The sequence below is a fragment of the Macrobrachium rosenbergii genome, chromosome 52, assembly GCF_040412425.1.
Source record: "Macrobrachium rosenbergii isolate ZJJX-2024 chromosome 52, ASM4041242v1, whole genome shotgun sequence".
NCBI classification, from domain to species: domain Eukaryota; kingdom Metazoa; phylum Arthropoda; class Malacostraca; order Decapoda; family Palaemonidae; genus Macrobrachium; species Macrobrachium rosenbergii.
In genome coordinates this window covers 29668665-29740753 of record NC_089792.1, presented here as the reverse complement: position 1 = coordinate 29740753, position 72089 = coordinate 29668665, and the positions used below count along the sequence as shown (strand labels likewise).

General features: G+C 40.0%; 1 protein-coding gene and 2 pseudogenes across 1 annotated transcript; 1 reads left to right on the top strand and 2 right to left on the bottom strand.

Annotated features, from left to right (window-relative positions):
- Nucleotides 1-5276: 5276 nt before the first annotated feature.
- On the top strand, nucleotides 5277-21268 carry LOC136833953 (iron-sulfur cluster co-chaperone protein HscB-like). Its single transcript, XM_067096231.1, has 5 exons — nucleotides 5277-5289; nucleotides 5619-5785; nucleotides 9037-9162; nucleotides 13898-14022; nucleotides 20098-21268. The coding sequence occupies exons 1-5, from the start codon at nucleotides 5277-5279 to the stop codon at nucleotides 20282-20284; spliced, it is 618 nt and encodes a 205-aa protein (XP_066952332.1). The 3' UTR covers nucleotides 20285-21268.
- Nucleotides 21269-33082: 11814 nt separating this feature from the next.
- On the bottom strand, nucleotides 33083-55144 carry LOC136833920 (uncharacterized; annotated as a pseudogene).
- A 6321-nt stretch (nucleotides 55145-61465) lies between these two features.
- LOC136833952 (tubulin beta-1 chain-like) lies at nucleotides 61466-66107 on the bottom strand (annotated as a pseudogene).
- Nucleotides 66108-72089: the final 5982 nt, after the last annotated feature.

Here is a 72089-nt window from a genome sequence, read left to right as displayed (position 1 = left end):
AGTTTTGCCTTTCTCATACTTCCATATATCGTCGAAGTTTGTCACACTGTCGCTATTAGGTCCCTTTAATGAAAAGGATTGACGCAGAGGTATCAATTCGACCTGTGTTATACGTTTTCTAATCTTACCATCCCCTTGGGGTAAATGCAGATTTGGCAACGTGTCTTAATGAATATTTTCATGTACTATTTCTAGCACTATATTAATTACAATTGTGCCCTCAATTGTAGTTGCAGGTTTCTCAAATATATTCTTCTTTTAAAGAATCACAAGGAAGTCTATTTGCCGATTCGCTACATGAGGACAGTAATAATTCTTTCATTCATTCATTATTATGAATATATTTTTTCAGATAACAAACCTTTGATTTGTAAGTGGCCCTGAAATCGTGAGTTTGGAGTCAAAGTTATTTATGCATCTAAAATATAAGTTTTGTATATAATGGCCACATGGATTGCAGTGGGTGGCATAGCCTAGTGTCTACACCTTGCGTGGGCGGTTGGCTGGTTCGAAAAAGAAAAGCCGGCTGTATGCCAGCACGGGCCTTTGTCCAAAGGTGGCCCGAAAAAGTGATAGAGTTAATGGAATACCAGATGTGGTGTGGACCTCTGCACTCTGCCAACAACTTACATGTGCATCAAATAGAATAGAACAGAATATAGAGTTTAGGCCTAAAGCTAAGCGCTGGGACCTAATAGGTCATTTAGCGCTGAAAGGAAACTGACACTAAGAACGTTTGAAAAGTGTAACGGGAAGTTTAAAACCTCGTAGTTGCACTATGAATCGGACGTTCGGAGAGGGTGGAAAGTAAGATGGAAGAAAGAGAATACGGTGCACAGCATGAGGTGCACTAACGGCACTAACCCCCTACGGGATTACATGTGCATTGCGTTAGAATACCTTCTACTTGTATTCAGATATCTTGACTTGCGTAGGCCAGCCCTATGAGAGCTGAAAGTCAGCTCAGTGGTCTGGTTAAACTACTTTAATAATAATAATAATAACTGACTTGCGTAAAATTTCCCCACTATGAAGGAAAGTATCAAAAGAGGGCTTTCACTTTTGGCCGGGACCTTGGATTTAAGCTATCGTCGTTTATTTTTTTTTTTTCTGTCAAAGTCACATTACATGAAAAGATACCCATGATCTGAAGCGGATTTTTGCAATTTTCTGTGCTTTTCATTATTTATGCAACTTTTTAAAACATTATTTTCATGCATCCCCTCCAATAAACAAATGCAAAGCGTTAAACTTCTGATTAAACGTCTCTCTGCACCAGTTTGTTTCTCATTCTCTCCCTCTATCCGTTTCATAATATGGTAATGACAGGTTCGGTACATCAAACCACAAATTACAATTTCATTTGATTATCAAATTTCATCATTTGATGATTACTGAAAATAATACATTCCGGTTGAAAAATTTCTTTGTACGCACTAAACAGTGTGAAATGAATACATTAATTGTTTCAAAAGAAACTGTTAATGTCAGTCATCGTTGAATAAGCCTCAGTAACGGAATAAATCCAGCAATTATATCAGGACGCACAACTGGCTAGTGTGTCGCCTACACGCACGCGCGCACGCACGCACGCACACACACACACACACGAATACTGCAGACGAATGCCACATCAGCAACTCCAGCGAACACAGGCAGTTGATGCGCAACTTTCAACCCTTAACCCTTGTTAAGCTCCAGCCATCTTCCCACCCAGCTCCCCCGCAAAAGAAAAATCCCAAAAAAAAAAAAAAAAAGGAAAAGCAAAACAAACTGCCTAATGGGTTCCTTTGGATTTTGGCGTGTCATAGTTGATCTGATACTTGCGGAAGACAACCACGTGATTCTTTCTTTGCAAAAGTAGTTAAATTAATTAAACAAGATGATCCGTATTTCATAGAACAACAAGGTTAGCCTGGAATACATTGATCTCTTTTCCTAGTTAGTGACTCCCAAGTAGTCGAATCTTTGATAATGACCTCAGTTAGCCATTGATGCTAGTCCTAGATGACTCCTGAGCCTTTGCTGTAATACTATCTAGGAAAAGTCTGCACTAACACTACTGAAATTGTATGAAAGCAATCTACACCAATATATATATATATATATATATATTTATATATATATATATATATATATGTATATATATATATATATATATACATATACACACACTTTAGTAGAATAGGAATGAAGACACAAGGCCTGTTGATATGGAATTTGGAACTCGTTGAATTTAGTGACTGAGGAGGCATCGCACTTATATCGATTTTTAATCAAAATATTCAATAAGACCATCCTCCATGGGTTACAGAGAAAGAAAGTGATGAACATGGCAGTTTAAGAAACAACAGAGTTGTCATGACCATACATGGCATGGAATTCAAAAAATTCCTGAGTATTTGTTGATTACGATTAGGAATTAGTGTCCATAGACCAATATCATTTATAGACGGTTTGAATGACGGTGATTGGAAGTTATCTAGTCGCGCCAAATATGATAGATCTTATGTCACTACGACATTCCCGTATATACGTAAAGCTATTTGAAATCATTCATGAACAAATTAGATACAAAATGGTGGAACCCATGTAAAGTGAATTTGAAAATCTACTGTGAGGAGCAACTGGAAATATATTCTGTGCCGCCGTATTTAACAAGAAAGCAGCAGTAGGCGACTCGACCACTAGTTTATCTTCAGGACTGCCTGCAACGACTCTCCCAACCAATAACGCATGCTTTATTGTCGTAACATGATTCTAATTATAATTTGTGCTATTTTTCTAGAGTTAATTTTATTTTTTTGCATGAGGCTATAAACTCATTAACAGACATCAATAAACCTAACGTATGCATACGTATTTATTTATGGAACACCACTTTCCTGTTATTAGAACTACACAACATCCATCCTAACGTATAATGATTAAAATGCTGTGACAACGAAATTCCCGCTTTATAATCAACCGAACCTCTCCCCAATTCGATGAAATACGAGCATTTTAAAAAGGAACGAAATGACGAAACTGTACAAAGATAACGACATTAATGTTCCGTCATGGATGTGAGATTACAAGCGCGCACAAAAGGTAGTCAAAACACTGGATTGGAGCGAGCAAAAACCATAAAGAAGAATAACTAGACAAATTAAAAAGCTGTGCCAGAGGGCGCTTTGATAAAATTTACAACACCATATAAGGCAATAAAACTTTTTACAGACCTTAATTTGCAATTCCACTGACAATGATTTAAACTGGTTCGAACAAGTGAAGGCTTCCAGCAGGGCTGTCAGTGGCACTCACAGAAACCGACTGATAGCTATTTATCATATATAAATCACTTGTTCGCCAAAAACGATCAACAATTGGAAGACAAGCGGCGATTAGGACGTTCAGCAAAAGCAGAGAAGGGGAAAAGCCTTGCTTGATCACCAGTTCATAATAACTGACGACTGTTATGATAATATCACCATATTCCGTACAAAGTCTCGTCACCTTTTCTTTACATGTTCTCTAATTCTTCCTCACTTAGCTGAAGAGGACCGTGGTGTATACCGTCGAAGCTCCCATTTTACTGCAAACCATACCAACAGCTGAAGAGGACCGTGGTGTATACGGTCGGAAGCTCCCATTTTACTGTACACCATACCATGCACCAAGTTACGTGTGGTATTCTTTCCTGATTTGGCCAAACTATAGAATTATCCTGGTGGATGCACTGCTGGCATTGCAAAGCGACCTTACCAGGAAAAGAATGTCTTATCCAAAACATATGGAATGGAGAATGTGACTAGCCAGTGTAAATTAGCAAAACAATTTTTGCTCTTATGGCCCTTTTCAACCAATGAGTTATTCATAACCATTACTAATTTGCAGTCTAAAAACAAATGCTACACATTCACGCGCGGTATGTCCCTCTCTTGTTTTACGTACTTGTGTTGATGCAATTGCTTGCCCTCATTTAATGTTTGTAAATAGTTAGCTAAAGTTGAAGTTTCTTATTGATACTAAACATCGACATTCTATACGGCAACGGCATATTTGCACGATTCTCTTTACGTTGTCCTGGTGCTTCAAGTGTGTTTTATGTCATGGTCAGTAAAGGATGGAAAACTTTTGTTATTAGTGAAATCATTTTAATATATTAAATTACTGATTAGACAGCCCTTAATACAATGGGTCATCGGAGTTCGCTAGAGCTAACGCTTTCTAGTTTTAAATTGCTATGCCTAACTCTCCTCTGATAACGTACACGCAACTGCCAACTGGATACAGTTCGCTTCCTGTTGGTCTGTTGAACTTGGTGTGAGACTGAGTAATTGTTTTGCAAGACAGTCATTGGGATATTTTGTGGCAACGTTCTCTAATCAGCAGGCATCCGCTGAGCTTCAGCCTTAACGATAGTCCTCTAATTACCAGTTTGTTCATTGTCCTATTGTATTTGTGGTTACTTTTTACCATACAATATCACTGAAAATCAGATTTTCTCTCTAGATGCATACTGTCAAGGCTGGAAATAATCGGCGGATACTTTTAAAAACAGTTGTCAGTCTCATTTAAAGAAAAGCAAACCACAGGAAATAAAACAAGCGACAAGGCAACCTCACAAGGCACCAGAACAACTGTTGCACCTCTCACCTGCACAATTAGCAAACTTCCTCGTTGTCAAGTTCTCTGGCAAATGGCAACCAAACCACAACGGTAAGACACAATAATTCACTGACAGAAATCTGCCGCCATCATTTTATTAATAAACACTACCGCCGGAAGCACATTGAAACAACACGCGAGCCTCCCAAGTTCGCAAAACACTGAATCCATTACTTGGAGAATCCATTCTATACAACTTATCGTCGTTCATTCGATTTTTTCAGAGAACGGAAAACAGTCGGCGTTGATGTACTCCTCTTGACGATAGGAGGGGGATGTCCAACTATTTTCTGTAGTTAGGCATCCATCAAAACCTGTCTCATTGGTTATAGCTAATAAAATTAACATGATATAGGATATGTATTTTGTTCAGTTCATTGGGACCAGCACAACGCGCGATACATTGCAATGAGGTTCCGAAGTGTGATAAACATTATTCTGTCTGTGGTCTACGCATAGGAATTTGTCTAATGAACGTGACCCAACTTTAGCTGTAGTGAGGAAACTTTTATTGTTCAATTAAATTTGCCATGAAGTAAAGTCTGTAGTCTTAGTCATTTGGTTTAAGTCTCAGACTGACAAATACTGCGCACAGTATTTTAAATTATATAAATAGCAATAGTCACATGAAGCTAAGAAGTGAGTTTAGAACTGTGAGCGCCGACGCAAAGACAAGTATCAAGTGCAGAATGTAAACAATCATGGCCTCTTGATCAAGGCCAATATGCATCGACGGTGATTTTTGCCGACAGAAGTGCTGCCAAGTTTTGATTACTCGGAGAGGATTTATTTCATACAAAACTTATCGACTTTGTAATGCAGGCGCAGGAAATACAAGAACTGTCAAGAACAGGGGCAACCGTTGAAAAGTTACTCCACCTTTCCCGGAATGGACTTTGCATGTGAGGTTCTTTCGCTGGATTCACAAGTGAAATGTTGGCACTGTGGAAAAGTAGTGAAAGAATGAGGGACTTTTGTGACGAAATGCAACAAACTGCAGCCTGGACAAAACTTTAAGTATTTTGAAGTGCTGGGGATCGGGGAGGTGTTTGCCATCGACACCAAATCCCTGACGCAGATCTTCCGGAAGTTGCAAGCAAAGATCCATCCTGATAAATTTTCTCTTGCCACTGAGGTGAGATCAAATTCTGCACGAGGCTACGTTAAGCTAGTTTTAATGCCAGAGTAAGCTAGGCCTGTATCGTAGAGAAACATTGAAAGGGAAATTATGGTAGGCCTAGTCAAGTAGTCTGGTCTAGCGTAGGATGTAGGCGATGGGTATCATTTTACTCTCGACCATTATCGTGTTTGAGCTAGAAAACGTCATTTTCTGTTTTTTTATTTGTTTTTTTATATATATATGTTTCGTTAGCAAATTAGCACTTTTGAGAGATAGGCTAGGCGATTGGAGCCCACCGTCACCCAATATCCTGCAATTTGGGGGACCACAGTGGGAAAACTGAGTTTTTGGGAAGGGGAAACAACAGGTGAAATACTAGGTCTTAGCGCTCATTCAGATCCACGAATTATTGGACGTTTCCGCTAACGTCGTGCACTAGGTATGAGCCTGGTATCCGGGTTGGCGTGGATGGTTAGATGCGTCCTTGCGAATCGAAACAATGTCGAATTCTCGGCTTATCACGTAAAAATCTTTACCCACGCTTTTGTGGGCATACACAGTTGAATCGAGGCTACTGCTACTGTCTTTTCAGTGTGTATAATACTGTCATTGGACTGAATGCACATAGACTGAGAGTTTGCATGTGATAGGCCTCCTTTTACTATATTTATGAGTGCCAGCAGGATTTTTGTTTACTGTCATGTTATATCCAGGTCTTCTAATGGTATGCCCATAGATGTAGAGGGAAAGATTGGACAGCCTATGATAGCCAAACTATTTGTGACGTGCACTGGCTGGCGCCATTGCAGTGTGTTGATTATTATGTAAACAGTGACGCACTCATTTAATCTAGTGTGAAACCCTGTACTCTTTAAAACATGTTTTCTCAGCCATCTGTCAAGACCGTAGAATGATTTATGCACCATTTACTAGATACAATATGCACTGTTTGCAGAAATAAAAATATTTAATTTTGCTGGTATATTTTTTCTACAGTTAAGCCATAAAGTTTTGCAGATATGGCAACGTTACAACATTTTGACCATGCTGCATTGACAGCCAATTTTCTCAGCAGTCTTTAAAAATTGGTACATGAACTTTTCAGCATTTCCCAAGAACAATGTGTATATACTATATGTAGAAATAAAAATAGTAATTCTGTCTGCGCTATTTTTTATACACTTGAACAATAAAGTTGACCAATTTGGCGATGTTATGTGCCTTTCTTTCCACCATAAATTAACAGTTTTACTCTGTCGAGGCAGAAACTAATTAATATTGTTCTTTATTCATGGGTCAGACTAATAGGCAGTAGAATTTTGACAACAGTATAAAATAATTGTCATTCCAATGCTGTCATCCCATATAAGCTTCATCTATAGGCATAGTAATATTATTAATAGCTTGATACCTACCTAACAACCAATATTCCAATAGTCTGGTACAGTCATTTTGTAGGATTTTAAAATTTACTGTATCTGATACCATTAACAGGGATGCAATTAATATTGCAGTTTGCAGGGCTGTATAAATCTTGCCATTGCCAGTACTGATGCATATGCTGGCTTGCCCCTTCTGGTTATTTCTTATTAGACTAAATCTGCTTTGGTAGCCACATTGTTGCCTCATAACATATTCTGGACTTCAAAGTCTGTTGCAGAAACTTAAGTTCATGCATACCTGGAGGTTTGAAAATGTACTGTGGCTGAAAATGCTTGCTTCATAGGCCTATGCATGATCCATCGTTTGCCTCTTTATCCATTCTGCAGTTTCTAAACCCTAAGTAAGATAGTGGTCTCATTATTTTGTTCTTGTCAGGAAATCTTAAACACAAAATTGACAAAAATTAGTCCTGACTCTCACGTCACATATTATCAACAACGGGCTTCCTACACTGACCTGTAGACATTTTAAGGCATGTTTCAACTACGAGGCTACTCACAGATCTTTTAAGAGAAACTATTTGATTACAGTATACATGTAATTACAAGTACGTACTTTACAGAACCAGATCAAAGCATTTGAACCATGACATAGAAGCTATTTGTACAACTTCAGGTGCAATTATTACCAGGAGTACATACAATATATAAATCTATGTAACATGTCACAGTCATACTGGCCTGTAATTCAACATGCAAGGTACTTATTCACATACTTTTGTTAGGCTAGCCTGTAAGAATAACTTAGACTTTCCTAGCTAGCCAAGACTTGAGCTGTATTTCATAGACTGTGGAGAGGAACAGATAGAAAAATCAGCATTCCTGAAGGTTATGCCAAGTTAGGCTACCTTTGCCAAGCTAAGGTTAGGCTATGGTAGGCTACCCTTGGTTATTTTATGATCAACCCTGGTAGACTAGCTGGTTGGTAAAGTTTACTTTTAAAACTATAATGTAGCTGTATTGCTGCAGTGCTAGGCTATATGCCATAGGCTAACTACGGTTCTGGGTACTTATGCTAACTTTGGGGGACACACAGACAGATATAACATACAAACAAGCTCTCAGAATGGAACTCATTTGTATGTAGAGAACTAATCTGTGGCAATTATATATGGAACATTGCATCACTGTATTAAGGTACAGTTCTGTACTGTGTTAAATAAATGTCATTACAATACTGTACCAGAGAGATAGACAAGGAGGTGGCCACAATACATGCAAAATGTTTCATAATTTTATTCTGAAACGGACAAAAGATGTGTATTTTTATATTCTCTGAATTTTTTGTATTTTTATATCATTATAACATAAGTAGGTAGATTTATTGCCATCAGTTATTTTTTGTTAAAATGAATCTACAATTCTTTATTGTATATATATTTAGAAGCAGTTCATTTTACCAGATACATTTGCAATTGAATGATAAGGAAATACTGTAGATATTTAAATTGAATGATAATTACAAAATATTGGGTTGGACTAGCTATTAATTACTTTATATGGAATTGCTGTTCATTATAAGTTATGCAAGTTCATTCCTGGGTACTGTATCATGTAGGCTGTGTGCCAGTCTTCGTTACTTATTGGATTTCACTTTTTATAGGGGGGAGCAGAACCCAATTGTCCATTAAGACGAGGTGAAACCATTTGGAAATGGTGGCATATATGCACAGTAATAAAAGAGTGAGAGAGTGAGCATGCTTTATGCAGGATCTCATAGTATTAATAATTTTCAAGTAGACTAGTTTATAATGTACTGTAGATGATACTGTATTTACCTGGCAGTGTTATTATATTTTATTAATTTTAAATTCCTTTTGACAGACTGAAAAGCAGTATGCACTGGACCACTCATCAGTAATTAATAAAGCATATCGCTGTTTGCTGAACCCAGTAGAAAGAGCATTGTATCTGTTCGATCTTGCTGGTGAGCCACTACATGAAGGACAGGTAAAATTTTCTTTGTAATGACCTGAGTTTTTGTGACCTGCAAACCCATCACTCAAGTTAGCCTTTTGTTGGCCTTCTAAAATCCTAAACATGCCATTTCTGAATGTTAAGGCAAAGATCAGTTGTTAGCTTACTGGCAGAACCATGCATGCCTATGGGCTTGGGGTTTGAGTTGGGTGAGAACCTCACTTTTCACGAGTTCCTCACTTCATTTTAGCTTGAATTTGTTCAGTTGAAAACATCCATTATTTTATGAATACCGAAATGTGCATCAGCTTTTTTCCAGACCCACTCCTCAGGAAGAAAAATCAATATTCACTTGTTTTGCACATGGATTCCGAAGTTTTGCAACCAGGGGAAAACGTCACTCCCATTGTACCTGTCAGTCGGTGCAGACCCAGTGACTTTGCTTACCAGCCTTTTCTTGTTCACATCTTCACGTCATTAATTTTGCCTTTCCATCTGCTATTTAGCCAAATTTTCCCCTACTTGATCCAAGATGATGCTTATTCTTAAATGTTGTGATTTTATATAAGTAACTTACCAAGCAATTACATTGCTATTAGTTTCACTTTCGCTCGCAACTAAAATTTTTTTAAATTCGTGGGTCACGCTGTTTGTAATTTGTTATTTTTCCGATTGTCCTTTCGTCAATTGGTGAAGTATTCTTACATTGGTAGCCCTGCGGCATACTTAGAGTTAGGTTTCTTTTTGAAACATTATTAATTGAATATAAGATTTTTTTCCCCGACTGTGACTTTTAGTTGACTTATTTTCTTCGTAATGTCAGACTCAAGTTCAACTAGCTTTAGGAATTGCAGCAAAGGCTGCAATACTCGTTTGACAAAAGAATCTTACGATTCACATATGATCTGCACAGACTGTAGGGAACAGGCATGTTCAGTGGATTTAAGATGTAAGGATTGTTCAGACTGGGACAGTAAGAAGTGGAAGACTTTGAGGTCACATTTGAATAAACTGGCTAGGGATAAGAAGAGGAAGGCGACTGCTAGACAGATTAGTTAACCTTTAGCTAGCCAGGAATCTCCTAATTCTAATACTAATGTTAATGTTGATGTTGATGTTCTGTGATTTCTGTGAATCTGTTCCTAGTTCTCCATCTGTTCAACCCTCTCCTTTACCTGGCTCTCGCTTCCGAACCCAGCCCCATTGCCGGCCTCGAGTTGATGATTGATAAGAAGTTTGAATTAACAATGGAATCCATTGCCCAATTAGCATCTTCTGTGAAAGTCCTAATGGACAGTAAGAGTTATTCAGAGCACCCAGTATCGCCTAGTGCTAGTGGAGGAGGTGGCTGCTCATCCTGCCGATTCTCATAGGCAAAGGTCAATGGCATACTGCCCTAAACCTGGGAGGAGTCAAACTGGTAGCCTAAGGGGGGTTGGTGGGGTCTACCCACAGGTAGTCGCTGCCTCGGTTGAACCTGTTGCTGAATCCCAGGTTGCAGACAAGCGCCACTGGAAAGGTACATCTTTGGATATACATCGTCTTTCATCAAGTTTGGATGAGTCTAGTCCCAGACACCAATGGCGCTTTGTGGACAAATCACATCTTCTGAAAAGACGTGCGGTGGATGTGTTACGTTCTCCTCCAGTGCCTTGTAAGAGATTCAAGAACCTGTGCGTAGCCCTCATCCATCTTGCAGTCATTGGGACAGTCTGGAGTGTTTTTCATCAGTGCCCCCTTGGTGGAGAGTCATAGCTTGGCTTCCAAATGCTCTACTTCTCGTAAGCACTCCTCATCTTCCAAGGTGTCTTCTCTTGAGCAGCCTCCAGCACTTGTATGTGTTTGTGTGCGTATATTTACATTTACATGTGGCATTTCATCAATGATGATGTCATAGGTTAGCTCTTTCTTTTCCACTCTCAGTTGACACGAGAATATTTTATCGCTGTTGATATTATATTTCATCTCGGTCAGTAATTTTTCATTTCATTTCGTAATAATACTTTGTTTTTTCCCATTTTATTAATGGATATTAACTTGTAATAAAATAATCATGCTCAGCACAGAAGAGAGAACATTCAATACTGTGCTAAAACTCCCCTACATACAGTGCACAAAAACACACCTTCCTTTCTCAGTTATTGTTTATCATTTTTTATTTCTCTGTGTTTTGTCATAATTTTCACTACATATTTTCAGTTGCCTCTTGGATAATTATCACCGCTTCTGCATGTGAGAAAAAAAAAGATAAATATTCTTCCAAAGTATTCCATACACCAGCTGTTTCCCAGTAACCTTGAAAACTGTTGTTACACAGATCAAATAGGTGAAGTTGCCAGTATGTGAGAATTTTTATAAAAAAATATTTTTTATAAAAATAAATTTATGCTATGGTGACATATCATATCTATACATGGTGCATCTCCTGCATGGAACATGGCACCCTCATGGTGAAATATTAATAAAAAGTATTTATAATGTAAATTTTGTCATAAAATTCCAAGATGTTGGCAACACACTGAGCAACACATCGCTCTCTCTTGCATTTTGCATGATTATTTTACTATAAGTAAATATCCTCTTATAAATTTGAAAAAGCATAATTTTAAGTAAAATCTCTCAAAAAAATCAAACACTTGTTTATCCCTCTTCACCTGTCCTGCATGGCTTTCTCCCACACCCTCTCTACCCAAGAAACGTCTGACCTGACCCCATAACCCTTCCTGAGTGCATGTTCCTGTGAACAGCATTAATAACACTTCTCTCTCCATGTGTAGCATTGCCAACCTTTCCCCTACCAACCTGCCTAAGCCTTTCCAACCCCTGCCTCCCCCCACCCTGGAAACTCCCCCATCCTTTCTCAGCCTATTTATGAGTGTAAACAGTGTTACCAACACTTCTTTAGGCCCATGTAGCATTGCCAACCACTGGAGTGTGGTTTGTTCAGTTTTTATGAAATATATATGTATCATGAATCTTTGGTCCCTGGGGTTGGTTTCATGCAGATGCTGAGTTCCAGATAATCTGAATGCAGATAATTGAGAGAGCGCATAGCTGCTGCAGTTCCTGCTGGTAAGATAGAGGAGGAAGCCCTGAGGACAAAAAAACTGACACTGACAATGAGTTTGTGGTACACCAAACCCCAGTCTACATGGATATGCAGAGGACCTTGGACAACTTGATTAAGCTGATGAAGAACCCCAACATTCACTGCAGCTGTTTCCTCAAGGCCTTGGAGTATGCTAAAGGAGCACAAGAGGAGGAAGCCCCTGAGGACAAAGATGACATTGACAGTAAGTCTGCTGTAGACCCAACCCCAGTCTACAAAGACACGCAAAGGATCTTGGACAACTTCATTGAGTGATAGAGAACTCCAGCATTCACTGCAGCTGTTTCCCCAAGGCCTTGAAGTATGCTGAAGGAGCACAAGAAATATAGTGGTCGGTGATTGCAAAGCAGAATCGTTGTTCTTTTCAGGGTACACTCGACATCTTCAAACCCCCAACACCATGCACCCAAGCCCAATGCTATCCACTTCTTTAGTTACTTGGTCCTTCAGCTCAGAAACTCAAGGAACACTTCAGAAGTCTTTGTTGACATGCCAGGTTCTTCCAACCAGGAATCTGATGTCTCTGCTGCCTCCTGAAGACCTTCTGGGCACCTCAGTGCCTCTTCCAACTAGTTTGGTGGTGATGGAGGAGGAAAGACTTGTGAACCCTCCTTGCAAGTTTAACCCATACAGGCCAGGTTAAAATATACATTAAGAATACCCCTAGACCGGGCCAACTTTAAGGTTGGCCAATTTAAACAAAACACATCAGTGGGAAGAGGATGATATGCAAATGCACATGGTATAAGAAAAAAAATTCTAAAAAATTTTCTGTACCCTCTGTGGGAAGTTGAAAGTGAATACAGGTATTTCCAATCCTGTGCATGGCCTCATTTCCATGACACTCAGAAAAATACGCTAATTTCAGCGAATTATACATGTTCTTTGTAATAATTTTTTTTTATTTTGTAAAATTACAGTTATATACAGCTCACATAATATCACAACAGATAAGAACTAAAATCAACAACAATCCCTGAGTATGTAGTACATTTATAGTAAAATATTTATGAGATTTACTGGGGTAGGGAGATGTAGTACCTTTTAATGAGTTATACATGTTCTTTCTAATGTCTTTTGTGCTTTACTTTGCAAAATTATGATTATAGCTGACATACTATCATAAAGGACAAGAAATAAAACCAACAGCAATCCCAGAGTATATTTATGGGCAAATGTATACAAAGATATCCCGGGACCTAAAGGTGTAGTACATTCCCCCTTGAATTCTCAAGTCACTAATCTCCTTGTATCCTGAGCTGAATTGTGAGTGTTGCCATGAGAGTTGTCTTAAGTCAGATATGGCCCATTCAAGTTATTCAAACATTTTCCTGCAAAATTTGCTCAAATTCTTACCTGAACCAGTCTGGATCAAACCCCCAGAGGTATTATACCTCACGTGACCATAACCGGATGCAAGGGGTTAAAAGTCTGACTCACATACTCAGTCTTGGCATTGCTCACTGTTGTAAGAGAGAGGTTTGTTTTTTGCTTTGTGTATTTTTACTTCAGTTTAATGAAGTTTGTGGGCAACATAATTTTCTTGATCAACTGGAAATAAATGCTGTTCACATAACCTAATTTGTATTTGGAACTGCAAAATATGAAGCTAAAGTGTTTAACATTTTTTTTTACCTTTTATTTATTTCTTATTTGTAGATAGATTTGGATCCTGAGTTCTTAATGGAGATTATGGAAGTAAATGAAGAATTAGCTGCTACAAGTAAAGAAGCTGTAGCAGATATTGGACTGAAGAACCAAAAGATTCTGGATGATCTCTTGATGTAAGCAGAAAATATATTATTGTTTTATATTTTTATATTTGTGAATTTTCTCAAACAGTCAGCCATGTAGAAATCTAGTTTACTCCAAATTTGACTTACCTGGTTTCAAATTACAGTTTTAGTAAATATTAAATATAAAATGAAAAGAACTGACAATTAAGTTAACCCATTTAATTATAAAGAGCCCAAACAGTTGTGATGTCCCCAGATGTACCAATTCTGAAATCTTAAAGAAAAAATAAGTGGAAGAGCCAAGATTGAGTATTCACACTCGTGCATCTGTGAACCTTTGGTTGGCTATAACTACCGAGCTCATTCTATTGCATAGATCAGATCTGATACAGTGAGAACCTGGAGATTTGAAGCGAGCAATTAGTGTATTGATGAATATGTACCTGTGTTCTTGTTAATAATAACATTAAAGCCCCTCCTAAAGGCTAAGGAAGTTGAGAGGGTCTTGATAACATGCACAGTCACTGTGTACTACTATCCTTATCTTTTGAAATGCCTGAGAACAACGTGCTTCGGTCAGTAGAATATCATGTACTGCGAGACCAGATTCCCCAGCTGACATATGTCGACAAGATACATTTTGAACAAGAGACAGAATTACTGAAAACCAGTTTCTGAAATGAGTAACACTGCTAGACAGAGCTTGCAACTCACCCATATATATCAGTGATGCAAAAAACCCGCAAAATACTTGTTTTTTGAAGAGGTATTTAAGGGCCCTTAATGGGATGCTGGATGACTAAAGAGAGGTGTCTTTTTAGTGACTGGAATGTCTTATGGGAAGGCCTTTCTCAAAGTGATTAAAAAGATTCTGAAGTACCTGGACCTGGTCAGACCGGAGTTTCAGTACTTGTGAAAAGCTGCATGAAGATTAATTGCAGATACCAACAATTTCTACTGGGGGTGCTGGTAAGTGACAGTATGTAGACTTTGACGTAGAGTTGAGTGATTGATGCTCCTTCATCTCATCAAAAGAATTTGCCTAGTAGAGGTTGATGCGTTGAGCAGAAACTGGCAGTGGCTGCACCGCTTAATGTCTAAAAAATACAGGCTCTTACCAATACCCCCCCATTTATGAAGGCCCAGGGTGTCCTGATTTGCTGTGAAACTTTGCTGTGTTGTTACTTCAGGTTGGTTAAGATCTGCAGAAAGTATATTAAATAGCTGAAGCAGATATGGAAATCACCCTTTGTAGTAGCTAGCAGTGGGGCAGTGAGTGGTTGGAGGATCTGAGCTACTAGTCCTGGGGCATGATCAACTAGAGCTTTGCTGTTTGAAGCAGAGCATCCAGTTTTCATGCTACAGAGGTTTGCACCATGCAATTCAGGAAGCTTGGGAGTTCAGCTCAACACGAAGAGAGATCGGTTATGGCCCAGTGCTGGCAAAGAACCTTGCCAACTGGTGTATAGTCACCACCCCAAAGGCAGCACTTGTTTCCTGCTGTTGAGGTTGCCATTGAAGATGATCAGTCTCTTGCATTGATCTTAACTCTGTTGTCCTCTTCCCAAGCAAGGACTTTTATTCCAGCCAACAAAGAGGTCAGATCTTTTCTCCTTGATGGCATATGGAATTGTCTGCTAAAACTTGGGTGACCACCTTCCACTGCCTCTGCAATAGACTGGAGGGCTAGGAACACCAATTCAGTTTCAGGAATTAGATATGTCCCCCTTACATCCAGTGATGAGCAGGTTCCTGTCACTTACTGACCAGTTGTAAAAGATCTCCACCGTGATTCATCTTACGAGGAGAATGACTTCCATAACCCAAGGAATCTGCAGGATTCCTTTTTCTACTGAGATGGGTCCTAACCACTGGAAGCCTGGTAAAATATTTTTGAAGGAAAAACAGGAAATGCATCTGGTAGATCTGCAGGTAACTGATGCTTCAGTGAATGTGATTGGGATGATCTCACCCTAGAGCAGTTTCAGGAAAATAACCTCTTCAGTGACGATGGGGGACCCAACAGACCACCATGGCTTGGCTGTAGGGCTGAGTTGTTGCTGGACGTACTGTATTGGATCACCGTACACAGACTTGTGTCACTCTGTTTTCTTCAGGTGATCCAGATGCCGGCTTTATAGCACAATTCAGCATATTTGAAATTCTGATGCCACCCAGGGTAGGACCAACCAGTTGTCTAGAATTACTAAAAAAAAAAGTCCTGTCATGGTGATTAAAGGATACTGATTATAAGATATCCTATGTTAATCCCTCACATCAGTATAGTGTGAGTACCTTCAAAGATCCAATCAAAATGCCTTCTGTTAACACTTCACATCTTCATAAGAATTGCTGAGCGTTGTGAAATGGCAGTTTAAATGACATGCAGTAGATATTGGAGCCATTGATTTGTCCCTTGCTCAAGGTCTTGTTTTCACAGACTTGGGTGGTGAACTGAACAAGGACTTCTTCCTCTGCTCTCAGCATGCCATGGAGAGATACTTACTAGGTAGCAAACCTGCAGGCCATGATGTTCCCATTTCTCTATAAGCCTGAAATAATACATTTGCATGGTCAAAAACACATCAAATGTAAAGAGGTAATCTGCAGGGTGTGTGAGTCAGCTAGGAATATCCTCAATAAGCTGTGTCCATGTTTGTGATTCCCAAGCATGAATTTATTTGTTGTAGTGATAAAAAACCAAGATGTGAACATACTGCTCTCCTTACACTTTGTTTGAGAGTTGCATCAACCATAAGTACTGCATCATTTTCTGCAAAGTGATTTTGTAATGTAATTCTGGCATTTTTTTTGTTAACCAAAGCCCACAGTAGCAGACTGGTGCTCAAAATCAGTGACAAGTACCTGCATTTTTAGGTAAGTTTGGCAAGCACCTGCATATTGAGGTAAGTTGAACCCTAAGTAACCAGCCTGCAAGTTTTCTGTGACCTCAGTAGGTACTTGACAAGAATATTACAGTATTATTATTATTATTTTTCATCTGTCACAGTATCCAGACTGACGGCTTATAATGTAGGGTTCTGGGTTTCATCATGTTTGTTTTAGGAATCTCTCACTTACATGTGCTGTTTCTAGTAGCATGCTCTTATACATACATGAGTCCTGAGGCTACTTCAACTTCCAGTTTATCAAGGTTTCCCATCCAGGATTTTGGTATTGTGCTGAGTGATCCAATGGGCACTATCTGTAGTGGAATATCCTGTTGCCTTCTCAGTTCAATCCACAGGTCTTGGTACAGTACTTTTTATTTTCTCTTTCTCATATACTCTGGAAGTCCCATGGTACTACCAAGATCCATAAGTGATAAATTGTTTTTTGCTTTGTTGATCAGGTCAGATCTGTTGAATGTGCTTTTATCATCCTGTCAGTCCTGATACTGTAATCCCAGAGTTACTTAACCCTTAATGGACAGATCCCATCAATAGAAGATCTAAAACAGGTATTGAGTGGTGGACAGATCCCCTCTCAGGAGGATTAATATTACACCCCATACAATTTGTCTGTATCAATCAGGAAGGAGTTTCCAATACTTCAGTGGCCCATAAATGAATTGTGGTAACTAAAGAATTCAGCTCAACTTGGTCATTATGCGTCTTGGAACTTCAGTATTGTTCTTGATATGGAGAGGGAATGTCTTGCTCTCTCTCTCTCCCATGATGTCTTTTATTTATTTGTAAAATACCCAGGGATTGCTGTTGGTTTTAGTTCTTATCTTTTATGATATGATGTCAGTTATAATTGTAATTTTGCAAAGAAATATTAAAAAAAATTTATAAATCCAAAAAAAGTTACTGCATTTCCCGATCTCGGTAAATGTATGTATATATTTTACAACAAATATGCTCAGAATTTGTTACTGATTTTATTTCTATGTTATGATATTGTGTGAGTTGTAATTATAATTTGAAAAATAAAATAAATTAGAAAAAACATGTATAACTTCATAAAATTTACGAGTGTTTTGTAAGAGGCCCTACACAGGGTTGTAAATAGTCACTTTCAACTTTCCATGGAAGGTAGGGAAAATTTTGTAGAATTTTTTTTCTTACACCATGTGCATTTCCATATCTTCCTCTTTCCATCGATGTGTATTTTTCTTAAATTGGCCAACCTTAAAATTTGCCTGGTCTTGGGGTGTGCAAGATATAATTAGCCCATCCCTTAAGGGTTAATACTTCCTCAGGTTGCCGTTTGCACCGTGCTATCTGAATTTTTAATATTATTAGTATATTAGTATTAATTTGGAAGGAATCCCTCTTTGAGTGATGTATTGAAAACAATTGCCAGCTTACACGAGAAGTTGTCTTTTTCTTGCTAAATTCTTCTGATCAGCAGGTAGATATACTAAATTTCGAAAGGACATGGAGATTTATACTGCCTCTTCTATGTTTATTTGATGCACATATAGAGAGAATTAATAGAAAATGTTCTATGTATACACAGTGTGGTAGCTGCTGTAAGATTAGTTGAAGTCCAGGCAGGTTGCAGGTTTCAGCTGGTGTCCCATTCACTGCTGTGACTGATTGTTGGCATTTGGCACCAGTTGGTTTTTGATGTGTATTTCTTTATCTTTTGGTCCTTGGTGTCAACTGATTTCTTACATTTCTCTGTATGATGAGAGAAATTCAATTTTGCTTGTAATATTTATGCTGGGTTTGTTCATAGGATATGCAAAACTTCGAGGAGGACTAGGTTTCGATGGTCGGGTACCTTGCCTATAATTTTCAAAGCATTAATTAATTTTTTTCTTTCTGGCCCTCTCTCGAGTTCATAGGTATAGTGACTGAATATAACACCTTTGAGTACGTGAATGATATGAGAGATGCTTTGCAAGCTTAGTAATTATCCAGTGTATGATTGGTAGCATTCATCCACCAAGCTAGTAATTTCATTGATGACACTACTTTCCTTCAAATTTGCATCCAGCGGTATTGGTGTATTTTTCATGACGAGCTGGCCGGTTCTCATATTTTTATAGTAATTGTTCACTTGGATTTTCTCACTTTCTGGTATAGGAGTGACATTTTCTTTAACTTTTTTGTGGCCTTTTCATCTTCTGGGTGTCTTTGGTGCATATGTTTCCAGAAAAAGACCACCAATGAAAATGGCAAAAAAGTAGAGCTTTCAATACCATGCCATTTACTTACTGTGATCCTGGTTTGCCGTTCAACAACTTTGTTTGAGAAGCCATTATTAATGAGCATCTGTGTTGATGAGTCTATGTGGCAATGCCTCGAAATCCTAGGCATTGTATCTCAGAGTGGAACAGTGACGAATGAAATAATCCTAAATTACACATTTTTGCACCTTTCTGATCCATTAAGGCAGAGGCTCTGATTCATTGGTTTCTGATGGTACCTTTTTGAGTCCATTTTATGCACACATTCAGAAAAGAGAGGACACTTTCAGCTTTTGGCCCTTTGTTCACATGTAAAGTGGAGGACAGAGAGCTCCTCAAAAGTTGTTTTTAGCATTTCTGTGTCCTCAGTATTGACTCACACAAGTGTCATCAGCATAATGGGGTAATGAGGGGGAAAGGAGATAACACTGAAAACCCTCTCCTTGATAATTCCCGTGTAGAAATCGGCAAATTGGACTCCTGATGGGGATTTCATTGCCACTCTCTCCCTGGCAGTACAAATGGTTTATGTAGGATGAAATGGGGCCTTCATTATAGACCATTGAATAATTAGGCTTGTTCTATAAAGCTTTAGTTTGTATTTTTTGTGAGCTTATAAAAAACTGATATAAAAAAAATTCTATGATTCTTTTGTGAGAATTATTGCTTTGGAAGAAGTTCCTCTTTTACCCTGCTCAGTAGTTGATCACAGAAAATCTCAGTGTCCTTCAGCCTCAGGTATTAATGGTACTAACAAGTGAATGGGCTCTCTGTGGGGGCATCTCATGCTATTTACACCAACAAGTGAAGTAGTTTATTGTCATTTGCTCGTCCACTAAGACAAGTGAAGACAGAGTTAATTTCACATGAAACCATTCTTTTATTATATGTACTGTATAATACTTTTATTATATGTATAGTACTTTAAAAAAACATATACGTTTTATGCATTCTTCTGATTACTTGTTACTCGACATTTACAGGGAAGCTGATGATGCTTTTTCAAGAAATGATATCCAGACAGCAAGAAGTGTAGTAGCAAAGGTTAAATATTATCACAACATTTATTTAAAAGTGAAAGATTATGAAAGACAACATGGCATTATTGACTGGATGTATGAACGTTCTTTTTGTGATGCCATGAAAACTGTGAAGTATTTCACTTGCTGATATTCTAGTAATAAAATTATAGTGTACAGTAATTACAGAAGAGTTTAAGACCTGCTTATTTTTTAGTTTGTGCAATTTTCCTTATTTATTCATCATATTAGTAAGGGCATTTGACTCGGTGTTATTTCTTTCTACTCTTGCTCACTCTTTTAGTGCTTCTTTCTGCATTCTATGACATTTATTACATTTTTATGAAGAGAAACTAATGAAAAGTACATTTAATATTGCAAATGTTCAAGACTTGCTAATTTGTGATTGTGTGAAACTGACCACACAAGTGTGGAAGTTTGAGTCCTGAAACTGGAATTCAGGTATATGTCATTAATTTCTATCTAAATATGGTTGACATAACAGACCCAACACCACAGTATAAACCATTTGTCTCGAAGTCCCACAGACAGTGAAAACCAAAAATACTTGCTAAGGTAAGAATGAGAACACGGCCAGGAAAAGCAACAGGAAGAGAATTAGAAGACTTCTGAAGAGCAGCAGAAACAAACCTGTAATGGTCAAGTATGAGGTGAGGAGTTGGGAACACACTGCAGAATTTGGGGGATGTTGCTCAGAGGTATAAGGAGTAAGTAATCTTGTCTCAAAATACCCTTCATTTGACAGTAATGACTTCACTACTCTGCCTTTGTGGTCATAATGGCAGGGCTACAACAGTTTAACTGGAACACCAACCCTTATGAAAAAAACTAGTTTTAAGTTCAGGCAAACCAAGAGATACTGGTGGGCAGTAGTTGTAGAGCAAGCTAAAGTGGAGCATATGTCATTGAGAAGAGGGTTTGTTTTTATTCAGTAATCAACTATCACATAATAAGTTGCTGGGAGTTCTGGACATTGTTTTGCCTGCCAAGGCTGACAAAAGAAACTTTGTAAAGCAATGGTTTTTTATGATGCACTTTTTCACACTAGATAACCAAAATGTTAAAATTTGTACATAAGGTGTTAAAAGTTACAATAAAGCAGTTAAATAGCAAATCATTCTTTTACTTAATTTTTTTTAAGTACTGTTACTGCAGAATTATACACAAGCAGGTTTTCAAAATATTTCATTTTCAATCATATGGTTTACAGAATAAAGACACTCTGCTTTGTTTCACGGTCATTTGATACAAGATTGTTTTCATATACCATAACTTCTCTTTTATTTGCACTAACAGATCCAAATGGGTTGCAGATTCATGTGAAATGCAAAAATTAAATTTTAAATCAATTTGTATATTTCATAACTAACAAACCTTCAGTTTTAACGTAGGGGTAAATTCTCTGGCGCTAGCTGGAGTCCAGTTAAAAATAACACAAGGAATTGGTGGCAACAGGCATCAGCCAATAGGGGAGAAGGATGAAGCTACGCGACCTGCTTTACCCCCACTACGCATCATCATACCAATTTCCTTCCAGCCCAGGAAAGAATGAGGGGTAGCTTAAGGTTGGCCATATACAGTAAGACCGAAGGTTTGTTATTTATGAAAAATACAAATTGATTTAAAATTTGTCATTTGTTCATACATGGAACAAACCTTGGTCTTAACGTAGGGAAGACTTACTCTTAGAGGGAGGATAAGAAATTCTTAGAACCGACTGGAGGTTCGCACCACCTGGGCTCACTTCCTAGCCATAGGTTGGACATAAGGAGATGTAGGCCTGTGATCTGTTGAACACAAATTTACTGAGTAGCCAGGCATTGGTGCAGGCTCCAGGGCGACAAAAGAACCAGATGCAGCTAATGAAGCCTCCAAAGAGGCAGGAGTGCCAGCTAGAGCTAGTGCAGCCTCCAAAGAGGTGGACACACCAGGTATGATTAGTGAAGCCGCCAGAGGCGACTGCCAGCATATCTAGCAGGCTGAAGAGGCAGTGGAGCGCAGAGACAACTAGCACAGCCTGTAAGAGACAGGAGTGCCAGAAATTTCTGCACAGCCTCCAAAGAGACAGGATTACAGATCCACTTATCTTTTACAATGGGAAAGAGCACCTCTGGTAGCATTTACATTTCTTCTTCCGTTAGCAGCAGTACTGGAAAAGGATATTCCTGGTCTAACATACTGGCTTTACTACTTTTGCTTGCCTCTGTACATGTGATGATGTACACATCAAAATTTTGTGAAGAGGATGGATGATTCTCTCCACAATGTATACACTTTCCTTCTTTACAATATACACCCATGCTTTGGTTCACTACACTTAACACATGTGGCAGGCTTGCCTGGTAACTTCTTTGATTGGCAATGATATCACCCCAAAGAGGGTTTCTACTAATCCTATCTCCCAGAGTAACAAAGGGATGTGGTAGCTGTCGAATAATAAATTTAAATTCATCAGTGAGGAAGATTTCACTAGGTGGTATATAGAGAACATACTGTATATTTTCTTTGCAAATGGATCTGCTCACCTATCACTTGCAGTGTAGACTAGATATTAATAGGATTTTGTGGGGTGTCATTACAAGTATATAAAACTACACCCCCATGGCTTCCTATATTTATGTTATAAGGGGAATGATAGGCTGTATGCTCTCGTGGGCTCAGACGTATAATGTTACTAATCATAGTCACTTGCAAGGCTATACATACAGGAGACACTTCTGATATGAACAACCTTAGCTCTTCTCATTTAGCTCTTAATCCCTGACAGTTCCACTGGAGAAAATGAATGAATTTTACTTAGATTTAGAAGCCTGCAAACTAGAGTCTCTTTTGAGTGATGTACCTAATGCCTTGCTCCATTTTTTCCCATGAGACTGATTATTCATGGCTCCTTCCATTTCAAGGTTGACGACGGTACAGTTTCCATGGGAGGAGCCTGTCGCTGATGGCACAGCCTCCCAGTACTATGTATGTTGGGCACCTTTGATGGCATCTTATCAAAGAAATATCAAGCTCAGAGCAAAGACAAAGCTGGCATTGCCTTCAGGAGGTGGAAATGTCAGACACAACTGGTGCACCTCCTGAAGCATCAGGAGCACCAGTCAGAGTTGATGCAGGCTCCAGGGCAACAAAGGCACCAAAGAGGCAGGCATGCCAACTAGAGCTAGAGCAGCCTCCAAAGAGGTGGACACACCAAATATAATGGGTGCAGCCAACAGAGGCAAGACTGCCAGGCATCTCTAGCATGCTGAAGAGGCAGGAGTGCCAGAGACAACTAGTGCAGCCTCTAAAGGGGCAGGAGTGCCAGAAATTTCTGGTGCACCCTCCAAAGAGGCAGGATTACAGATCACCACTTATCTTTTTACATTACGAAAAGAGCACATCTGGTAACATTTACACTTCTTCTTCCATTAACAGCAGTACTAGAAAAGGATATTCCTGGTCTAACCACTGTCCCAAAGACAAAGCCAATCAAACATGAAAGTTCAACACAGTGCCTTATAGGCCTGGGAGCCTATAGGACACTGCCACATTTTCTACAGCAAAAGATCAAAGATCTCCTAAAACGTGCATGGCAGACAACTCTAAGCCATTATGTGTGTGTCTGGGGATAGACAAGAAGGCTAAAAGAGAGAAAATTATCCTACCTGTGGTGTCGGTTCTGCAAGCCAGGGATTCCACACAAGTAGTATGAGTCCTTAGCTGGCCAGGACAGCCTGGCTAGATAGGCTACTAGCCAGACCAGTATCCCTGGGTTCTGTGTAACCCCAGTTAATGGTTGCACCACTGCATGGAGTACAAGTAGTGGCAGGGGGTCCAGGACTTGGCCCGACTGGTTAATCTTGCTAACTGCACTGGTACCCCAGAGACTGAAGGGCCCTGGGGCAATGGGGTGCACCCATGCACGAAGCCACAGGTGCAGCAGGACTCACAGTACTATCAGTGGAGCTACAATGCCATTATTCCACAAATTCTGCAATTAATTCATTAAAATGGATTTTGGTGATATATTTTGATGAACAACTACTGCTACTACTACTACTAAAATTAATTACTTTAAACAGACCACTGAGCTAGCATTCTTAACTCTTGTGAGGCTAGGCCAAAGAATTAAGCTTCATATGGTTTAAAGAAAGAGTATTTGATCTACTGAACAAAACTTTTAAAAGCAGCTTTTAATTTTTTTAGATCTTAAATTCAGCTGACGAAGACCAAGTGCCTAAAGTACTTTAACTAAGGCAGCTAAGACTATATTAGGCAGACCTTTAAAACAAAATCCTCTACACTCACAATTTTTTTGCACCAGAGAGTAACAATGAGTGCCATTTGAATACCTCACTTTGAATGTCTAATCTATAGAGAAATTTTAAAGAATATAATTTTCTATTGTGTATTTTCTATCCACAATACCTATACACTGGAATGTCTAGCCTGAATGAAGTTTTTTAAGATTCTGTATAATCTTTTACAACAAATTTTGTTTCAATTTAAAACTATTGCCTTGACATTTTATGCTTGAAGACTCCTCCATTTACTGCCTTACCCTTACACTCAAACAGATTAGGTCTGTTCATGTCAACAACAGCATAAAAACTCACATTTCATGTAAATTGCATTTTGTTTTCCAAAAAAGTATTTACGTTTATCTTTCCTATCACTATCTTGCTCCTTCCATGCTTCATGTCCACTCCTACTCCAATGAGTTCCTTTACATATTGGAAAGGTTTTTAAAATAAGAGTTCAGTTTCAAAGATTTTTGTAAATTGAGATATCAAAAGATTTTATCTTCTAAAGCACAAGCAAAACAAGAAATACAGTACATGAATCTACACCAAAGTTATTAGCACAAAACTAGCAATCTCAGCACTATCAGTAAAACATACTACTGAAATGGTTTAGTTCACATTACAACCTTGACCTTTCAGTTTCAGTATTTCTCCTCTACATAAACTTAACATCTATACTGTATCTTATATTCAACGGTAAAACAAACAAGTCTATTACTGAAAATTCATTGTGCGGATCATGTACAAAAAAACATAAAAGGACAGAGCCTGCTGTAGAATGAAATCATTATCAGAAGGTCTCTTATCAGGAATTTGTACTGTAATCAGTTTTATTCTAATAACTAGAGATATATAACAAAAGTAACATTATTTGAAAAGTTTAGGAATAAACAATAGTCAGTCTTTCTGTAAGGTAGCAAGGTATATAAAAATAAATTCTGTACACCTTGAGGAAGAAGTGAATCCTAAATGAAAGTAGAAGACAGTTTTTTGCAGGGGCTTGGGAGTTAAAATACTGAGTTACAGAGTTTGGCAATATGGAAATGTCCATCATTTATAAATTATAAAACTGTGCAAGTAGAGACACAATTCTATCCTTCTACACTTATATGGCCCCTTTTGATATATGCCTTTCACATACTTAACATCAAACTAATCCTAAGCATCACAGAACTACTTAACTACTCACAACAATGCCTTTATAAAGCTCATTATATGAGTCTTAGCTCTAGTATAACCATATACATTTTTATAAATGTATCTATATTCACATGACTAGTTCAGGTACTGTAATTAATATAGTAAAAGTGTACATCATGGGGCCTCAATGTACATACGATACCTTCATAAAGCTTTTCCCATTAGCTTGGAGCTTTGAAACAAGCCACAGTAATGCCTATTTGCCACTATCAGCCACATATTTTGTTCCTTCTAAAATCCCCAATCAGATCTAATTCACAAAAATTATAGACCTTAACTTTGCACTTATGTGAAACAATGCCATGAATAAAAATTCATGTCTCAACTACAAGACGAGAAGTTATTTCATAACAAAAATACAGTTTTGTAACTATTTCTGACTAATATAAAGTACATACAGTATAAGAAAGTACCTGTAAAGTATTTATAAACAGAGGGGTATATTGTTAAAAAATTAGCATGGATTTTTTGTTAAGCACACCTGACAAATAACCTCTAAAGAAAAATACAGTAAATGTTATGTTAATTCCTGATAGCTTAGAACATCAGGACTTAGCTGCTGTCCATGAGTTTATCTTGATAAATTCTTTACAAATAATAACTGCAGTCCTTAAACAATAACCTTTTCTCCAATGAGAAAATTACAACTTAATAATTAATTATATTCATTAATTGAACCATCTCCACCACTCAGAACAATGTTCTCATTCAGCTTGCACAGAAAATACATAAGCATCCTTGTACTGCACAGATCAAATGAACATGGGAGTCTTTATTGTACAAACAAAGATATGGAGTAGTTTTATACATTTAGTGCATTATTATAAAGTTACCACAAATATTCCTAGTAATGAAGACATGCCTTTGGGAATCATACATAACAGTGAAACTTGTATACTATCTTGCATAAGTTCAACTGTGGGTTAATGCATACTGTACTAATTTGTTTTGCTTAATAATCAGCAATGAATAGAGTGACAGACAGACAGACAGACAGAGAGCACTGGCTGCCCTCACTAGAAACCTTGGTAACTTAATGAACCACTAAAAACACTTATTCCAAAAATTTGTTTCATTGCCTGCAAACAGCAACTGCCAGCTGGTCTGGGCAACCGTGAAAATATAAATGTCAAAACCGTTGGTGCCAACAGCCATTAAACCAAGTTTCATAGGACAGAATGTTTATAAATAAAGAAGAGAAAGCAAGAGAGAACAAAACGAAGATAAACCAACAACCAAAAATATATAAATACATTTGCCTAACTGCAGTTTTGTTTTGTTAAACTTCCACGTACCAGCATCAGTGTGCATAGTTAAAGGAATAAACCTCTGGTGCTGGGCAATATTTCCAAAAGAATGGATAACCAGTATACAAGTAAGTACTGTATTATCATTACTATAGAGTAATTACTGTGGGCAGTTAAAATGTTTTCTTTCTTTTCACAAAGGTAAAAGATAGAGAGAAAATAAAATGAAGCTAAGGGCTGCAAGGATGTTGCACAAAAATTCTAGTGCCGCTTAGTGCACCCATAGAAACAATTTAGGTGTTACCTACTACAGAGTATGGAGAAGGTAACAAGCAGCAATCAAAGCAGCACATGCATTAATGCAAAAGAGGTACTTCCTGTTTTTAACTCTGACCACAGGGGATATCTTAGCTTTTTACACAGTTGGCTCTTGAAAAGGGTTTGTTCTCATAAACAGGAATAAGATTAATTAGATTTTTTTACCTTTGTAAGAACTATAACTGGATACAATGTACAGGCAGTCGTCGGTTATCGGAGGGAGTACTGGGGGTGTGATGATAACCGAAAATTGCCACTAACCGAAAATTGGCAATTTCCGGCACTTTTTCGGCGATTTTTGGGCTTATTGGCGCCGAAAAGCGCCGATTTTCGGTTATCGACGCCCGTTAGGTATGTATTGGCACCAATACCCAATTATCGGCACCGATAAGCGGAAATCAGCGATATTCGGCAGTGAAAATTGCCGATTTTCGTCGCTAGACAAGCGCCATAAAACCGGATCGCCATTAACCGAGCCCGCTGTTAACCGGGGACTGCCTGTAAATATTGAAGGTTCACAAATTTTCTTTTACGGATTATTGTCCAGTACCTGTCATTTGCTATCCACTGAAATTTGGCCATTCGCACTAAATTAGTTTCATTGTCAATGTTGCACTGTGCTTTCTACAGCCAAGACCTGGGAATTCCTTTATTTATTAGTCTTTGTTAAAGTCACGTAGTGGCTTTCTTGAGCATCTAGTGAGATAAAAAGGGCTTTACTGTGATTTGGATTAATAACATCCTCTTTCTTGACAAATCTTGGTGCCTTTCATACTTTTGTTTTTCATCTATGTCAGAACTCTTAGGCATGAGGGATTTTTTTTTTCTTTTTTTTTTTGCTGGTTGAAGGAGTCCTCAACATCTCCAGCACAAAATGCCAGTTCAATTCATCAGTTTCTCAATTCTGTCTTACAAATATAAATTTAAAGTGCCTTAGATTTAGCACGGTGCTCAAGTCTGTATTTTTATGCAACTTGGTTGCCGTAATTCATGCTGCTGTATAGAGCATTCATTCAGCTGCAAATTAAAGAACATTTAACAGTTCTGTCTTGAAAATGCTGCAGCTACAATGTCTTTGGAACTAAAATAGGTATAAACATTTTTTGCAAGTATCAGTGACAGGCACTTTCCTTATGGAAAACGTGATGCTACTTTTGCATTCATTTTTAATATTTTCCTTGCTATAACTACAACTTTTCATTGCACACTAGGCAATTTACCCGGGTGAGCTACTGGACAAAAATTAAGACCTTACTGCAAGCAGTTTTTTCAGTGATGTTTTAGGGGAAAAGTGCAAAATTCTCTCGTATCTCATAATTTCTACTCATTATTTAACTTTACATAAGTTACTTTGGGTGGATTTTTATGCTCTTGTATATAAAAATTATTCAGCTTCAAAGTGGAAAAAATTGAGTGGTCTACCTTGAAAATTGTCAGAGCTATGCATCTCTGGAACAAAACAAGGTATAAACATTTTTGTAAGCTTACTCAAGTCACTGCTACTTCCATAAACACAATTGTTTATAAGAGTTATAAGCAAGAGGGTTAAAAAAGAATTCAGTATTATCTACCAATTGATAATTTGCAGTTTATGCATATTTAAAAAAATAGGGATTAGATTTAAATACTGTACAAACATACTGAGAGGCAACTGAGCCAAGTGATTCCAGGCATATGTAGCAAAACACTCCACAAAATGACTAAATAAAATAAGTTAGAATAAATGACATAACCAAATCATAAATGGAAATAGGCATTCCTTGCAGATACTCTAAAAACATTCAGTTAGAATCATACATTTTGGTTATTTATACAATACTGTACAGTATATGTATGCATCACTTAACATTTATCTGAACATCCTTAGTCTTAAGAATTAAAACTGTAAATAAAATCTGTATATTAATGCCAGATGTTGCAGCCACAAGCAGCCTTAGAGCAAGTGGTTAGTATTGTTGCAAATAAATATACAGTATTGTATAACACTTCAAAATATGCTACAGCTCTGTGTTGACCTCTAATTAAAATATTTTACTTAAATATAGCAGACTCCTGTGTTACAGTATTTGCTTTCATGCTTTCATGTACTGTACATTACTGCACAGGCAGTCCCGCTTATCGGCGGGGGTTCCGTTCTGAGGGTGTGATGATAACTGAAAATCGCTGCTAACCCAAAATCGGCGATTTTCGGGGCTTATCGGAGCTGAAAAGTGACGATTTTCCGTTATCGGCGCTGGATGGCGGTAATCTCATGATTTTCAGCGCCAAAATGCACCGCAGATTTTCATCGCCAGACAAAGGCTGTAAAACCAGATCGCCGTTAACTGTGACCGCCTGTATTTTCTGTACTTATTGTGAATTTCCATAAATTACAAATATGTTTAGTACATATATCAAAACTATTCAGGCTCTGGATTCCAACTTGGTTATTTTATTTTCTTGCATAAAGACCTTTTGTAATTTAAATCATGGCTCCAAAATGCACCCAAACTAATGTTAGTGATACGTAATAGCAACAAGGAACCATGAAGAAATATTGATCCTGATGTAAAAGAGATTATATGACTGTATGAAGACGAAATGTGATCTTGGAATGTTTCATTCAACGATCACATCAATACCAAGAAGTAAAAACAAAATCCTGCAAGCTCTGCAAGGACACCGTCACTGGGAGCTACCAGGTTAATCAAGAAGCGAGGAGGGACTATATCAGAGATGAGAAATTTGATGTTATAAGTTTATCCTATGATTAAATGTTTCTTTAAAAAACTGTCATTTTAGTTTTCTGTAAAAGAAAATTATTGAGATGACTTTGTCTGTCCGTCCACACTTTTTCTGTCTGGGTTCAGATCTTAAAAACTATTGAGGCTAGAGGCTGCAAATTGGTATGTTATTATCGACCTCCATCCATCAAACTTACCAAATTGGGTAGCCTCTAGCCTCAGTAGTTTTCATTTTATTTGTGCAAAGTTAGCCATGATTGTGCATCTGGCAATGCTACAGGACAGGCCACCACCAAGCCATGGTGGCTGAAAGTTTCGGGCTGATGGCTCATGCAGCATTATTTAAAGACCACAGAAAGATAGACTAGTGGCCGTGATTATATGCTGTACAGAAAACTCAGTTGGCCGAAGAGACTCTCGGCACATTTTTACTTGTTAACTTTTGCAGATAAGAAAGTTAGGAAATTATACATATCTGTATCATTTTCTAACATTGCTATTTCTGAAATGTAAAATAACACTTTCTTTTTTCTACCCTATAGCTTCTCTACTCTTTTCTTCCAAGTTGACTGCAGAGGCATGATTGAAAGGCAGGTGATCAGTTTGAGGTGGTAACAGGTAGAGTGCCTAGGAGCCAGCCTCAGCAACACCCACTGTTTTCAGATTAGTTACTGGGAAAACTTTATCTCAAGATACTGAGTATGAATAAGCAACAAGAAGTTAGGGAATTAGAAAATATTATCACATCTTCTAGCCTCCCTAATTTTATCACTGAAAAGGCTGGGCCTCAAGCAAAAATAAAATTATGAACATTCATTTTTCCCAAATCATTCCTCCACAATATTTATAGCACTGTATCTGGACTAAATAATAAAAGAAAAAATTACCAAATCTTGTATACGGTACTACCTTTCAAGTCAACTATGGAGGAATGGTTGGGCAGCTGCTCGCTCTCTCTCTCTCTCTCTCTCTCTCTCTCTCTCTCTCTCTCTCTCTGTGTGTTTTTATGTTTTCATTCTTTATTTCAGTCAGTTGTCATTTATTTTCATAGTGAATGTGTTTTACTCTAATTTTGTATGCATGCAGGTACAAGTTACTTATTGCCAAAATCTCTTTATTGTTTAAAATAAAGCACTATTTGCAAAATATCTAAACTACTTAGTAGCTCAAAGTATCTTACACTACAGCAGAATAGCCTACATTGCCTATGGTACTATCCTGGCAACATAAAATCCCATTAACGTAGTTTCACGGAATGTACTGCAGACATTACAGGGCATACCTGTACAGAAATTACATAGGGTATACTCTACACAAAAATTGTTATTCAACAACATCTTTGTAAAACTACCTAAATTATTATAAAAAAATAACTCCAATACTCAGAAGCCCTAAAAGACAATCTGCCACTTTTTTTAGTGGACATAGTAAAACATCACAGAAATAAAGCAGGTCCCTAATGATCATACATTTCACAAATTTGGCACACTAGTCTTTCAAATAGTAGCCTACAGCATACCAATATATTAAGACTCAATATTATATAAATGACTAAAATTACTGATCTAGGCTAAAATATTCTTTTAAATTCATCATTGGGGTCAGAAAATCAAATAAAAACTGTTAGCTTAAGCAATAGCTGAGATACTCACAAAAATTACTTTTCTTCCTACATGGCTAAACAAACAATTTTGAAAGTAATTTACATTTTTCATAGGTATACAAACCAGAGCCTTTTATGCAGGCGTATTCCTCAGCATGAGCCTACAGCTTATTGTGGAATCCAAATCACATTATGGCGAGAAATGAATTTCTATCACCAGAAATAAATTCCTCTAATTCATTGGTTTCGGGAGAGTCGAACGCTGGGCCAACAGCGTGCTAGCTGAGAGCTCACCCACCCTCCAATGAAGAACAAAGGATGTGCATATTGAGAGAGAGAGAGAGAGAGAGAGAGAGAGAGAGAGAGAGAGAGAGAGAGAGAGAGAGAGAGAGAGAGAGTAACTGAGGTACATTATGTTTAGATCAGTACTGCTAGAGGCAAGAATTATCATAACTGTCAGAGCTAAGGTTGATGCATAGGAAGGGCAACCACTGCTGGAAGATCAACAGGACTCATTTCCTTAGAGGGAGTAGCAGCAAATGCAGCAGGAGCCTCCTCCAACTGCACAGGTTGGGGTTTCACCTTGGGAAAGCCTGGCCTGAGCATAAGACTTATCACTAAACAACAGTGAGTTGGGGCTACAAACCCCCTGCACATACCCTCCCTAAACTGAGAAAGAGCAGTAAACACAGAAGAAGCAAGGAGGGGTGGAGATAATTCAGTGATGTCACTTGGTGTGTACATGTTTCCTCTCTAGGATACTGGAAAATGCCTCATGACCCTCATCCACTTACTCTCTAACCTTTCCCACTGCAAAGTTGACCACCTGACACACTCCTGCAACAGGATATAGGACTGCAGAGCCTAACCCTACAGAATACACACAATAACGGTATGGATCAATGAAATATAACAGACATGAAGCAATTGTGCACGCAAACTCACGTCCCTCACAACAATTGTGTAAGCAGGTTTTTTCTCCATTTACTGATAAAAAGAATAAAACTCTCGCACAAAAGGGTTTCAGCTCAGCCAAATGGTAATGCAAGATGATGTCCACACTTGACTGCAGCCAAAAAAAAAAAAAGTGCTATATGAGGCAGGTGAGTTAGGGGGTATTACTCCATTCACACCCCTTACCCATCAGTTAACTGCCTTGTTACCAAGTTTCAGCGACAGATTCCTGCTTGCGCTGAAGAATACTCACACACAAAAGGGAATGGTTTGTATTTCCACAGGAACAATTAGTAATCCATCTAACCAACAAGCCTCAGTCACGAAGATAAATTTTGATCTGTAAAATACAAATGTTCTTGTGTACTATCAATCTCGCATATGAAAAACTAATTTGGATTAGCTACAAGATACTAGCCATTTAAAGCCATGTTGGAAAATATTTCAGAAATGATCAAAGGTTCAATTATGTGCCTGAATTTTACCTCTCTCCAAGCTAGAAAACTTAGAGTACTTGCTAAGGATATAGAACTTATCACATGTAAAGCTAAACCTGAAGACAATCCTGATTAGTTCCTTAAACATGGCTATAAGTACAAACACTTACCACAGACTGCAAATGTAAAAATGCAGTGTTGTTGTAATTATCGTAAAGAATAGTACAGCAAACTTCGACTACTGTCGTATGAAAGATCACTGACTGTATAACTTTCATAAAATAAATATTGGTTACGATGCATTTGAATTATAATGCTATGATATATTTAAGCTCAAGTTTCCATATCTCCATAACCAGTTTTCTTTTCCCAGAACTTGATTTGTAGCATTGCTAGATTAAGATTAGCTTCATGCTGTGCTCTTTGCCACTCGTGAGCTTCTCGTTGCTGCTGGTATCGTTCTTGCAAAGTTTTTCAGCTCTAAACGTAAATTTTCAATGGAAAGTTGGGCTTGCTGCATCTGCATCTGTGCTAGAAGAATATCTTGATCACATAACTGATCCATCTTTTGTTTCCTGGTTCTCCTGTAGAAGGGGCCAATATTTGGGTTCATGTCTGACGATGGTTTTTCATAATAGGTTGTTAAATCAATAATTCTGAGGTGCCTCAGGGCAGCTGGTTGTTGGCTCGTCTGAAATCATCCATTCTCACACTCGTATTCGTAGATGTCTCTGGCATTAACATTTCACTGACCATATTTTCAAATTCACATTCTTAACATCTCCATCTGAAAATAAAAAAATGTAAGACATTCTTTTAGGGACATATTTTATAAACATACACACTGAATATCTCCAGCTCCTAATGGTTAAAATATTTTCATTCTTTGCCCATACACATGCCTTGCATCATTCAATTTCCTGTCCAATAACCCAAATTAACTCATGATAGCTGAAGTTGGTTAAGTACCTTATGCAGGAAAAGCTCTATGTTTGCTTGGATTAACACATCACTGGAAACTGTAATTGAGACATTTAGTATATTTTTGGCAGGGGATGGGGGCAACTCAGTTCATACGAAATATCTGGACATCACTTGACCAAGCTGTTAGTGGAGCAGATCTAAATGATTGCCTGGATCATCACGCCTGAGTTGTGGTAAATCCAGAGCGCCTCTGTCCCTTTAGGTGGTTACTGATAACAAAGCACTATCAGCTCTGTCTGATCCAAGACCTAACTTGATGCATGAATAATAGAATTCACAAAACTTGGGGATTTTCTACATTAATTCAGCAGGATGCATCTTTTAGGAGCTTTTTGATGAAATGCAGTTCCTGACTGGTTTCCTTGTCCACAAGCTGACCCACTCAATGATCATCCAGAACAAAAGTTCTATCTGAGAATGAGAAGCCACAAGGATGGCCCCATTTAACTAATAGCTGTGATTTCAGTGTATTACAAAAACAGTCCTGAACGATCTCTATTGGTATACACAAATGAATCATGGTATAAAAATGACACTATATCTAAAATATTTTGTAAATCTGAGAATAAATCTTTATGAAGAATAACAGGAAACAGGTAGCAGAATAGCACATTACATCAAAAGGGACATCATGTAAGATCCACATTAGATGATGTAAGAGTGAAATGGAGATGGCTTGGAAATGTCCTTTGCACAACCCAATGGAGAACAGTACATGAGAGTGTTAGCTGGGCTCCTTTGAGTACCTAAAGAGTTGAGAGACCCAGACCTACTTGGATGAGGACTAAGAAAGAAGGCTGAAAGTAAATGGATATTTGTGGAAATGGCGCAAAGAGAGACATGAGTGGCAGAATTTCATGGAGGCCCTCTGCATCACACAGCATAGGAAGCAATGATGATGGAAGGAAAGAGGGTGAAAAGTCTATAGAAATGCTTAAAGCTTATTCATGAATCACGTGTCCCTTCAAAACAGTTTGTTATTCTGGCAAAGAACCTCAAGTATAGAAATTATGTTACAAAAGATTAAAAATGATCCAGAATCAAACTGAACTGCAAAGAGAGGCTTAGAAAAGAAATGTTTCATACAACCATATTTTCAATGTACAGTATAGAAATGACCAGTCTTTTCATTAATGATACATAAAATACAAATTTGTCTATAAATTCTGAATAACAGAGCATCAGTTTTTAAAAAAATAATCTTTTCAGTACAAGCCCATCACATACATTAGCCATATTTGTGGTTTTAACAACTTTTAGAAACTTCAATTCCAATTTTATAGAATATTGTCTACTGGTAGGTTTGCTGCACCAAGGATGTGTCCTATGGATTTTAAATTTAAAGGGAAGTAAAATCCTCACTTTTTGTAATGTGCAAGTTATAGCTATGATAAATTAGAGGAACTGGAAGGCTGGAAATTTCATCCACAGTACATGATAAGTTGTACTGCAAACTTTTTTTTTTAGTACATTTTTTTCAGAACAAGCCATCGCACATATTAACAGGAATTATAATTTAGGCGAGAGGTTGAGATACTAAAGAAACCACCACAATTAGCTTATTGGAATAAAAAGGATCCAATTAAAAAATTAAGTGACTGACATAGTGTTGGGAATGCTAGGCTCTAAAGGGAACGGAATCATATCCATAAGGTCTAAACTCTGTGAAAGACATTAAACTAAGAAGTCTTTAACTGCAAGTCCATAAGTGCCCTTGGACAAAAACTGACATTTTTAAAGTAATTTGTATTTTTCCTAACACACAAACCTGAGGTCTTTATATATGGGATTACTGTAATTTTCAGCACAAACTGGAGCTATTGCTCGAACTAAAATCAAGGAGGTTATTGGTACTTTGGCTACCGATGATAGGGTGGAAGCCCCGCCATCCAGTTGGCTGGTACACATCTACTTTGACTTGCCCAGGTAGCAGAATGAGGTGGCTAGAAAAAATGATTTATAGTACAGACTTTAGGTTTGTATGTTAGGAAAAATAAAAATTTACTTTAAAAATTTGTCATTTGTCTTACACGTGATACAACCCTCGTCTTTACATGGGAGACTTACTTCTTGGTGGGAGGATTGAGCAAATCTCTGAACTGACTGGTAGTTTGCCTAATCTGGGGCCTCTCTTCCAGACCATGAAAGAGCAAAGGAAGGAGACCCATGCTGAACATGTGTGACATTCAACTGCCAGACTTCTGGGCCTTTCGAATTAATGGGATGCAGCATTATCGATTCAAAAAAAGGCTTGGATGAACTCACACTGCTGGAGACAATAAAGCTGAAGAAAACTAATGGGTTTGTTCACTGTCAGTCCATCTCCAACCTTGCTGGAGAAAAGGTAGGAGTTGCATCTATTAATCCAAACTGAACTAGAACATAGATAGGGGATACTCAGTCATCTACCTCTTTTGCAGCCATACACCCTAAGTAAGATGCCACCTGTCCTCAAGAGCTGGGTGAACTACAGGACTGGTTGAGCAGCCACCAAAGAACCCAATGAAAAAGGATCCAAGGATCTATGGGCAATGTCCCAAAGCTAAAAAGGACTCCTGAATGTGAGGGGCAGACCAATGCCCTTGATCTTATGAAATCTTGCCCGAATGTACAATTTTCCACCATGTCACCTGTGGAATACGTTCGTTTGACAATTACACAAAGTCAAAAGAAATGATGCTCTTGGACACCATTACTTGGTCGAGTTGGAACTAATAACGAGTCGTCAGCACCCAGTATTGAAGGCCAATTTTTCAAGAGGTAGCGCACAAAGCCTTCAGTCACAGAGTAGTCTTTAGGGTCTTCAGATTTGCAATAATCATGCACTGTTGATCACCCAGCAAATCAGGCAGAAAGATGGGAGGACGTACGCCTAAGACTTGTACCATGGATACAAAAGGCATCTCATAGATGCAAACAGGAACTGGTGTTCCCAGGAGGACACCTATCTAAGAAAATTGCTGATAACTGAAAATCGGCGATGTTCGGTTATCGGCAACTTTCAGTTATCATCACACAATCAGAACGGAACCCCCACCGATAACCACGGACTGCCTGTATATACAGGGATGTAAATAGTAGTTGGTAACTGACCACTGGTGCATGGTATGGATTTCATGCCAGCACTAACTATGACTTAAATTAATCCAGAGTTTTATCTATAACTGAAAATTCTCACACCAATTTCTATAAAAGTATGGGCTCTAATAACAGCCTACATGGCTTTTGCTAATATTAAATGTGATGATCTTAGAAATGGTATTTCATCTGCTTTTCCTACAAAAACTGGAATATGGTCATTTCCAATATCACTGTCCATTAAACACCAAAAAAAAAGTTTGGGCTATATAAAAATAGAATTGCTAGAAAAGGTAGCTGTTGGTATATGAAAGCATGTTGTGCTCCTATATCGAAGTCTGTAAGCTGCTTCTCTTCAATGAAGGAATAAACGAAATTTTCACACAAGTTCATGAATTGTTTCAACACAGAATGTCTTTGAATGAAGTCTCTACTATTAGTTCTTGTAAATTATTTGCAAAAGGATCTTCATATAAGCAATTTCTGTCTCAGTGGCAATATATTTCTACCACAACTACCTCTTCTCCCTTGCATTCAGTATAATTAAATACAGTCTTTACGATGCAGTTTGTTTTGTGTGAACATTTCCCTGTAAATACACATATGCAAATGGGACACTCTTCAGTGATTAATATTTTAATAATTCATACTTTATCTTTGGACTATGGCAGTTCTACTCAATCACAGAAAATTTGCATTATTGGCATGCTTTTTCTTTGGTAAATTTCTTGCAGTTACTATAAAATTTTGATATATGACAAGTTTTTTCATCAGTATTTTCCTTTGGCCTCTCTTCTGAATTCTCTCTCTTCTTGTTTACTTGAGAAAGAAATTTGGAATTAAATCTCAGTTATCCCTGGTTTTAGTGGAATTACTAAACTCTGCAACTATATATCTTTCATTTAATTTTTCATGACTTTCCGACATTCCAGCTGGTTAGAACTGAATTTTGACTTTTTTTTTATGTATCTTATTGAAAGACATTCATCTTCACTGGGTTTCAACATTGCTTTTGCAGTCAGGTCTTTTTCTGGCCTCTTTATAAGTAACTTTTTCCATCAAATACTCTGGACTTCTTCCTTAAAATAAATTTTACACTTATTTTTGAAGTTGCTGGACACAGTCTCAAAAAAGTGCATGCATGATGAGAGTTAGGCACCAGTTATAATCACACCTTCAAAACCCATCCCTGTCAATTCTTTTGTTGCTTACTATCTCTCACTATAAAGTCAACTCACAGCAGTCAATGCTGTGCTAATGTCACCTGGTATAGCAGTGGAATCTTTCTGATGTCTATTGTACTTCTCATCATATTAAAATTAATGTTTTAGCTTCACTCATGTATGTTACCAGTGTCTCTCTTGAGCTTCTTAAACACTGTGGTTATCAACTTTAATCCTTGATTAGGCAGAAATTCAGGGCTGCTTCTCCCTCCTGGTTTCTCCCATCACACCTTCAAATCCCATCACTGTGAATTATTATGTTAGCAGTGAGGTCTCATCCTACCAATAAACTCTCTGACTAAGCATCTGATAACTTTTGGCAAAATATAAATACTGTACTTAAGATTTATTTTCTAAATACTTACCTCTCAATTATATAGCTTTTACTTCAGAGCCAGCAGTAGTTTGACAAATTGAAAAAAATAAAAACGAGAGCACTCAGCTTTCTATGAATATCCATCTTCTATCCATCTACTTCCCCCACCCCACAACCAGGGGACCAATAGGTACATACACTCAGAGCTGATCAGTCTACTTCTGTCCACTTTGAACGTGGGGAGGTAGGGAGGGCAATTAATATAATATAATTAAGTACAGTCCAACCTCTTAAATCTGGGAACCTTGGGACCAGGCCATTGCCAGACCACAGAAAATCTGGTATACAGAATACATCCCTAAAAAATGAAACCCCCTTAGTAAACATAGTCTTGCAAGCTAATTCCACATGCAAATAGCCTAGTTGTCAACTTAGTCTACCACTTGGCTAAGTTCTGAGACTGCTTTTTATCATTTTATTACTTGTATATTTTCACTCTATCATTTTATAACTTCATACTGTATAATTTTCTTTAAAACAGCTTCCTTCCTTCCTTGTTTTAACGTGCTTTTTCCCATTTTTATATGGGGTAAGCACGATGCCTTCTTTTGAAGGACAGCGTACTTTATTTAACACATTTAGCATACATTCCCAAGTTTGCCTAACTGTAAGTCAACTCAGTACTTAACTCTTCTCAGAAACTGCAGAATATTATCGGTGACTTTCATCTCCTAAATTTACTATCTTCAGAATTATTGCTATTAGTTTCTTTGTCATTTATTTTGATTGTAGAGGGTAATGAAATGACAAAAATAAAGAGTGAATTTCGGCAATCACTCGGTACATTTGAACGTACCCGTCAAAACGTAAACAAAGCACACCGCCAACTATTGAGGGAAATGAACACAACATTTGCCTCCCAGAAGCAGAGCTACCAGGTCGGGCAAAAGGCAAAGTCTTCCAGCATTTGTCTGTAACTCGGGGTGAGCAATGCTTGTGAACCCCTAGTGAAACAGACAAATACGGAGGGAAAAATGTAGATATCAATTTTTCCCAAAAAGACAGCATGCCTCACCGTACCAGCCCATGGGTCTGGTACAAAAGGAGTGAGAAAACTACCGACTTTGTTGTGCAGGGAGGCAACAGAAAGACAGCAGGGTTCTCTCAGTCGAGCAGTCTCTTAAATCTTCATGAATAAAAAGAGGAACAGCATGTTCTGTCCTGATCACTCAAACCCGAGGCCAAGCTCACCTTACCAAAACATCCCCACCAGGAATGCATCTGGCTAACTGAGCTGTCGCGTGCACTATAGAACACTTGAGTACCTGCAAATGTCAACAGATGAATGAAACAGGAGGAAAAAACGATTCCCTCTTGTTTGTCGACGAATGCCACTACTGTGGTTTTGTTGTTCAACGAAACCACTGAGTGTTGCAAAACTTATCCTGAATTCTCAGAAGGCCAAAAGGCTGCCTTGAGCCCAGGATGTTGATGAGAAGGTACTAACGTCTCAGTCACACAACTTCAAGACAACATCTTACAGATGTGTGCCTATTCCTGGATCGGTGAATCTGCAAGTAGACACACGATGTGAAGGGAATATGCAAAAACATATTCAGTTCCTTCAATCAAGCATTAGCCTAACTCTTCCTCATACTCAAGAGAAAGAGGGATGGAAGCAGACCTCCATTCTCCACCATGGGGAAGCTTCTGCACGATGACAGGATGCCGAGAAGATTAGCTCTAGCCAGGCTGGCATTTCCCGAATCAGGAGCATAGGAGAGGAAGCGGGATGGAAGTTTGCTAAAAGAATTGCCAAGACCCAAGGGAAATAGATAATTCTCCAGAAGGAATCCATTCCTAGGTCTCAGTAATGTCGCTGCCAGCTCCAGAGATTTCGAGGCATCATTTCATCCAGGCATCTGCAGTAGGAGAACTTCTTCCCGGTCAGTACTTCTTTTCTCTCTTCCATTCTTCCCTCCTCCCTTATGGAAAAGAGGGTGGAAAGAGACACAGTTATACACTTTCCTAAAGGGTTAGAAGAGGGCTATGTGTTCCATCTTCTTCCAAGCCTGGGAATTCTTAGGAGTTGATGGGGCTGGATTGAACTCAAGGTCGAGATTTGAGATGACTAAGACTAAGTCTTGGCCATTGTCCAAAGGACAAGGCAGTGCCCTGGTACGAACCTTGATCACTGAGGTATCTGCAAATCTCACAAAAGAGAAAGGCAGAACCAAGTAAGGTTCGTTCTCTCAGGGTCGAGCCAACTCGGGACTTACGAAACCGGAGATCCGAATTGGGACAAAGTCCTTCTTCTTAGCACCAGAATTGCCCACAGAACTGCAGCTTGGCAAGACCCCCAAGGCCAGAAGAATCTGTACTCTGTTGAGGCAGGGAGAAGCAGTGTCTCGACCTGAATGAACTCTTCCTCCTAAGAAAAGAATTTTTCTGGTCGAGAACGCTCTTGGAAGCAAGGACCGCGGTGGCTCCTCTACACTCCTCGCCCTCAGGAACTGCAAGGGGTTGTGAGTGATGAAGATTATTCATTGGGGAGCCGCGTCCTGTCAAAGGTCCTCGCTGATGAATCAGCGAAGTTCTCCAAAAATGAGGTCGATCGAACTTGAAGAGGAAGACCTCGCTGCTTCCAGAGCATGAAACTCCTGTACCTCTCCTGAGGAGACTTGACAGATCCCAAATGAATATTAAAAAAATAAAAGAACAAACCACCAGAAAACTGACTATAATCTGTCAAACTCCTACCGAAACCAGTGACAGAAGTAGGCTGATCGGCTGCAAGTGTTTTTACCTATCAGTCCCCTGGTGGGGGTGGGGGTGGGGAAGTAGATGGATAAAGACGGATATTCATGTGAAAACCGAGCATTCTCTTTTTTTTTTATCTGTCAAACTACCACTGGCATGGAAGTAAAAGCTATACAGTACAAGGAGAGGTAAGGTTCATTTTAAAAATTCTAGTTTTTCTTCTGGTTTCGCTGACTACTGCAGAAATATTAGGAGTGCATACATTACCTTTTTTTTTAAAGTAATATTAGTTTTTCTCATTCTTTCACCTATTCATCTCCCTTCTATCACATCTATGCCATTTAAACTGTTACTAGGTAAGTCTACTCCATTTTGTCTTGTCTTGCTGCCATTCCATCAAAGTTTCTATTTCTCCATGTTGCTAATTACTGTTGCTGTACCAAGTCCTTTACATCTTACTTCCTGTATCCAACAAATATCGATGCTTCATTTGGCTAGCAACTCCACTACAGTAATTCCCTACGTTTTCTTCCTAATGTTCTAATGATTTTTCTCACCCTCTGCCTACTTGAAGACTGCTGGGTGCTAGAATGAAGAGGAAAAAATCACAACTTGGCAGTAGGAAGTATTTCACAAGAATATGGTAACTTCAGCATTAAACAAAAAAAATCCTTTGAAGACACTGTATAGTGGATGCTTTCACACAGAAAATAACCCATCAATTATAGTGACAACTTATAGGAGGATATTTATCATTTGGAATCGAGAAAATATGAACCTTAATTAACAAGACTTTGAAGATTATAAGGAAAAAATAGTTTAGAAAGGACAGAAAATTATCAAAACCTAAGATAATGTATTCTTGTACATAACAGAACTTCTAAGCAGTGGTGCAAAGGTAAATAATTTTGCTAAACCTAACTCTTAATATAGTGCAAAGATCTTTACTATGAGTATTAAGTTTCAAAAAGCAATACAAAAGATGCCTCTCACAATGAAGCAATGGATTTTATTATATTTTTGTGGTAAGGAAGAAAATGTGCATCTTACTATTCTATGGCTCCTAGTACAATGATAAACTAAAATGTTATACATTACCTAAAATGGGTTCACCAGTCTTTTCATCGAATGAGGTAGAAATATTATCCAGCATACATGGATTAGGCATTGAGAACTGCCTCTACTTCAGGAGGACAGCACTTGGAACTGAAACGATTTCTCCGAGCCATCTCTGACTGTTCTATCACTGCAAAATAAAAATGACAAAATTGAAACAATTTCATATGCGTTCTATTTAACACTTATTTTACTTCTGCTTATTGCCTAATAAGGTGATGTTAATTGAGGGGTGGTCAGTAAGATAAAAAGAAAGAATTATTGTAGTTCACTCGTGTTCATACACTTTACAAGAAAAATCTTTGCACGCTTGATAGTACAAAAATTCTATTTTTATGAACAAAATTAATTTTTAAAACAAAAAATGTTATTTTTAGCACAGCATAGTGTGCCTGCATGAATCCAACACACTTTACTCGTCAGTAGAAGAAAGTTGATATTCTGCTGGCCCTGATAGACTGGAGGATGTTCCTAGTAGGAAACACTCAACTATTTCACACTCTGAACAGCTGCAAAAGAAGGAGTGGTGTTGGGAGGTGGGAACTTTAGTTTAAAAGTTTAATGGGTTTTAAAAATTATTAGTTTTTAAAATTACAATTGTCTTACCACAAACTTATTGCTTTTAACATAGCCTAAACAGCAACTCAGATGGTAGGATCTGAGTTGCTGTAGCCTTGACAAAAATCATGAAGAACCCGAAGGAACCAACCTGGGACTTCTTAGGGGCCGAGGAAGTGTTAGCCTGACCAGAGGGTCGGGCTGCAGTGGCATGCGAAGACCCGGAGGGTTTTTGCCAATGCCTAGTGGACAAGACAGTTATCATCTTCAACACAATGCTTGTTCACTGCAGCATCTACCTGCTCTCTAGGAAGAGAGAGACCGATCCCAGCAGTGGCCCATTCCTTAGGGTCAATGCCGATTCAGGGCCCAAGAACTTGGATATCCAAGTCAGGACAGCGTCCCTCCTCTTCAAAACCAAGTTTGCCCACAGGTTCACTGTCTGGTGGGATAAGTAGGTGACTGCCCTACCTCCAGACTGGCACAGTCTCCCAAAGGTGGAATCCTCCCCTGGGGTTATGGAACCAGAGGCGCAAGGTGGCAAACTTGGACACTTGTGAAAGAACATAGGTCCAACCAGAGACTGCCCGGAATGCTGCCATGGAAGTCGAATCCAGTCTCGTTGCTTCTTGCTGCGTGAATGTGATGCTCTCCACACCAAGCTGCTGCAGCGAAGACCAGACCTAGACGCAACCAAGTCTGGGTAACTTGTTTCGTCAGCAGAGACCCCTCGGGCATGTAGTATCATTTCTGTCGAGGTAGAGGAGGAGGAAGTAGCTTATCCGGGGTTAGAACAAAAGTGAACTCTACTGCCAGAGACTAGAGTTCACCTGTTTCAATAACCCTCGTTAAGTGTGTGGACTACAAGCCCATCGAAGCCAAAGGTTCCTTCTTCAGTCCCCAAAAGCTTCGAGGCACGATGGACGATCCACGGATGCGCCACGGCTCCTTCCCCGACATCGTTGCAGCTGACGAATCAGCACTACAATCTCCGCAAAGTCCTCTGTCTCTCAGGGTGTCCAAGTCCTGGTGAAGAGGACCCCAGTTCCTTCCAGGGCATGGTCCTCCCAATCTACTCTCCTACAGGAGGGAGACCCTTGCCAGAAACCCCGGATCCTTCTGGACCACTTGGGCATACATCTGAGTTGACTCCAAGGACCGAACCCGAACACAAGCCTTCATGGTGGGGCTGAGTTGGGATGTGGCATCCAAATCATCAACCCTTCCATCAAACTCACACCTCCCGGTATAACCGCAGGAGGTTGAGGGACAGGTGGAGAGGGATCGCGCACTCTTTCCTGTCCTGTCGGGGGCTGAAGCCCTGGCAGGGGAGGAAGGCTGTGGGCGATCACCAACCCGCGGTGGTAATGGCTGCACTGGTCTAGGAGAATGACCCCACACACGTGAACATGGTGGAGTGTTGTCCCAGGAGAGCGTAACGGGCTCATGCAACATACACAAAGGCTGTCGCCAGGTGAGCAGGCCTGTTCACAAGAATATGAACAAGGGCTGACCAGGGGAGAGCAATCGTGTACTCTCAGGCGAGAACTCAGGCTGTCCTCATGATGTGCTCCAGTCTTCTTCGAGGCCATGGCCTCCAGACAAGAAGAAGACTGTGTGAGGACCTCCTCGAAGCTTCTCCAGGCACACGGACACTCAGGTCAGCTACACCTGTGAGGGTCCCTGGCCGAGTACTCGGGCCACTACTGGAAGAAGCACCTGCATGCTTGTTTACCTTCTCTCATGCTAGTCCTGAACCAGCCTGTCGTGAGGTCTCAGCGAGGCCCATAGACTGGGGAGAGCCAACAAGAGATCCCTCTGTCTCCCCCGTGGAGGGAGGCAGCTCTTGGAAGCTCCATGACGGGACTTCTTTTGGGGTGGAAGAAGCAACGTCCTTCTCCCTCTGATGGTGAGCTTTGGAAGCAGGAGATAAGGAGGCAGCAGCAGAAGATGATGAAGACGAAACCTTGCGGCTCCTCCTCTTTGACTTCTTCTTCAAGAGAGTGGGTACCATTCGAGCTTTAGGTCATCATACTGCAGGCCATATCATATCAAACGACATGTCAAGAAATCTAAAGTTAGTAGTATAGAATGCTCTGGTATTTGCTACAAACATCACAACAAATATTAGCTGGTAAAGATTTTGACAGAACTGTTTATGCACTGAAATTAGTGGATGAAGTTTTGAATTCACGCTTCCTACTTAACTTTCAGAAATGGTGTGAGGACAAAGGAGTTGATATTCCAGATGAAGCATACGAGATACTTCAAAATCTAAAGGATCAACTGATCAAAGGCAATGCCAATCCAGATTTAATAATGAGGTCCCTGGAGTCAATAAAGCCTACTGTGTATCCACTGCTAGACAATTTTGGACTGAAGGACAAAGTTTATCACCAACTTTAACCAAAGTCATGCTCCCTCTTAAAACCTATGTTGCAACATCACAGAACGGTAAATGGTCTGCTTACCAGATATCAAAAAGATAATTCCCTAAACTTCTCTGCATCAAACTGTGCCAATTACACAAGGTATATGACTGTTCTTATACTTTTAATGGAATGACTGCCTGATGAAGTGAAAGCTGCACTTCATGAAGGCTTGTTTGTGGCCCTCAAGCCGAAGACACTGTAACTGTGGAAGTAGTGACAGTTACGGTGGTTGCGATTTACGGAGGGGCTGAGGCCTTCATGAGACTCAGTCCTCAACACTCAGCTCCCCTGGGAGGCCTTGGGATGGCCATAAATCCCACCTGCAAAAGAAATCGGGTTAGGTGAGGCCATCTCCCTTCGCCCCAAGGAGGTGTGTCCTCCCGAGGACAACTCCCCCTCTGAGTGAACGGAGACCGCTGGAGAGTACAGTAGTCAAACAGTCAACTGTTCACCTACGCTGGCTCTATACTGACGACGCAGTAGGAGACAGCAAAGGAGAAACCACTGCCTTAGGAGTAGCTAAAGCAGGTGGAAGCTTGGCCTGGGTCAAGAAGGAACCAGAGAGAATCTTCAGTGTCACCAGTGGAATATTGGCCCGATGACACAAAGAAATCCTTCTTCTTCTTCCAAACACACTTCACGCTGTTCGAAGGCCAGACTCACACCACTACAAGGCTATTTCAATTACAGTCATGCTTCCTGTATGACATACACAAAAAGTATGGTGTATTCTAACGAGGAGAGGAACTGATTATAAGGCTTGTTTTTACATGGGTAATGCCTTATAATAAAAAATTTTCTCCCAGGCTGCTGCAAGTTAGGGTTTGCATTATAAATATAGAGCAAACAAATAAACACACTCCTATACACAAGAAACAACAAAAAAAGAAGGTGAACAGCAGTCAAAGGAGAAGTATAGAGACAACTTTACACAACAGCAGAAAAAGCAAAGTGAAGTGCAGACTGATGAGTGGGCAGGGCTTCTACCATCAGTAGCTAATGACTTTGTTTGAAAGTTAACACCACGTTCCAGCTTGCAAATCACAAGCAAAATCACAATTTTTAAGTAAACTGTATTTTTCCTAACTATACAAACCTGAGGTCCTTTGCATTAGGAATTACTTTCGGTGCAGCTGGAAACAGCCAATGAATTTTCAAACAAGGTGGTTAGGCAGCTGACTACCGCATGGTAGGCGGGACTCTGCCTGGATGTAGACATTCCAATTTGTCTTTTGGCCTAAGTGTCAGATTGAGGGGTGGCATGAAGTGGGCATGAAAATGTAATGTAAAGGACCTCAGGTTTGTATAGCTACAAAAATACAATTTCTTAAAAATTGTGATTTGTTCTTACACAATACACAAACCATCGGTCCTTTTTTTACATCAGGAAGACTCACTGGTTGGAAGGAGGAATCTGAGTGAGTTTGAACTGACTGGAGTTCACACACCTGGGGTTCCTTTCCTGGTGGATAGAGCGGGAAGGGAAACCTGCCTCTGACAAATCGACAGGGTTGTAGGGAAATGCAGCTCCATTGTCAGACTTCTGGGCCTTTTGTTTGAATGAGGGAAGGCATTATTTCATACAAATATGCTAGGATGAGCCTAAAAGTCAGTAACAGTAAAGCAAATATCAGTACCGGATTTGTTTCTGTTTGTTAGGATCTCCCTTCCTCCCTTACTAGTGAAAGGAGCGGGTTTGCTTCTATAGCCTTGAAAGAAAAATAGAATGGAAACTCCCGAAGTATAGGCTTATCTGCATCGACCACCAGATCCAGTATGTAACGGCTCAAATCAGCTCTCTGCCCACTGGAAGAGAGCCAGGATGAAGAGGAGGAGAGGCCAGTCACTCCCACACTTATTCTCGCATCCACAACTGCATATCTTAGGCAAGATGCAACCATGTCCTGTTAGAGGAGCCAAGTAAGCTACACTACTTGTTGAGCAGCCACCACAGGTCCCAAGGAAAAGGTGTCCAAGGACTTGTAGGCACTGTCCCGAAGGCAGAAAGAAGTGGAGGTGGTCTGCTGAGACCATACCCCGACTTTCAATACCTGAGGAACCGATGTGTTCTTCCAGAATCTGAGGGTCGAATTAATACTCCGGACTTCGTGAGCTCTCAAGTGGAAGGTACAGGTGTCATCTTCACCAGCAGCAGAGTACGCTCTCCTAATTGTCTCACAAAGCCAGAAAGAAATCATTTCTTGGACAATTCTTTCTTTGATGAGCCAGTGCTAACAAAGAGTTGTCAACACCCAGGCCGGAGATGGAGAGTTCATCTTCAGATAGCGCCACAGCACTCTAACAGGACACAGTAGCATCTCGTCTGGGTCATTACATCACAAAGTAGCCAGATGCTGGTCATTACTTAAGTCCTCTAAGGAGGGATTGGAAGGACCTCGAATAGTGTTGCAGGGACTGATGGGTTCCTGGAGTCTTCACTGTTGTGTCTGGGACAAAATCGAAATGTAACTGATCCCCATCCCCAAGTGCTTAACATCCAAGGAAAGTCCATGAGGTTAGATGCTCATGTCTGACTAGTCTCAGACAGGCTCATATGGCGCACTCCAGTCAGGCCTCCTCAGAACATGAGTCACATCCCACCCAGGTGGCCTGAGGCCCTGGGTGGGCAAGACATTCCAGCTTCTCATCAGTATAGAAATCTTGGAAAGAGAGATATCACCCTTACAGCCACAAGACTAGGCAGAGTATGGCCTGTAACCTTTACAGCCGACATACGACATAAGCCCCTCAGCAAAGAGACAAGGAAGTCTGCGACTCCAAGGAATTGGTGTAGCTCCAACACCAACCACAGAAGACTCCACCCACTTTCCCTGGTGTACCGCTGCAGAGGACTGCTCTGAGGTGTCCAGCCATCTCCAATGCTGCACTGCACGAAAAGCCTCTAGTCAGCAGGAGATGCTGGATAACCACCAGCCATGAAGACATTTTACCGAGTGAGCCAAAGCCCACTCATGCACCTGCATTGTCAACTGATGAAGCAGAAGGGCCCAGGCCCCCTTGCTTGCTGGACATATGCCACTATCATGGTGGTGTCACTCATCAAAACCACAGAGTGCCCCATCATCAATCCTGCAACTTGGAAAGCCAAGAAGGCCAATGGAGTTCCAGATGCTGATGTGAAGGTGCTTGTTGTCTCGGAACCACACTCCTAAAGTCAGCAACTCCTCCAGGCGTGAGCCCCATCCTGGGTCGATGTGTCCAAGAACAGAAGTATGTCCAGAGGAGTATGCCGTACTCCATTAAGAGGTTCTTGTTGTCCATCCACCAGTCTAGGACCTTTCTCCCTCCCTGGAGAGAGGATGAGAAGGACTGAGGTCTCAAGACTGGGACAGTACTCCTTCAGCCGCCACTGTGAGGGACCGGAAGGTGTGATGCCCACACCATTGCCGGAGGCTGTGCTGCCTTCCTGAGACTGCTGATACGAGTCGAAGGAAAGACTCTTGCCGTTACTGTGTCTATCAGCAGCCAAGGTACTTTGTCCTCTGCTTGGGGATGAGATCTGACTTCTCGAGATTTACTACAATCCAGATGGCAAACTCGAGAGCCAATACCTGTCCTGAAGCAACTGCGCAAGAGCTCGCCAGGACCAGTCAACCGTCGAGATACCTCAACAGGCGTATCCCATGCGAAGTGGGCCCAGGTTGACACCAGGTGAACACTCGCATGAACACCTGGGGAGTGGTCGAGGCGAGAAACAGAGTGTCCCTGAACTGGAACACTGTCTCCTCGAGGATAAAGCGGTACTTACAGGGCGGATGGATGGGTATTTGAAATATGCATCCTTCAGGTCCACCATAAGCATGAAGTCATTCTCGCTGATGGAAGGCGAGCACGAGCGAAGCCGTCTCCATCATGAACTGAGTCTGGCTAATGAACCGGTTCAGGGAAAGGAGGTCTATGACTGGTCTCCAGCCCCCAAAGTTTTTCTACAAGAAAGAGACAGCTGTAAAGCCTGGGGACTGATCCGACACGACTTCCACGGCACCCTTTGGTCAGCATGCCTTGCACTTCTTTTATTGCAAGATCCTTTGGCAAATGGGGGACGTGGGTAAGAGGCGGACCGGACAGTTGGGATGAGGGGTAGCGCTGAGACTCGAAGCATCCACTACCCAGGTATCAGCTCCATATTGCTGCCACATTGTCCAATGGCTGGTTAGGCACCCCACCACTGGCAGTAACGAAGTGTCTGACACAGTGCCAGCCCTTCGCAGGACTTCTTAGGACAGGCAAAGGTGTACAAACCAGGGTCTGCACACCCAAGGCTCCTGGAAATGCTAGACCCAGGGGTGAGCTATGGGTTCCTGACCCAAAGTTTGGGGAAGAGCTGGCGAGAGATCCAACTGTTCCTGTGAAGGGAGGCAGCCTTGGAATCCCAGGATGGGATTTCTCGGGGGTAGAGACAGCCTTTCTTGTTCTTCAACCGATGAACCTCAGAAGAAGGGGAGGAGATAGCAGATGTTACAACAAAAATGATGAAGGACGACAACAACTTTATGCGAGACCTCTTCTTCAACTTTTCACACCTTCAGGATGGTGGTCAAGTCCCCATCCAGGAGGGGCAGCAAACGTCAGAGGAGCAGCTGGGGTGGCCAGGGTAGCAGGAGTGGCCGGGGAGCAGAGCATCGTTAGGAATATCATCTATGGGGGATGCAACAGGGGCAGCCGAGGCAGTGGGGGCAGCCCAGGCCAGAGGAGGCTTGTGAGCAAATCGACTGGGGCAACTGGAATAGTCGGGCAGGTGAAGCAGCCAGGACAGCCTGGGAGCCAGGGAAGCCAAGAGCAGTGACTGGGGCGGCTGGGGCAGCAGGGGCAGGTAGAGAAGCCAGGACAGCCTCAGAGCCAGGGGAGGCGACTGGGGGCAACCCGGGATAAGCCGGGCAGGTGGAGAAGCCAGGACAGCCCGGAGCCAGTGAAGCCAGGTGCAACAAGGGCAGGAACCATCAATGGGACACAGTGGAGGTCACCATCATCGAGGGTCCAGCCTAACAGCGGGGCCACGGTGAAGCCTGGAGGCAGAGGCACTGCATGTTGTGTGATGCCAGTATGGCGGTCACCTGGGTCCAAGTGGGGCAGATGGTTACAGGCATCTTGTCTAAGGCTCAACATCAGTGCTGGCGGTAGGGGGTAGCAGCAGCGTGGAGTTACCACAGGAGCAGCCACCAGGCACAACAAGAACCCTGCAATAATGAAGTTGCCAGACTGACCCAGGGAACGCCCAGGCTGCATCTCGTCAGTCACCTGCTCAGCATGGAGAGCAACTGCCATGCTGGAAGAAAAAGTCGGGTTAGTGGGAGGGAGCTCCTCCTCACTCTGGGGGAAAGTTTCCCCTGCAACCAGGAGAGACCACGAGAGGAGGTCAGCCCTGATCTTCCTGCCCCTCACAAGGTCCTTCCTCGCCTGGCAAAGCGAGTGAAGATGAAGAAGGGGAGTCCTCTCGAAGGAGAGGCAGCCAGAAGGTGAAGTTTGCCGAAAGAGAAGTGAGACAAAGGGTTGCTTCACCAAGGGAGTCGTCGGGGGCGTATAACCCTCATATGACACCTTTGGAAGGCTTCTTCTGGTAATGTTTCCCCTTCAAACTTCGCCCACTGGTCAGTAACCATGAGCAACACTCAGTACGTGGTAGAACTGGGTATACACACACCCCCAAAAGAGGAGCAAAGGGCTGTGGATCAACATCAATATCTGAATGGAAGCACGTTTCTTTCCCACCAACCCCCAGGGCACACACGCTGGGGAATGAGGGTTTATGAGGTTTACTTTCGTGAGCTTGCATAGTCCAAACACACAAATAAGCAAACACAAAAAAAGAAAAGAAAGATCCCACTGGGAAAACAGCTCAACGCACGGTCAGGCAGAGGGAAGAATACATGTCTGCATTGCACAATGACTGAAGGCAAATTGGAATGTTTACATCCGGGCAGTATGGACTCATCACCGGGACTGTAGTTAACTGCCTAACCACCTTGTTTGAAAGCTCAACAGCCATTTTCCAGCTGTGATGTAAGTAATTCCTAATGTAAAGGACAGTGGTTTGTATATCGTAGGAACAAATCCTAAAGTTAAGTATACCTTAGTTTACCCAGACCCCGAGTTGATTAACAGCTCCTAGGGCTGGCCCGAAGGATTAGACTTATTTTACGTGGCTAAGAACCAGGTGGTTACTTAGCAACAGACCTACAACATTGTGGAATCAACACATTATAGCGAGAAATGAATTTCTATCACCAGAAATAAATTCATGTCTTCATCAGCCGCAGGGGAATTCGGCCCATCGAGTGACAGTCCGCAGCCAAGCAAAGACCAAAGCTTGTACTGTATTTGTGTATGAACAATTGTATTTTTCCTTTTAGCTTACAGACGCGAGCTAGAACAGCCGTTTAACTTTCACACAAGGCCATTAACTACTGATGGCAGGGGGGAAGCCCCGCCCACAGGTTTGCTGTCTGGTGGACGAAGTAGATAATAGCCCTGCCTCCAACAGTAACAGTCTCCTGAGGGCTGCATTCTCCTCGGGTGTACGGGAACCCAAAGAATAAGCAATCTTGACCAATGGCAGGACCCACGAATCAATCTACAAGACTGACTGGAATATTTGCCATGGCAGTCGATTCCAGTGCTGTTGCCTCTGCTGCAGTGAAGACTCCTCCCACGGGGGACACTCAGAGACCGAGCCGACAACAACTCCAGGTCCAGGTCAACCTGCTTAGATGGCAATGACTCTCTGAAGACATATTTCTCTAGTGAGCTAGAGACAGAGAAAGTGCAGCGAATGAAAGGGCTGGACTGGGGAGAAATGTCTGTCTCCCATCTCTCAGAAAAAAAACTACAGAGGGGGAGGAGGGGACTGGTGAGAGATCACAGCTCTGCCCAGCCTGTTGAAGGCTGAAGTCCCAGCTGGCAAGTGCAGCTGTAGTGGTCACCAACCCACAGCGACAATGTCCGCACGGGTTGGGAAAGTAGTCCCTCACGTGAACTTGATAGAGACCTGTCCCATGAGGCCGTGTCTCAATCTTCTTAGAAGCTGAGGCTTACAGGAACATTGAGCAGGGGACCTCCTCTGCCTTACACCGAGTAACCATGCCAGTCAGGTCAGGCCACTGTCCCAGGACCCCTGGCTGCTCTCTGGAAGAGTGGGAGGGGGTGAGGGAGCACCTGCATGCTCTCTGATCACCTGCTCTCACAGGGCTGCGCGAGGCAGCTGGGACTGGGTCCATAGACCGGGACCAACTTGCCAACCCTGGTAGCCTGTTATCAGTGGCCTGTGCTGGTACCAGGGACCTGGAGAACCCGGGTAGTGGTTGTACCGGTAAGCTCAGCAATGAGAGCAGCAGTACTCATGGTACTAACTAGCAAGAGACCACAGTTACAGTACCAGAAGCCTGGGTAGGAGGCCTACCAGGACTGGTGACACATCTGGGACTCCAAGAACCACAGGTGTGGTTGCACCAAAGCACTCAGGAGACAGCGGTACCACTAGTGAGAGACCAGGCGTGGTACCAGTAACCTGTAAGCAGGTTACCGAGGCCAGTACTGGTGGCCCAGGTAGGCAGGCTACCAGGGTTGGTAACGGTGCACCGGGGTTCCTGAGAATCTGGGAGCAGTTGCAATCCGTGTGCTAGGCACCAGGAGCAGTGGCTTTTCACTGGCGATAGACAGTCAGACCTCTCTGCCAAAACGAGGCTACAGCCACTGGAAGCACCACGAGACTTCCCGGGCAGGAGGACCAGGAAACCTTCCTCTTCCTCAGCTAGCTAGTTTAGAAGAAGCTGGGAGGAGGCAAGACTCGACAACTAAGATGAAAGTGAAGATGACAATGACGACTTGCTTCTCTTCTTGATCTTGTCAAGCACAGCCTTCAACAACAGTGTGCAGAGGAACAATACCCAGAGTCACATATATGGCAGCACAGGAACACATGCCCAATGCTGCAGGAGGTCACCATGAAGTAGAAGCAGTCCTCGCCTAGCAGACAACGTGGCCCAGTAAGTTGTCACAGTCACGTGTTGAGCAGATACCAGCGGACCCCTCATAGCCTACAAGTGATCAGTTAGTTCAAAGGCACTGGTCAGTTTCCCCCAAGGGGCCTAGAGCAGCACATAACTCTCAGGCCCTTAGCCTCCACAACACCTGCAATAGGAATTGGATTAGTTGTTTTGATTACACCACGTCAGGAGTGATACACGTTAATGAGAGAGGATCAAAACTCAACAGCAAAGAGAAACTGATTACATGGCCTGTCCTTCCCTGGACAGCTCTAAACCCTGCAGTTTCTCTCCATAAAGAGCTGAAGTGATTCAGGGTTTTGTATATATTTGTATACATAAAACAACAAACAACAATCACACAAAAATATTTCAACAATAAAGAAAAACAACAGAAAGCAACGGGCAGTCGGGTAGAGAAATCCAGAGATGTCTTCACACAACAGAAGCTGAAAGCAAAGTGGAGTGCAAACTGATAAGTGGGCCAGGCTTCCCCCCCAACCATAGGTAGTTAACAACCTTGTCTGAAAGCTAAATGGCCACTCTAGCTTGCGTTCACAAGCTAAATCGGTAATTCTAAGCCGGCTGTCCGCGGTGAGCTAGACTGTGGCAGTGACGTTTTCCTATGTTATTTACTTGTTTACAAAGCATTTAAAGTCATTTTGTCGCCCGGTTGTAACTAAACTGTGATTGACCTTTGAAGACTACGACTTGAAATTACCCTAACGCAGGGTAGGTCTAAAGACGGCATTCAGCGGCAAGCCCGCCCCAACCTCCATAGCTAATGCGGCAAAATTGTAACCAGTAAAGCCTCTAGGAGTGCGTTATGTTGAGCCATTTTTGGTGGGGTTTTACTTGTTACAATTTTGCCGTATTGGCTATGGAGAATTGGGGGCTTACTTGGCGGAATGCTGGCTGAGACCTACCCTGCGTTAGGCAATTCAAGTTGGCACGTAATCTTCAAAGGTCAATGACAGCTTAGCTTGGCCGACCACAAAATATTACTTTAAATTGTACAGCTAAAATAACACAGAAAAACGCAATTGCCATAGTCTCATCTCTACTTGCGGAGAGCCGGCTTAGAATTACCGCTAAATCCCATGTAAAGACTTTCAGGTTTGTATTTGCGTCAGAACAAAGGCGCGTTTGTATTCCTGTAAGAACAAGTGTGGCACCGGTGGCCTCGGTTACCTCGAGAGAAACCAAGTAGGCTATTACATTAGCCCATCACCATATTAATTGACTGAGAAGTCAGTTAACAACCTAACGCTATTCCCCGAAAGACTGACGTACAATGGCTACCATCATAACCAGGTCAACTGCCTAATCCACAATGCAATCCTACTCTGGTTACTACAGCCCAGACCTGAGATCGTCGAGGCTCTCGCGACCGACCCCACTTGCTAACCTAAACTCTGGCATGACACCTGAAGTGACAGCTGTGACATGGACAGGGTACGTGCATGCTTGACTTTTCTACTCGGCATAACCTACAATCCTGACCTTTCCAACGCCTTTTTGGCTCAGCTTTCATATTTTCCAGCAGCGTCTTGGTCGCGGCTGTTCCTGGAGTTGAGTGAGCTGAAACTGCAGCAATTACCTCCCACTTGTTCTTTTTCGCGGTTGGTTGCCCCTGTCTCTCTTTTGCTCTCTACCACGCTTTTGTGCTGCTCAATAAGAGCTGTCAGGATTTTTCTCTAGAGGTATGAACCATTTTCGTCTGCCTTCGGTACTGTCACTGTAATCCGCCATGTTGATGTAAACAAACTAGACGGGGTAAGTGTTACCACATAAACCTTCATAATTGGAGGACTTTTCCAATATACAACGAACTCAGTCTCACACAGATTTCAAAATGAAGTCATTAGGTCTGGCTGTATATATCAAATAAACATACGACTCAGATCACGACACTTGTGCTATATTCACGGCGATTCCAAAATTTCAGGCATATTTTCGTAGATTTGATATACCGCTAATTTAGTTAAGCTGTCATTGATTGGGCATCCATCCAGTCACAGTCACTGTTATTATCATTGATAAACTAAACAGATATACGGTCACACGACTAAATACCCGCTCCTGGATGTCTGTTGCTCTTGCAAACATTGAAATGACGTTGACGCACCAGTCAAAACAAACTAAAGTGACAGTGTCGTACAGGAACAAGATAATAAACAAATGGGTTATTACGTTCGCTCTGTGCCAACTGTAATCGATAGATTTGTAGTGCCAATGCCAGTATGCGTTATTTTACAGGACAGATGTTGGTTGTACAATGAATAAAAAAAAATTGCTGTTTTAGGAATCTGAATGAGTTCAAACATTCACTGTAATCTCCCCAATAAACACGGGCAAGAGCTTGTCATAAGCGATATCTAAATTCTCATTCAAAGCTTCCTGAAAAAGGATATTAACCTTCTTTATCCCTCTTACGCATGATGAAAGAAAAGAATCTGATAATGCGTTAATATCAATGTCAACATCAAATTTTGATCCTCCCATAAACTTTATTATGATTATAGCGTCCTTTCTCATTGGAACATATTAGAAAATGTTTGATATGTATTTCGATGATGTACAAGTTTTTGCAAACACAATTTACGAATTTAAATTTACAAAACCTATCCCCCCACAAATACTTTCATCAGTGTTGCCGCTAAATTCATACGTGACTTTATTTATTATTATTATTATTATTATTGTTATTATTATTATTATTATTATTATTATTATTATTATTCAGAAGATGGACCCTATTCATATGGAACAAGTCAACAAGGTCACTGCAGGGCCGCGAGTTCGAATGTCCGGACCACCAATGAAGAATAAGAGGAATTTATTGCTGGTGATAGAATTAATTTCTCGCTATAATGTGTTCGATTCCACAATAAATGTAGGTCCCTTGTTATGAAACCAATTTGTTCTTATCACGTAAAATAAATCTAATCCTTCCGGGCCAGTCTACAAGAGCTGTTAATCAGCTCAGTGGTCCTGGATAACCAAGTGTAACTACTTTACTGACTTAAAATTCAAACTTCCAAAGAATGTGGTGTTCATTGGGAAGAAGTAAGAGAAGGTAAATGGAAATACAGAAAGAAGAGATCTTACTTATTAAAAAAGAAAAGAAAATTATTATTAATTAATAAATAGATTAAACATGTGTAAAATGCAGAGAGAATAGCATTAGTTAGTGTATATATGTATACATATACAAGAAATATTGTGTGGATATATATATATATCTTCAGTGTGTGTATTTATCTAATTATGGGAATGACCATGAAGACTTCTACTGATCACACCCATCGATGACAAAGGACAGGACCTGTTTACCTGCATCGTCAGTTTTCAGAACGATGATACAACCGTTAGCAACAAAATTCACGTTGAATGTTATTTTTTTTCATAATGAGGTTGGGTGTCTCAGATAATATCTAAAAATAGCAGTTATCCGAAACTTTTATTTGAAATATCTCCAAAGATCCTTGATAAACAAATTTCAGCTAAAAATCCCTGCACTTTTAGTAACTAAAAACTTGATTTTATGTTTTCTGCCCTTTGCGAATGATGACAGTTTTAAATTTCCACTTAGCAAACAAACAAGAAACACTTTTACTGTCTATTCCTAACTGATTCTTAGGAAACCGGAGAACAACAGTCAGCTTTTAAATTCAGAGCACTGTATTTTTGCCTTATGTGTTCCACGGTGGCTTATAAATACTCTCGCCGAGATGTAATCTTGGGGCTTTCATCAGGTCCCGCAAAATAACGCTAAGTGTGGATCGACTCTCATCGTGGTGTTGTATAGAGCAGGCTGTACTTGAACAGGAAGTTTTTGTACATAAAGGAACATGACTAGCAAACGGTGCAAATCTTTTATTTCCTAAGTGATTTTGAAATCGTAGGGCAAGCTTCCGATGAAACCTCCCTCCATTCCTCAGAGTCCTATATATATATATATATATATATATATATATATATATATATATATATATATATATATATATATATATATATATATATATATATATATATATATATATAAATGTGTGTGATTTGTTTATGTTTGTGTGTATACACACATATATATATATAAAAATATATATAATGTATGTATGTGTATATACATATATATATATTTATATATATATATATATTTGTATATATGTTAGTATATATATATATATATATATATATATATATATATATAATGGTAGGTATGCATGGTAGGGATCTGATTAAAAAAATAACCCCGTTGTTATGATTGATAGGGAAGAACAATGCAGTGCTTGGACAAGGATTAAGGTGTGTGGATGAATTTTTCGTTATGAAACACTTATGTGAGTAGCTTGAAATTAAATGGAAAGCTATGTGAGCCATACAAGGGCCTGCATAAAACTTTACGTTGGAATCATTGAGAGGCAATTGGTAGTTGTCGAGAAAACTATGACATCAAACATGGAGAGAGTGATTAGTGTTCTTCATGACAGAGCAGAAGCAAATGTTGGGATTTATAGAGAGACGTTGGACTGGTTTGGATTAGTGTAAGGAAGTGAGACGTGTGAGTGTATGTGTGTGTCGTGTTTATGGCTATTAATGAACGTAGATATGAAAAGCCGTAGAAAAGCACAGCAGATGTTTGCCAGTCATGTAGGATAATAAAAAAGGTCATGAATGGAGCGTGTCGTGTGGGTGTTTGCAGAGGATTTCATGGACTGAGCAAAGACCTTGGATGAGGACAGTGAATGTGGAAACAAATGAAAGAACTCAAACGTGTTTGCAAAGAAGAGATAGAGAAATAAATGTTCTTATGGATAGCAAAAGAATGAATACAATGCAGTTAATTAAGATCTGCATTTTGGAGCAGATTTTGCAGGATGAGGGAAGAGGAGTTTTTCAGAATAGATGAAGCTAGGGAGGTAGAGGTAGGCGTTTGTAAAAGACTGGGAAGAGAGTTGGGGTGTCTACGATGCTAAAGTTGGAACAGATGTAGAGATTGTTGACTCGGCACTCCTTGGAATATGGAGGTACGTAGAGGTGGAAAAGACGTTAACATATATGAAATGATTGATTAGAATGTTTTGAGATGGCTCAGTCATACGAAAAGAAGAGAGGACAATAGACCGATGATGAATTTATATTTCAATAGTACTGGAGGAGGAGACATAGCAACACTAAAATATGCTGGATGAATCTAGTGAAAAGGTACTTGGAAAGGAAGGGATTTAATATCCCGAAGTGAGGGAGATCTCAGTTTCATGCTGATGGCCTCACCGGTGCTGAAAAGAAGTGGCTGATGTTTTGGAAGTTTCTGCATAAATGGGTTGTCAAGGTTAAGGAGTTAAAGTATAAATTTGGCAGCGATTCTCGTCTTTATCTTGGGCAATTATCACAGACAGTGGCTTAGAATGGTCGAAAAGCTTTTACACACAACACACACACACCCCAAAACTATTCGAATGTTTTTAGTGAAACATATTACTTTTTGTAAGACAGATTCATGATGGTTTTTATTGGTGTTTTCCAACACGCCTTTCTACCCATTGTTCTACTATAGGACATCGCATATAATGTCTCTATTTGTTCTTTTAAAAGGTCTCTCTCTCTCTCTGGTGTGCTTTCTGTATCTCTTGTCTTTTAGGTAATTATAGACCTCTAGTTATCATTTCGATGTGTTGTTTATTATAAACGTAACCTCTAACATAGTAATGATCACTTGATTGAGTCATATCCCGCTTTATGCTGAAAGTATAAGCACTTTACCTGTTTCTCTGAAGTAATGATGAATTGCATTCGTTACCAGGAAACCTACTGATTTCATTGGGCAGAATCGTCTTCGTGTAGCCTCCGATTGAGTTCGTTGTGGACGTTGTCTTCGTAAGCGACGTTTCTTTACCGAACGCTTCTTTATCCAGTGTTTTAGAATGCGGTTATAGCATTCTTACGTTCCTCAGATAATAACATTTTTCTAATGGTTTATTCCGTTTTGACATTATATTTAGTTTTTTCATCAATTTCAACGTCTATTCGGAGACAATTCATCTAATTCTGTTAAGCTCGATTCTTTTCTAAAGTCACATCCCGCAGGTTTCAAGAACTGGTGATTCGTAGAAAACAGACTAGTCTGTAACTCAAGCATCCAACTGCAAGCAAGCAAACTATTCGCTTCCAGGTAGTTGGTATGGGTGAAAATGTTGTTGTCCCTGAACGGGGTTTGGTTCCTATCTGAATGTCAAGGACTCGCTACGTGTGAATATCTTTAGGAGACCAACTGATGCTTGAGGGAAGAAATATACTTGTATGTAAGAACGGATGAATAGCAAAAGAGAACAATCTCATTTTGATGAATTAATATTCTAATAATAAATCAGTATGGCTGTTCGTTTTTTTTTCGTTCATGAATTCAGCGACTAAGATCTTGTATGTAAATTTTTTTTTTTTTATCAAAATTTGCCATTTTGAGTTTGTTTTCGTCACTCAAGTTTTTATAAGTCAAAATTGGCACCGATAAGAAGCAGATCGCGATATTCATAATTTCATAGCCTATAGCAAAATTTGTCTATTATTACATAAATTCATCTATCATCCGCCCAAAATGAATCGTATTTCGTGTTCCTCCCACGTCTCTTCGTCCAACTATCGATTCAAATGAATCATAAGCCTTTACGAATACACAACAGTTTTGAAGAATCATCAAATCAGCAAAACCGTTTTTATGCGAGTCTAATTAACTCAGAGAGGACGAGCAAATCAAAATAAGACTGAAACATATTTTTTTCATGAGTAAAGGTCACTAGGGCATTAAACAGTGATTTTCTTCTAGCTCAGATCCTGAAGCAAACATTACAAAGGAGAGTGGAGGAAGAGAGAAAGAGGCAACCAAAAAAAAAAGAAATGTAAGAATCAGAAAAGAGAAAGGAAGTGATTTCTGGATTATACGAGATAGAAAGAAACAGTCATGAGAATCCATGTATGTAATTTGAGATTACTGATTAAAACCTTATTCAGTAAAGCTTAAATAAAGGTTCTGAACCTTTATGAGTCTGTGTGAGAAAACAAACAACTTTAGAATAATTTCTATTGAGTTTCATTATTTTTTTCCAATGAAATGGCACTTTGCAAGCATGGTACCACGGGACCACTAGTACAAAAGCAAGTTGACACACACCGCCTGGACACTTGGCTGCACCTGATCTTTTTCCTCATCAACGCATGGAACATATCTCAAAATTAATACAAAAACTATACTAGTTGTTATGAACTCTACATGAAATATTAATGTTGTCTACAGAACAATTAAAAGCCAACAGTAATGAAAGTAGCTTCCAGTTATAAAAAAAAAAATAAATGAATGAACGATATGATGGTAATGGCACAATTTAAATCGTAGTCCAGAGACTAATTGGGTGACAAGGTAACGAAAGATACCAGATATTCAAAAGGTACAAGACTTCTAATGATGGATCAATGGAAGAGGAATCTCACTGACTCATTTCTCCGTGTACTACCCATTGTTAGCACATACATTAAAGCACTTGGTATGGAAGGTGTACCCATAAATGGCTAACGATCCGTTTGTGTCTCTTACCAACATAGCACCATAAACAATAAAATATAATTTGGTTAGGATCATTTTTGAACACTTTTTAGATTAAATAGTATTTAATAGTAGTTAGGGAAGGATACTTGAACAACAAATTGGAAAATCTTAAAATTTGTTCCTTAATCATGAAAAGCAGTAAAGCAACGATAGAGGAAAAATAGTATGAGATATGGAGAAAAATACACAGAGAAGAATATTAAGAAAGAAAAAGAATCGGAAGGGTAAAGAAGGATACTCAAAGATATATTAAGAAAGAAATGATAAGACTCTACATCTGGAAACGAGTAGTCCTACGAGATATGTTTTTCCTTTGGACATTTCTGATTGGATTAAGCATCAACAGAACGAACAGTGACCGGATTCATGAAATGTTGACCGCTCTTGCGCGTTTGGCATTTCAAATCACGAGCAATGTTGCCATTCCCATTTCGACCAGCAACAGGGGGCGTGCCCTTAATCCGTTTCCTCTAGGCGTCTTCCTCCTCGGAAATCACTTCCTCGTCGTCCACAGTGGCATCTGGTACTGCTGGTACTCAGAGATGAGATCGTTCATGTTAGATTCTGCCTCTGAACTCCATTTCGTCCATGCCCTCCCGGTGTACCAGTGAAGAAAGCCTTTCGCCTGAACATAGCGGTGAACTGCTCGGAGATGCGTTTGAAGATCTGAATGGCAGTTGAGTTTCCGATGAAGAGGTGGAAGCCATCTTGAGACCACGGGGTGGGATGTCACATACAACCATCTTGACGTTGTTGATCCATTCCACGAAGTAGGAGGTGTTCTTGTTTTGGATGTTGAGCATCTGTTCGTCAACCTCCTTCATAGACATGCTTCCACGGAACACGGCGGCAACGGTGGTGGAGTGTAGCGTCCATGTCTGGGGTCGCAGGCAGCCATCATGTTCTTGGCGTCAAACATTTGTTGAGTGAGTTCTGGCACGTTGAGGGTTCTGTAACCAACAGCGTTACGAGCCGTGAGAGGAGCGAATCCGGGCATGAAGAAGTGGAGTCGGGGGAAGGGTACCATGTTCACAGCCAATTTCCTGAGATCAGCGTTCAGTTGACCAGGGAACCGAAGACAGGTGGTAACGCCAGACATTGTGAGGGATACAAGGTGGTTGAGATCACCGTAAGTTGGGTTCTGTAAGCGGGGAGGGTTCTGAAGCAAATATCGTAGAGAGCTTCGTTGTCAATACAGTAGGTTTCGTCAGTGTTCTCGACTAGTTGGTGGACGGAGAGGGTTGCGTTGTAGGGCTCGACGACAGTATCTGAGACCTGTTCAGAGAGTTTTGGTATCAGTTTCTTTGTATATTCGGCAATGAACAGGTTTAGATCAAATAAATATATAGGAATTTAGATAAAATATATATAAGAATGAATACGTTCAGTAGAATAGAATAAGTAAACGGACTAAATTTACTTGCACTAAAGTACAGGCATATAAAATATGCATCTAGACAAAATATGAAGAATCCAACTTGACTACATTGAATATATAACTGGAGTAAAAAAAAAGGTTATGTAATCTAAATTTGTGACAGTAACAGAATACTAGTATTTCCCTGGCTTGTGTAAAATGAAGAAATGTAAACATAATGCATTGCAAAAGAATTATTAAGACTTGCATAATACCACAGGTTTTTGTTTCAGTGACAGCTAAACTAGACGACGTCATTTGTATGTAAATTAATGAAGAACTAACATCACAAACGTTTGCAATTAAATATGTAAATTCCAGTTAAATCAGTAAATGAGCCGCAAGCTGTTATAATAAATTACTATAATAAATAAATTACTAAAGATCAAATCCTTTCCGACGTTTACATTTCCTTTGCGATACTTTTAAAGGCGAATGAGGAATATAAAAGTTTTCTCAGGACTGAGCTCACCTTGGGTGAAGGGACGACGGAGTAGGTGTTCATAATCTGTCTGGGTATTCTTCACGAATCTGGAGATGAGAAGCGTTCAAGACCTGGTCGCACCTCCGCCGAGTGAGCCAACTGAAATCCTTGCAGGCAATCGTAACAATTTCCGCTTCCTACTGATTTACGTCTGGGGACGGAGTCCACCAGTTCAGCTCCTTCAGTGTAGTGTCCCTTTGCCCAGTTGTTACCAGCACCGCTCTGACCTTATGAGTAAAGAAGCACATTAATACCTTGATGATAATTTATGAATTTGTTATTGAGCACGTTCTTAAGGTTTATTATGTCTTATATGCTTGGAGCTTGCACGTTTCGCTCACAGGCAGATTGCGTTGGCAGCAGCTGTGTTATATCCTATTATTTCATGCCATAACCAACTAGCCAACCATAAGCATGGTCCCATCTTCACGTACCAAAAGACGAAGTTGTCAGGAGTTTGAAAAGCTGTCCGTAAGGTCCAGCTTTCACAGAGCTCATGGTTCCAGGTTCCAGGTCAGCGAGAATGGCGCAGGCACAGTGGTGGTAACTGGATCCCTCGTTGAAATAAACGTTGATTCTTTCCAGCTGCAGTTCCTCTAGAATGTTCTGTTGACCCCTGGTAGACACCTATAGGATCGATGCCATGTTCGTCACTGATGATTTCCCAAGAACTAAAACATAAAGAAGGATGTTTGGTGATATTCGAAGTTAAGAAGCAAAACAAGTGTTTCAATCGCAAAAAATGCTTATTCATGGCCCCAATGCAAGGAAAGTAAAGCAGAAAAAATCCTCAGGTTGTATGACTCACAAACATATTAAATGTTTGATTACAAAGACAATCACGTCATACTGTCCTTCTATAATGGTTTTCCCCACTGAAGACTAAAGTTCAAAGTCAATAAAATAAACTTGCTTTCAATAAAGTTGTGTCTATCTTTTATTAATGCCTTGCTTTGTACGGCATTACATTATGTTATTTTGTGCTTGTTTTACCTGCGTAGATTATTCAGAGAGATATTGCATGTATGCATATGATAAAAGAGGACATGATTAAGTACATACTTAAAAACATCACCCAAACAAATTTAAACATATATATAGTTATATAAGCTGTTACAGCTATGTAGCATCTCCTTGCAAGCATCTAACTTTCGTGATTCACGATATTGCCTTTCATAGTAATGGTTTTATGCCTTTAAAATATCCTTGCTGTGTAAAGAGAGAGAGAGAGCATTCAATGGGATAGCTGGAATCTGGGAAAAGAGAAGCCACTGTTCAACGGTTCAACGTACAGTATTTCACCCTTGAGCGGAAAAGAACTGCCATCGTTCAACGGTTCAGCTGTATTCTCTCACTAACAGCATGGAGCGCGGGCACTGATTAAGATACTTTCCTGTTCTCTTCGACATTTTCTTTATGAGACTTATCTTTCAATATACATATGTGTGTGTTCTCTTTACAAGCAAAGCTACTGTCTCTCATTCAGTGATAGCAAGACTGGAGTTAATTTTCTTCCTAATCTAAAAAAAATAACTTAAATCTTACACTTCGTGTGCGAGACTTACAGTATACTGTATACATATATAGGCTACATATGTGAGTGTACAGCCAAGAAGACTACCGTGAATGCGTTTATTCTAAGCGAACTTATCAGCAAGACCGAGTTAATTTTCTTCCTGAATTCTTTCTCAGAAAAACCCTTCGATTGAAAGACTTACATCTTACACTTCGTGAGAAAAATGTTTCTTACAGAAGTCTCGTCTTAGGCTGACGTCTGCATAACAAAACAATGGGCGCTCAGTGCTGTCGCTACGAAGATGAAGAAGAAGAGGGTTGAAAGAAAAAGAGAAGAAAAAGCAGAAAGTGACCTGAGAGATATGCAAGATTGGCAGTGTGGGCGGGGCGCCTGACCGGGTGTCAAGGTGTCTTATTAGGTAATCCGAGGCAAATGTAGTTGGGCGTGGGGGAAACTGGTTGGCACAGCAGGTGGGCGCAGGACCATGCATTATGGCGGTACATGGACTCGCCATAGATGGAAACGTGAGGCGGATGCCGGGGCTGTAGGCGGTGAGCGATGGTGGAGTACAAAATGCGTCGCCGGCACCTTCCCAATTCAAGCGTCGGTGTAACTTTGACTCTCTGTGAACGCACGGCTGAAAGTGTAAACGGTAAGCGACTGACTGTCCGGTAACATGCACAACACCACCACCTGTCCAGAAGCTGCATTTCCACAGAGAATTAAATATGGTGGTTCCACGAATATCACCTGACATGCAGATGAGTTGTGTCTTGTAGTATCCTCATCAGGATATAAAAGGCCTATTGTGATAACGCGGTAGGTGTTCCCAAAGGGAGTAAATCAAGAAGTCAAAAGATTCAGTTTGGATATTACACACGTACTGATATTAATATAACACACACGTACACTAGCACATATATATATTAACACATAATATATATATATGTGTGTGTGTGTGTATGTATTCTGTGTGTGTGTGTGTGTGTGTGTGTGTGTGTGTGTGTGTGTGTGTAACGTGTGGAAATGTTGTCATAACCATATGGACACTGTGAACTGATTGCCCAACACAACGATAAGATCCCCAGGAGAGACTGGAAGGCAAAAACCTTGTAAGAAAAAATCATGTCTATATACTAAAGATGCATATTTTTTGCCTGGAGTGAATCATCCAAAAACAAGTTTGGAAGTTACATACTTAGAGAGAGAGAGAGAGAGTGAGAGGGAGAGAGAGAGAGAGAGAGGAGAGAGAGAGAGAGAGGACAAAAAGTGCACATAGGTTGTTGTTATCCACTTACAAAATTAGAAAGAACAGAGCAACGTAATGATTACCTGCCACTGAAAAGTGAGACCAGAATCCAACTTGGAAGAAGTCAACCCGCAGAATCTCATGTGTACACTGGACGGACACACACACACACACACACACACACACACACATTTCACACACTACAAACAGATACAGAAACACATACACAAACGTATATGTGGCACATAACAGATATATAAATATATATATATATATATATATATATATATATAAATAATATATATACACTGTATATATTATAGTGTGTTGGAGCCTAACCCATTTGTATATACACACAACACACATCCACACACACACACACACACACACAGATGCTACATTACTTACTTTATATGCGACGTCTTATCCTTTTGAAACTCCGTCATGATATGCTTTATCTCCCAAGACCCCAAAAAGGGATCAGTGTCCCTAAATACCATGCACAGCGTCCTTTCAAGTCCACACTGTGCATCCAGCCACCCCTCTTTTCTCGTCCCATTGTGGTCCCCAGCTTCACTTGCATGCAAATAGAAACCATAAGGTGTTGCCTCTTATTTTGGGACACCTTTACGGCTATTCCAACTAGTCTCGAGATGTCCAAGAGCGACCAGAGCAAACTACCTGTTTTGGAAAGTACCGAAGTTCATGGACATTCTACATTTTGTCACTTTTCCTCTCATCTCGTTTCTCTGAGATTTTCCTTTTTGGGAAAATATACTCCACCTGATTTTTCCTGGGTATATTGCCACAGACAGTAAAATGTTTCAAAATTGCAGGCGCATTCGGTAGTTAATCATCAAGATTAAAACAAATGTCACGCTATGTGGAATTCTTACTGAACGATAAGAGTACGGCAATACAAGAGAGTAGTTGCTCAAGTGGAAAAACAACACAATTAGAAAAATCTTTTTTTATGTTTAAACAACAGTAATTTTTTGTCTTCAAATGAATGCTGAATTACGAAATGGCACTTTGATAAATTTATATAGAATTGTTTTATTATAAATAAATGTTTTGCCACAGATTCTTGGCAAATATTTATTGATTGTCAGTGTATAAACGGGGTTCCCTTCATTTATGCAGTGAAATGGTTACTGTCGAAACAAGTGGCTATGCAGTGATATAAAAAGTAGGGATGAAATAACTGCGCATTCCTGGGAAGGGATTACCATGACTTCGTTGAAATTGTGTCCTTGCTGCCCTGTGCTGATCAAACAACCCACGTTATCTGTTAAAGCTCTTCGCCTCGGCTGGATCAGATGTTCAAGATTATAGAAAAGACAAAGCACAGCAAAACATCAACGTAACATCAAATCCTACCAGTAGTGTGCAAATATTGGTGGCGTGCATCAAGCGAGATTAATAAACACAGGTAAATGTCTAGTTCTCAGGAGCTTCCCCACAAAAACTTTGTTATAGGTCCCTTCTTGCTTTTCAAAACCTTAGATCAGAGCAAGGAAACAACCGTATAGTGTATATAAAAGGATCCAATATGGTGTGAGAAGAGTGCCTAGAGAGAAAACGAAGAGGCAAACAGTGACCGGGTCTTTGGGAAGGGCAGGTGACACTGTTTGCCTGGAGTGGACCTAATAAGGACTGGGGAGAGAGAGAGAGAGAGAGAGAGAGAGAGAGAGAGAGAGGAGAGGTGCCTTGGCTGATCTTGTTCAAGAACATCCAACTGGAATGCCCGTCTCTCCCTCCTGCCTTTGCTCCAAAGGATCGCGAGTCTACCACAGGCTCCTGGCCTTGCCCAACCGTCCCCGACTCCAACCCCTCTCTATTAGTCACATATGGTACCGCCATTAACTCCTCTCCTTATTTTCTCTCCCATCCTTATAAACAAAACCGTCGACCTTTCATGAGGTTACCCAGAGTACTCTTTCGGTTGCATGGGCCTTTCAGCGAACGATTTTGGCGGCAGGTGAGCAGTTTTCCCCTACAACGGAGAACATCTGAACAGGTGGTCTTGTGTCCCAGTGATCTCCGATAACCAGATGCAACGACTACACAACACTTTCTCAACTTTTACTTATCCTTTGGTTATCTAAACACATTATGTCCTCTGTAACGAGCCCTCTCTACGCTTCTTGTATTCATATATATATATATATATATATATATATATATATAGGGTATGTATATATATATATATATATATATATATATATATATATATACATAGGCCTATATTCCATGCATTTATGTAATGCATATATATATATGATATATATATATATATATATACTACTATTATCCATTAACTGACGCAGACATCAACTGCCAACCAAAATCCAACATTTGTGACACAGCCTTTGTACACGTAATGAAAAACAATAACACACTAGCTTCACAAACAAGCGAGTACTGAAGAAGAAAGGAAAGTAAGGTTTCTAGATGTGACTGTAGCGCACCTGAAAAAATGCGATTCATGGAGCAAAACTGTGCTTCAGGGAACGAGCTAAACTTAGATTCGGGATGAATCGATATCCAGAACATTTGCAGGCTGCAAACCATCAAGTTTCTGAAGACATCGACATGCGAATGCACTCACAGCATGTTTCATTACCAGGTTGCACGCCTGCGGACTGGCTTATTTAATGCGGGAATCATTAGCGACAAGTCATCAATCCAGGTAACCTCAGGCAGAGCGGCCAGCTTGCAATACTGCTACTACTACTACTAGCAGCACTACTTGAAGTCATAATAGTAATGTTAACATGAAGGATTTTAACTAATACTTGTATGGAATGCATAAGCAAGTAAAAAATAACTTACCCTCAGAGCAGAGAACCTGATCCTCCATACACCCCATTTGAAAGAGAGAGAGAGAGAGAGAGAGAGAGAGAGAGAAGAGAGAGAGAGAGAGAGAGGAATGACCTGGTGGATAACAGAAGTCAAGTCACTTTTTAGGTTCAACAGTATTCGTGACTCAGCATCCAGTGACATCAGCTTTCCATTCACAGTGCACAAATAAAGAGTGTGAAAAATCCCTTCAAACTCTCTCTCTCTCTCTCTCTCTCTCTCTCTCTATATATATATATATATATATATATATATATATATATATATATATATATATATATATAATGAACTATATATAAACGTAGAAGATTTTCCCTAAGTGTGAATATTAATGCTTTCTTGTATGCAAATGTATACATTTTCATATTAATATGCAATCTGAGTTCTGTTCTAATGTTGGGAACGATTTGTTACATGAGGTATATTGAAAGGGAATGAAAGTAAACGTGTATACATTAATATGCAATTGGCTGTTTACTTTCTGTCTGTGAGAAACGGTTCTGAATGAGATAGACTACCTAGTTACTAGTCCAGTGGATATGAGTCTTTTTGTTTGATTTCCAGTAACTAATATATATATATATATATATATATATATATATATATATATATATATATATATATATTCATATATATACAGTATATATATTCTTTCACCACACAGGATTTACTGCCGTATGATATAGTCTCAGAAAAGAGAGGACCCAACTGAATACAATCAATCAATCTGGGAGGTAATACCATGGATACGCCCAGTGTGGTAGACGTTATGTTGGTATTCCACCGAGTCTGAATCGAGGATCTTGGACTGTACCCAACAAGTATGAGTGCAGGCTTTCTCTACGAAAAGCCATTGCCACGAACACAAGTAGCAATGGGAAGATTGCACTGACCCAAGCACACCAGAGATCCTCACACAGCCATGCCAATAAAAGAGGAAGTCAACTGGCTTATTATGAAAGCTAACCAAAGCACAAAATACTGCAGATCACAAGTGATTATGTAAAAAAAACTTGTATGATAAAAGCAAGGGGGAAAAAATGTATTGCACAATTATTTAAATGAAGGAAAAGGTAGCCCCGTTACAAAGCTGACATGATTTAATAATAATAAAAAACCGGGTTACAAACCGGCGACCCGCCCTAGTACGAATGGGGCTTTAAAGGCGTACGAGATAGCTCGATATATACCAATGGCGACAGGAAGGCGGTTGCACAACAAAGATCCAACACCAAAGATGGCTTGGAGGAGTTCGTCAGACACCTGTCTTATTCAAGTGGGTGGAACAACACTGAACGGTAGACAACATTTAATTGTAAAAACAAAATAAAAGTGATTAAAGGTTCCAGTAAAGATGTAAAGGGATACATAAAATGTACAAATAAGTTTGAGAGAGAGAGAGAGAGAGAGAGAGAGAGAGAGAGAGAGAGAGAGAGAGAGAGAGAGAGAGAGAGAGAGAAAGAGAGAGAGAGCGAGAGAGAGGCGCATGTAAATTGAAGACTACCCGCATTTCACTCTTACGGGACCTGGATCGGCGCTTATCCAATGTTCTAAAGAAAACGAAGAAAACTGCTGTGACCCACCATTGCCTGTTCCGTATTTTTCAAGCATTTTTGTTTCAAGCAAGCAATCGTTTAATTTCATATTTACACACCCTGAATTATATTAATGTTTTACGACTGTGGATATATATATATTATATATATTATATATATATATATTATATATATATATATATATATATATATATATATATATATATATATATATATAAGCATATGTGTGTGTACAGTAGTTGTAGTATAGAAAATAAAGGTGAATCTCATATGAATTTTACAGAGGAAGAGAAGTGGCAAGAAGAAAATTAACGTAGGTTAAAAGATGAATCAGGAAATGTTTTAAGATGAGTTTTAATTCAAATTATAGAGAAGTGGAAATAATTTTTCATCAAAACTGTAGCAGTGTTAGGAGAGAATTGTGGCATGAGGACAGTGTACAGACAGCGTCAAACGGATTTTGGAAAGGACGGCCTGCTACCCAGAAAGCACAAAGAACAGATGCAGACCAGGTGCATTTGTGTTTGGGGTTCAGACCTGCTGATGAATACATTTCCATGAATTTATTTTTGTTTTGTTCTATCATGACACCTGTTTGGGAAACGCCTTCGTGTTGGAAAAATATGTATTGTAAATATATATTTAATATATATGATTGTGTCACTCATTAAAAGGACACTGATGCCTGGAAAATTCCTCTCACAGAGTTTGAATCTACACAAGAAGTAAGACTCAATTTACACTACGCCCTATTTACAGGTGACAAACCCGTTTGTGGGAGGTGGGGAGGTGGAAAGACCTTATGGATAGGAAAGGGGTCATGGGAGATACTGGTAGAGGGTAGGAGGAGGAAGAACACACACACACACACACACACACACACACACAGAAAAACCTTTAGGCTGGGTGACCATCTGTGCTGACTATATCTTTTCCTAAGGCATTTGGAGGTAGTCAGCTGTGCCCGTTTGAACATTAAAAGAGAAAGTGAAATAAGTATGAATTTGCTTTTGTTTTTCTAAAGCTTTAGTCATATTACAGGATAGTAAGCCTTTTCATTCGGAAGCTGATGTTTGAATCCCTCTCGACTGGTCATCGCGTTCGTCAGGACGGCTCACCTTTGTTTTCAGACCCACACGTTCTACTTTCTCTCTCTTTTGGCTAAGAAGAACTGGTTTTGTTACGTTCGCTACCACTGCTGCTCCTCCTACCGCCGCAACTTTTACTGACGCTGGTTACGCAAATGAAAACGAAAATGAAAGCACTTCCTTTGGTCACTGGAATGACGAGAAGAAACAACAGGGAGGCATGCGCAGTTCATTCCATCAAGAACTTTTCTTTGCCACACAAAAATTAAAAATGACGGAGGTCGTGAGTACAGGGACAGGGACCATCTCTAACTGGTTCCATCATTCTTTTATATATGTACATATGTCATGATCACTTCCACATTCAGACCTTATCTGATGGTGAAGATATATATATATATATATATATATATATATATATATATATATATATATATATATATACAAGAAAATTCTCAACTAAATGCCAAGATAAAATTGTGCACAGAGATAAGCCTCCCTTTGAAGTATAGCAGGCCACTGCGCTATAATTGCAAGACCAGTGATGGAGCTGCAATTTCCTCCTTCACATATCTGAAATCAAAATCCAGGGAACACAGCCAGGATCTGAAATTCACTTGCTTGACTTTATGTCTGCTCTGGTTAGGCAAGAAAGTCTGCAACCCATGATTAACCAATGAAGCTCAGGCCCAAATTTGCTTCTGGTCATTCCTGGGTCAATTTAGAGTCAATTTCTTTCTTCTTCTTCTTCTTCTTCTTCTTCTTCTTCTTTTTGATACAGGTGCAGATGGATTTGGTGCATTTGTTCTATTACTATGTTTTTCTCAAGAAATTCGTGGCCTTCATTGACTAAATGAACTGAACTTATAAAATACCAATGATAAACAACAGAAAGTCCAGCTGTACAGTGACAGATTTTCCA

Bases quoted from the DNA above. Each gene is read 5' to 3' on its own strand.
- LOC136833953 (XM_067096231.1), top strand. The intron at 5,786-9,036 runs GTGAGATCAAAT...TCCTTTTGACAG, and splicing joins AATTTTCTCTTGCCACTGAG to ACTGAAAAGCAGTATGCACT. The intron at 14,023-20,097 runs GTAAGCAGAAAA...CGACATTTACAG, and splicing joins ATTCTGGATGATCTCTTGAT to GGAAGCTGATGATGCTTTTT.